A 72,089-nucleotide genomic window follows, 5' to 3' on the forward strand; every position below is an offset into this window, starting at 1 on the left:
CCTGCGGCGTGGAGGAGGGTCGCGGTGGCAGCCGGATCTTTGCGGGCCGGGCTGGGCATCGTTGCGGCAGCCTGGGCTCGGCGGGCCGCACCTGGCGTGGCTGCGGCCTGATTCAGCGTCGCCGCGCCGGGCATCTCTCCAGGGACCGCGGGCATGGCAGCAGGGGTCGGGGCACTCGCGCTGACAGGGGCAACACAGGACTCACCCATTGGTAACATCATCGGGGTCTGAGTCGTCGCCGCTCGGTCTGGCACTCGTCGTGCGGTTCCCCTCTCATAGGCCTGAACCGCTGCAGCCATCTCCAGAACCTCCGTACGTCCCTCGCTGATCTGCCATACGACCCTGGCCTCCAGTTGGTCGCAAAACTGGGCAAGTTCCCGATACCACCAGGCAGCGGAGCCTGGTTCTGGGTCTCTGCGTTCAGACGCCATTTCCTCTGCGTCTCCTTCTTCTAGTAGCAGGCTTCTGGCTCCCTTTCTTTCCCGACGTCTCTGAACGCCTCCGCTCTCATCACTTGCGAGGCCAGGACCCTTCAGGGGATCTCTGGGTAGCCACACCTCTTCGTGGGCGGTAACTTCTCCCAGCGCGGGCTGCTGTTGTTTTTCAGCGCGCTTTTCATGGTGGCAATATGGCGGCGCTTCCAATTTTCCAAGCGGACCGCCCAGGCACATGGTCACCTGTCTGAACAGGTCTAGTCCTTATCCTGTTCGTGACGCCAGATGTGTGGAGCCCCGAGGCTCGGTGTCGGTGCAGCGGTGCATTACCTTCAGGGACTCCACGCGGCTGGATCTCGTCACAGGTAGGAAATCCTCTATTTTGATTGTCGTGACGCCACTCTCAGAATTGCGGTCAGTGGGGACCGCCACTGCAGGTTAGGGGTGCCTGGGGCTGATAGTAGGTGCAGTCAGTTGTAATAGCCTCCTGAGAGTGAGACATGCCCCAGGGTCCCGTGTAGGTGTGTGGAACTACAAGTCGCAGAATGACTCACACGCACAAGCAGGATGTCTTTCAGGGATTTTACTCACTGATGGTGGCAGGGTGAGTAACCCGGGCGTAGCTGGGATGAACCAGGCTGGAACCAGGTGTCCTTCAGGCTGACTTATGAGGGTGGCTACCAACTCGCCTTCCTTAGCCCGTTGTGTTTTGGGGTAACCCCTGCTTGAAGCCCTGCTGGGGTCGCCCAGGGAAGTTGCTGGTGCCTCTCTCCCCTTCTTTTTTGGCCCGTTTGCTTGTAGCCTGGACCAGGTCACTCCGGCTGCTTGCCTCCTGTGAGCTATGGGCCCTCACTTTGGCTACGTGGCTGCGGACTCTGTGGTGTTGTCTTGGGGGTGTAAAGTGCCCCCTCATGCAGGTTTGGCAAAGGACAGGTGGATCTATCCCTGCACTGGGACCTGTTACCCGTTTGGGCCTGGTATCTCCCTGACAGTCTCCTTACTTTCCACTCCGTTGCTCTCTCTTTAGCCGTGTGTGGATTTCGGGCAGCACTACCAGGTGACCATTCTCCCCCGTCGGTAGTCACTGCGCGTACGTTGTCAGAATTGTGTAGAGCTACAGGGTCTGCTTCTGCCCTCCCTGAACTTCACCACTCAACTGTCTTCGGCTCACTCTTCCCTCCTCTCCTGTTCTTGCCTACGTCACCTAGCAACCAGGCTCTCTACCACACCCCTCGAGTGGAGATGGAGGCTTCGCCCCCTCCTGGGATCCCCAGGGGTCCTCTCAAAGGTAAATGTGTGAGACCTGATCACTATGCGCCTGTGTAGTCACACCTCGGTCAGCCTTCTGGATTACCTGTTTTGTACTGTCCCCAGTATGGGTGCAGTACTCAGTGGTGCCTGACCAGGTCAGGGGCGCCACATCAGGACTATTGTAGCAGTATACAGGCAGGCAGGCAGGGTATATAGCCATTCCTAGTGGTGACCGTATACCAGCCTTCATCATATCTGGGGCTGGTGTACACAGTCTAAAACAGTCCAGATAGTGTCAGACTCCTCAGTAATTGTCGCTCCTAAAAACCTGTTAGGTTCTTAGTGCGTCCGTGCTTGCATTTAAAAACCGCACGTGTGTGCCTGTCGGTGGCAGCGTACAGGTGCACTTGTGTGCGTTTTTCACAAACTATTATATAACGCACAAGTGTAGTGTATAATACACGTCAGTCAGCAGTGGCTGATAGTGTCAGACTTCTCAGTAATATTTGTCGCTCCTAAAAACCTGTTAGGTTCTTAGTGCGTCCGTGCTTGCATTTAAAAACCGCACGTGTGTGCCTGTCGGTGGCAGCGTACAGATGCACGATTTGCACAAACTTGGATATAACGCACAAGTCTAGTGAATACACGTCAGTACAGCATTGCAAAATGCGCAAGGGCGTTGGCAAGCAACAAGAAAGTGGACGTGATGGTGGTGCAGGCACAGGCCGAGGTCGTGGGCAAGCTCTAATTTCGCCACAACAAAGGGCCACATCAAGTCGCTCGCACGTCCTGTCCCAAATTCTTGGGGACTGCAGCAGTACACCGCTCTTGAACCAAGACCAGTGTCAACAGGTTGTTAGTTGGATAGCGGATAATGCTTCCAGTCAGATTGGCACCACCACAAACACTATGTCTTCCACACGGTCAAGTGTCAGTAGCCGTGATACTGCACCGCACATTTCAGAACCTGATCCTCCTTCCTACCACAAGGCTGAGTACACGTCCTCGGACATTACTGATCCCACACTTGGACACTCGGAAGAGCTGTTCACGTTTCCATTCGCACATTCTGGCCTCTCGCCAGCTCATGTTGAAGTGGGTCATGAGGAGATCGTATGTACAGATGCCCAAATATTTGAGCAGCCACGTTCTCTCGAAGTTGGCAACGTGTCTCAACAAGGGGTGGACGATGATGAGACACAATTGTCAGGAAGTCAGGAGGAGGAGCAGGGTGCGGAAGAGGAAGACGACGTGGTGGATGATCCAGTAACTGACCCAACCTGGCAGGAGGATATGCAGAGCGAGGACAGCAGTGCACAGGGGGAGGGAGGCGTAGCATCCCAACAGGCAGTAAGAAGCAGGGTGGTGGCTCCAGGCAGAAGTCAGGCAACCGTTCCCCAGAACAACAACACGACACAAGGTGCCTGTACAAATGTTAGGTCTTCCCGAGTCTGGCAGTTTTTTAAGTTGGCTCCAGATGATCCTAAAAAGGCCATTTGCAACACCTGCCGTGCCAGCATCAGCAGGGGTACCAAAACTAGCAGCCTGACCACCACCACCATGATCAGGCACATGTCAGCCAAGCACCCGACTTCTTGGGAAGTACAACAGAGTCGAGGAGCAGTGCTTGCTGATGTCACTGCTACGTCTTCGCTTGTTGTGCATGCGAGCCAATCCCCTGTCCATGCTGCCTGCGAACAAGCCTCCTCCGGTCCTGCACCTGCAGTTGCCTACGCAGAAATAACACCATCATCAAGCACGTCCTTGTCCCAGCGCAGCGTTCAGTTATCCATTCAGCAAACCTTTGAACGCAGGCGCAAATACACTGCCAACGCCCCACATGCCACAGTTCTAAATGCTAACATTTCGCGACTGCTTGCGCTGGAAATGTTGCCTTTTAGGCTGGTGGAGACAGAAGCATTCCGCGACCTGATGGCGGCAGCTGTCCCACGTTACTCGGTCCCCAGCCGCCACTATTTCTCCCGGTGTGCCGTCCCCGCGTTTCATAACCACGTGTCAGAAAACATCACACGTGCCCTGAACAACGCTGTTTCACCCAAAGTCCACCTAACCACAGACACGTGGACAAGTGCTTGTGGGCAAGGCCGCTACATCTCGTTGACGGCACACTGGGTTAATATTGTGGAAGCTGGGACCCAGTCTGAGCGAGGGACGTAACACGTCCTTCCCACACCAAGGTTTGCAGGCCCTACCTCAGTCAGGGTTTCACCCACACTCTACAGCTCCGGAATGTCATGCTCTTCAGCCTCCTCCTCCTCCTGCGCATCCTCATCCACTTTACCCTCCACACCAGTCCCAAGCTGGAAGCACTGCAGCACTGCCTCGGCGAAGCGGCAACAGGCTGTGCTGAAGCTAATCTGCATAGGTGACAAACCCCACAATGCAGAAGAGGTGTGGACAGCTCTGAAACAGCAGGCAGATCACTGGCTCACACCTCTGAACCTAAAGCCAGGAAAGGTCGTGTGTGACAATGGCCGGAACCTGGTGGCGGCTTTGAGGCGAGGCCAGCTGACATATGTTCCATGCGTGGCCCATGTGCTCAACCTCGTGGTTCAGCGGTTTCTAAAGTCATACCCAGAGCTGTCTGATCTGCTGGTAAAAGTTCGCCGCCTGTCTGCACATTTTCGAAAGTCACCTAGTGCTTCAGCCGGCCTTGCCGGCTTTCAGCGCCGTTTGCATCTTCCGGCTCACAGACTGGTGTGTGATGTCCCCACGCGTTGGAATTCAACTCTGCACATGTTGGTCAGGATATGTGAGCAGAAGAGGGCAGTTGTTGAGTACCTGCATCACCTAAGCCGTCGGGAAATGGGTCAAACTCCACACATAACACCTGACGAGTGGAGATGGATGTCCGACCTATGTACCATCCTCCAAAACTTTGAGGACTCCACCAAGATGGTGAGTGGTGATGACGCCATTATTAGCGTCACCATACCGCTTCTCTGCCTTCTAAAACGGTCTCTGCTCAAAAACAAACATGATGCATTGCAGGCAGAGCGCGATGAGTTGCAGCAAGAAACAGTAGTGGGTGTGGGTGATAACACACAGCCCAGCCTCGTCTCATCACAACGTTCAGTGGAGGACTATGACGAGGAGGAGGATGAAGACATGGAGCAACTCTCCGGCCAAATTGAGGATATGACATGCACACCAGTCATATCCTCGGTTCAGTGTGGCTGGCCAGAGGACAGGGTAGATGAGGAGGAGGAGGACAGCATGTTCAGTCATCATGTTGGTCAGGATACTGAAGTACTGGCTGTTAAGAGTCTGGCGCACATGGCTGACTTTATGGTAAGCTGCCTGTCTCGTGACCCTCGCGATAAGAACATCTTGGCCGACAATCATTACTGGTTGGTAACACTGTTAGACCCACGCTACAAGGAGAACTTTATGTCTCTTATTCCCGAGGCGGAGAGGTCAACCAAAATGCAGCAGTTCCGGAAGGCAATAGTCACGGAAGTAGGCAAAGCATTCCCCTCACAAAACGCTAGCGGCATAGGTCAGGAATCAGTGGACAACCAAGGCGTACAGCCAAGAGAGGCACAAGTCCAATCCGCCAGAGGTAGGGGAACAGTCTTTAAGATGTGGGACAGTTTTCTCAGCCCCTCACGTACCACAGCCCCTGAGGTGCGGGATAGTGCCACAAGAAATCCTAAGTTTGCCCAGATGCTCAAGGAGTACCTTGCAGGTCGAACAACTGTACTCCGACATTCCTCTGTGCCTTACAATTATTGGGTATCCAAGGTGGACACGTGGCATGAATTGGCTCTCTACGCCTTGGAAGTCCTGGCCTGCCCTGCCGCTAGCGTTTTGTCAGAGCGTGTTTTTAGTGCGGCAGGTGGAATCATTACAGATAAACGCACCCGCCTGTCAACTGAAAATGCTGAAGGCTGACTCTGATCAAGATGAACAAGGGTTGGATTGGGCCAGACTTCACCACACCACCAGCAAATGAGAGCGGAATTTAAAGTTTGTAACGGGAATTTGCCATGTACCTCCACTCACCCATGGGTACACACTTCTGGACTTTGGATAATCGCTGGACTGCTCCTCCTTCTCCTCATGCGCCACCATGATGACCGTTACAATAGTTAGGCCGTTGTTTCAGGTATACCCCCAGTGGTAAATTTTTTCGCCCATTCTTTCAGAATGGACATTACAATGACAGGAGACCCGCTCCTTTGCAATGGGAACAATGTTTTGAGGCCCTCATGCACATCTCTATCCAGGGACAATGTGGGAGCCTCCCAATTTTTGGCTGCCCTGCCTAAGGGCTATACTACAATAGACCCACTTCCTGACAATGGACACTTCAGGTTTACAGGCCCTCATGCACGTCTCTATCCAGGGACAACGTGGAGCCTCCCAATTTTTGGCTGCCCTGCCAAAGGGCTATACTACAATAGAGCCACTTCCTTACAATGGGCACGTCAGGTTTACAGGCCCTCATGCACGTCTCTATCCAGGGACAACGTGGAGCCTCCCAATTTTTTGGCTGCCCTGCCAAAGGGCTATACTACAATAGACCCACTTCCTTACAATGGGCACTTCAGGTTTACAGGCCCTCATGCACGTCTCTATCCAGGGACAACGTGGAGCCTCCCAATTTTTGGCTGCCCTGTCTAAGGGCTATACTACAATAGACCCACTTCCTGACAATGGACACTTCAGGTTTACAGGCCATCATGCACGTCTCTATCCAGGGACAATGTGGAGCCTCCCAATTTTTGGCTGCCCTGCCTAAGGGCTATACTAAAATAGACCCACTTCCTGACAATGGAAACTTCAGGTTTACAGGCCCTCATGCACGTCTCTATCCAGGGACAATGTGGAGCCTCCCAATTTTTGGCTGCCCTGCCTAAGGGCTATACTACAATAGACCCACTTCCTTACAATGGGCACTTCAGGTTTACAGGCCCTCATGCACGTCTCTATCCAGGGACAACGTGGAGCCTCCCAATTTTTTGGCTGCCCTGCCAAAGGGCTATACTACAATAGACCCACTTCCTTACAATGGGCACTTCAGGTTTACAGGCCCTCATGCACGTCTCTATCCAGGGACAACGTGGAGCCTCCCAATTTTTGGCTGCCCTGTCTAAGGGCTATACTACAATAGACCCACTTCCTGACAATGGACACTTCAGGTTTACAGGCCATCATGCACGTCTCTATCCAGGGACAATGTGGAGCCTCCCAATTTTTGGCTGCCCTGCCTAAGGGCTATACTAAAATAGACCCACTTCCTGACAATGGAAACTTCAGGTTTACAGGCCCTCATGCACGTCTCTATCCAGGGACAATGTGGAGCCTCCCAATTTTTGGCTGCCCTGCCTAAGGGCTATACTACAATAGACCCACTTCCTTACAATGGGCACTTCAGGTTTACAGGCCCTCATGCACGTCTCTATCCAGGGACAACGTGGAGCCTCCCAATTTTTGGCTGCCCTGCCAAAGGGCTATACTACAATAGACCCACTTCCTTACAATGGGCACTTCAGGTTTACAGGCCCTCATGCACGTCTCTATCCAGGGACAACGTGGAGCCTCCCAATTTTTGGCTGCCCTGTCTAAGGGCTATACTACAATAGACCCACTTCCTGACAATGGACACTTCAGGTTTACAGGCCATCATGCACGTCTCTATCCAGGGACAACATGGAGCCTCCCAATTTTTGGCTGCCCTGCCAAAGGGCTATACTACAATAGACCCACTTCCTTACAATGGGCACTTCAGGTTTACAGGCCATCATGCACGTCTCTATCCAGGGACAATGTGGAGCCTCCCAATTTTTGGCTGCCCTGCCTAAGGGCTATACTACAATAGACCCACTTCCTGACAATGGACACTTCAGGTTTACAGGCCGTCATGCACGTCTCTATCCAGGGACAACGTGGAGCCTCCCAATTTTTGGCTGCCCTGCCAAAGGGCTATACTACAATAGACCCACTTCCTTACAATGGGCACTTCAGGTTTACAGGCCCTCATGCACGTCTCTATCCAGGGACAACGTGGAGCCTCCCAATTTTTGGCTGCCCTGTCTAAGGGCTATACTACAATAGACCCACTTCCTGACAATGGACACTTCAGGTTTACAGGCCATCATGCACGTCTCTATCCAGGGACAACGTGGAGCCTCCCAATTTTTGGCTGCCCTGCCAAAGGGCTATACTACAATAGACCCACTTCCTTACAATGGGCACTTCAGGTTTACAGGCCATCATGCACGTCTCTATCCAGGGACAATGTGGAGCCTCCCAATTTTTGGCTGCCCTGCCTAAGGGCTATACTACAATAGACCCACTTCCTGACAATGGACACTTCAGGTTTGCAGGCCCTCATGCACGTCTGTATGCAGGGGCATTGGTGAACCTCCCAATTTTGGACTGCCCTGGCAAAGGAAAATACTACAAAGACTCACTTCCTCAAAATGGGCACATTAGACTCAAGAGGCCTTCATGTACGTCTCTTCTCAGGGACATCGGAGTGCCACACAATGTTTTACGTAAAATCTTTCATGTATTAATCTCAAAAAGCAACATACACCAGCTCTATCTCACTATTGGGTATGTGCCCTTAACATTTCTGCCATGAAAATTCATTTTGGTGTCATTTTTGAAGGTTTTCTGGTGAGTCCGTAAAAATGGCGTAAAACGCGGATAAAATTGTTCACAGCTGTGACTTTTGAGTGATAAATGCTTCAAGAGGTCTTCCCCATGCTGTTGCCATGTTATTTGAGCACTCTTCTGAGACTTTTGTGACATTTTTAGGGTTTCTACATGCTGCCGGGCGTCATTTCATAAAAATACCCGGGTCTCCCATAGGATAACATTGGGCTCGGTGCTCGGGCCGAGTACACGAGTATCTTGGGATGCTCGGCCCGAGCCTCGAGCACCCGAGCTTTTTAGTACTCGCTCATCACTAGTCTGCACCTCTTCTTATTTTAATATTATTATTATTGTTGTTATTTTTATTTATTTTTTCTTCAGAAATCTGACAACCCCATTTAACAAATCCCAATTTCTAATTTGCCCTATAGACTGCTTTACACGCAGCGACATCGCTAGCGATGTCGCTGGTGAAAGCACCCGCCCCCGTCGTTTGTGTGTCACGGGCAAATCGCTGCCTGTGCGCACAATATCGCTAGGCCCCATCACACGGATTACCTTCCCAGCGACGTCGCTGTGGCCGGCGAACAGCCTCTTTTCTAATGGGGCAGTTCGTGCGGCGTCACAGCGACGTCACACAGCAGGCGTCCAACAGAAGCGGAGGGGCGGAGAGCAGCTGCATGGAAGTTACGCCCACCTCGTGGCCGGAGAACGCAGGTACGGTATTGTTCGTCATTCCTGGGGCGTCACATGTAGTGATGTGTGCTGCCTCAGTAACGACGAACAACCTGTGTCCAGAACAAGCAACGACATTTGGGAAATGGACGTGTCAACAATCAGCGATTTGGTGAGTATTTTGCATCGTTAGCGGTCGCTCCTACGTGTCACACGCAACGACGTCGCTAACGAGGCAGGATGTGCGTCACGAATTCCGTAACCCCAACGACATCTCGTTAGCGATGTCGTTGCGTGTAAAGCCCCCTTAAGACATATAAATAAATGAAGATTGTCTCTTGCAACAAGTTAATTTGCTGCAAATAAGAATGTCTTCTGCAAAACCTTAAAGGGGTATTCTCAAGTTAGTAAATGAACTTACTTTAATTAGTTTAACAGGATAAAAATAAGCAAGTTTGCAATTGACTTCCTTTTTCTATCTGCTTTATTGCCCCTTAGGCTGGAGTATGACAGGTGCAAGGATCACAACACACTTACCAGACCGTCCGGCAGCTCTCATGACAGGAGCGCATCAGCTTCATGTATTTCTATGCAGCTGATATTCTCCTGTCAGGAGAGCTACTGGTCTGGATAATGCAATGGAAGTCACATGCAACTAAGACTGCAGCTGTCACACAGAGTTTTGCACAAACTTTGACGACTGTCATGGTGGCATTGGGCTCTGTTCAGATTTCAGATTTTGGCACTCTGCACGATGGTACTCTGGTGCTTGGGATCAACATAGGCAGACTCGGGCATCAACCTTGTATGTGCTGAATAATAGGCAGGCTATCAAGAGTTAATCTCTGTTGGTCTGCTTGCTCCTTTGTTGTGGGGAGGCCTAACATATCTGTTCCCCTTTTATTTATGCTGGTTTAATCCTTTCACCTGTGCCAGCTATAGTTTTTCTTTGTTGGTCTGAGAGCTGTTATGTCCTACACTTTCTGGTCAAAGTTGTGCTTATTGCTTAGTGCAGTTGGGGAGTTTACCCCTGTTGTGTTGCAGCTTCTTTACTGCTCTTATTTTTCCTCCTGAACCTCTTATTGTCTTTACCTTCATGTGTGCATGCTGTGTGACAGAGTTTTGGTTCCCCCAGTCTGTCTTTATCTGTGGGTTTCTTCACACGCCTGTCCTGTCCCTCCCTGGGCAAAGGGGGAATCAGATCAGGACTGGTCAGGAGCAGGGCAGGAAGAAGACGCAGGCATCTTTACCATCAGGAGTAACCTTGAAGTTAGGGATATAATAGGACCCCTAATGTGGCGCCCTGGACTAGCCAGGTCGTCACAGATAACATACAAGCACCCCCACCCCCACTAGACAGTACCATTAGCCAAACAAAAACCCTTGTTGCCTCCCTCCAGTGTCTGATGTCCACACCAGGTGGGGCGGAGCCAAGCGGTTGGCTCCACCCACCGAGGAGTTCACAGGCCTGGAGGTGGAAAAAATGTCAGTTAGAGTTTAGTCCAGGAGTTGGAAGTGAGAGGAGTAAACACTTGGGTGTCTGGGTTTGTGGACCAGGCACTGACAGCAAGGTTGGCAGACGGTGGTGGCCGTCTGCAGGAGTGGTGAAGCAACGCAGAACCGTAGGACCGGTGTCGGGCGTTGGCCCGCCGGTACCGACTACCGACCGGGGAGCGAACTGAAGCCAGCACACACAGGCAGGGCCATCGGACCCCGACCAGGCTTGGAGCTGCCGTCAATAGTCAAATCCGATTGTGACTGGAACCCCAGGGGTTTCCTAACAACCAAAGACCCGATAGAAGGCAACCGCCCACACTGTGAGGGTATACAGCTACCGCCTAAGGCTAGAGACCCAAGGGCCAGCGCCTGTGGGCAAATGGGCTCCTCCAGCATCCATACACCGGGGGGGAGGACTACCGTTGGGGATCCATAGTAGTCAACTAAGTACACCAAGGTGCAGGGAAAGACAGCCGCCATCACCTGTCCAGGGAGAGACACTGCAGCCGGCTGCGGAACCCATCCATCCAGCTGTTTGGTTTACCGAGGACTTTGTGCATCTCTTACTGAGTGAGTATGCCCGTGCCATCCGGCACCGCGCCGCGCTGTCCCTGCAACCCTGCACCTCACCAACCCAGCCTCCCCGTCACATCACCGGGCCCAGGGACCACCGACCCCTACCCACGGAGGGGGAAAACAACATCTCAGCTGCTCCCTACCATCGCTCCCGGGATCCCCATCACAAGCAGCGGTGGTGCCCATCTTCACCACGACCCGTGGGTGGCGTCACGGACTAAATCCCCCAAACCAACCACCCCTTTCACTCACGGGTGAGGAGCACTGCTAGAGTCCCCCCGGATCCGGCCCACCGCTCGAGCCACCGAGCAGCAGCCGCAGCAGCACCGGACCCAAGCGTTAGCGAGCGACCAGCAGCGGCGGCGTCCTCCCCGCCCGTGACACTAGCATGAGGTACAGCTTATTAGCCCTGGTTCCCCGCTATCCCTTTGTCTTCATGACACCATCCTTACAATGAGAGCTTTTATCTTTTGTAATGTAAAGGATGATTCCAAGGAGTTTAGCCACCAGTGTTTGCCCAGTCAAGATGGAATGGCTGCCTAATAGAAACTAGGCAGTGAAAGACTGGAAAGCTGTGTGCTGCTAAAGAGACAACTTGAGAATAACCCTATAAGGCCATGTTCACACATAGTAGATTATAAGCTCTTGCAAGTGTCGGGGGCGGGGGCCAGTTTCCCCGTCGCTGGGGCTGCTCGGGGAGATCGCGCTCGGATCCGGTGCCTTCTCTTCGGTGGCTCGAGTGGGCCGGACCCGGGGCTCGAGCAGCGCTCCTCGCCCATGAGTGAAAAGGGGAACTGGATTTTTGTATTGTTAGCGCTCCGTACCTGTACTTTCTGAATCTACGTCATTTCCTATGACGAATATAGTATAACCTCACTTCCGGCTTTCCGGAGCTGTGGGCGGCGTCTGGCGCCATTTTTAAATACAGGCGCTGTCAGTGCAGCACGAGACGCCGGTGACCAAGCTCTACATGTGGCAGATTGCAGCCAGTGTTTCCTACCCTAATAGGGAGCCCCTGATGAACCCCGATGTGACTTACGATCGGGGGGAAACGCGTTGGGCAATGCTTTGTGGTGTCAATTTGGACCCTGATGTATTTACATCCGTCATAGGACTTCTATAAATAAGCTAAGTACTATGCCTACATCTGATATTTTCTATTATGGTTATGTGGACCTTATTAACTGTTTCATAATCCACCGCATGTATCATCTTCTGTGAAGTTTATTTTGCCTTCTGTGAAAGTGTAAAAAATACCTGCTGTTACCTTCTGTGAAGTGTGCACCCTATGTTTAATAACATATACGGACTTATGGTTCCCAAAAATCCTGTGAGGGAGTTCTGACACGTGGCTATTGGGTCACTAGGAGATTTCATTTAGGACAATATAGGCCTATGTCTTTTTTGTCATGCAAAACCACGATCATCTCCTTATTGTCTGGATTTAGAGGGTGCTCATTGAGTATTTTCACGGATCCTAGGAGGTTTATCTAAGGGTTCTATATACTTTGTACGCTTTTTGGCTTAATACTTTTCCCTTGGGCATGTGCAGAGATACATGAATGGTATGAATAGGCACTCCAGTAACTACATGTGTGCCTTTTCTGAAGAAAAATAAATACTGTTGGTATGGTCCACTTTTAACACTATAAACTACTGAATTTATTCTGCTCTATTGTTATGATTGTATGAGATCCCCCTTGAGTATTTTCTATAAAGTGCAACCGTCCCTCACTTCCTCCTTCCCAGACTAGCTGCACAATAGACCAGAGAAGGGAAAGCAGGGTGAGTCTTCGTTGAGTGGGAGCGCCACAGCGCTTAGGTCTAGGGTGCCAACCTCCGTGGCAAGGCAGGGCCTTTACAGGGTTCGTTTGGCCATACCCTGGTTGCACTTTCTAATACTGGACTGGGTATCCATACACATTGTTTGATTGACTTTTTCAATAGGCAGTACTAACTGTTGTGTGAAATGGACGTATAATTTCCCTCCCCCCTGTGCTCGCCAGTGTGAGTCCTAGAGGGGTCTCCTATTTTCCTGGCGAACTTGGGATTGGGTGTCCCATTTGTGTGTGTTTTGTTTATTTGTTTGGGGTATGTTTTAAAATGCATTAATAAAATTTAAAAATTTTTAAGGGGTTTGTTTCTTCGGTCTACATACTTGAATTCCCCCCTACAATTAAGTTTCTATGGTCTTTTTTAGAACTGGATTTTTGGGCAATATAGAGTTTGTGATGCCACCCACGGGTTGTGGTGATGGTGGGCACCACCGCTGCTGGTGACGGGGTTCCTGGGAGCGATGGTGGGGAGCAGCTAGGTGTTCACCCCTCCGTGGGTAGGGGCTGTTGGTCCCGGGGCCCGGTAGGAGGGAGGGTTCCGTAGGATGAGTTTGCAGGGTGCAATGTTACGGTGCAGCGCAGCGCGATGCCGGATGGCACAGGTGTACTCACTCAGCCACAGATAGACAGAGTCTCTGGTAAACCAAACGGCTGGATGGACGGGGCCTGCAGTCGGCTGCAGTGTTCTCCCTGGATGGGTTGATGGTGGCTGTGTTTTGTATCTTGACTCCAATGCCTGGGCACCGGTAGTCCACTCCCCGGCGTATACATGTCGGAGGAGCCCGTTTGCCCGCAGACGCTGGCCCTATGGATCTCTGGCCCTTGGCGGTGGCGCTTATCCAGAACGGTTGGGCTGTTGCCTTCAATCGGGACTTGGGTGGGAATGAACCCCTGAGGTCCAGACCGCAATCAGTAAATTTGACTAAAGGTCGGCTTCAAGCCTAGTCGGGGTCTGAGTACCCTGCCTGGTGCTTGGCTCCAATCGGCTCCCCGGTCGGGTACCGGCGGGCCACCGCACGACCCCGGTCCTACGGTTCCGCTGACCATCACCAACTTCTGCAGATGGCCACCACCATCTGCCTACCTTGCTGGAAGTGCCTGGGCTCCAACCCAGACACCAACAGTTTCACTCCTCACTCTCTACTGACCACAACTGGACTGACTACTGTGTTTTCCCGCCTCCAGGCCTGTGAACTCCTCAGTGGGTGGGGTCAACCGCTTGGCTCCACCCCACCTGGTATGGACATCAACCCTGGAGGGTGGCAACAAGGATTTAATGTGTGACTGGTGTGACCTGTCCAGGGAAGGGGGGGTGTATGATGTTGTGTCTGTGACTACCTGGCTAGGCCAGGGCGTCACATTAGCAGGGTAATTTTAGCTTTAATTATTGTATTTTCTTTAACTGTTAGTTATGAATGATTGTTTGCATATGAACCTCTGAATTGTCAAGTGCTGTAGAATATGTTTGCACTATAGAAATAAAGATTATTATTATTAGTGTAAATGCTATCTTTTTTCTTCTGGTTTTTATCGGCATATTTTCTACGGGTGTCTGCACTAAACTGTGCCATAACAATCTTCAATTATTGCTTCTTGCTATTGTTTTTATGCATTTTTCCCTTATTTAATACATTTTTGGTGCAGATTGGAAACAGTGGTTTATAGGATATAGGATATGTGATTTTCTCCAGAATGGATATTAGTTATAAAGTTCCTGTAATAGTTTAGAGAAGATCACAATCCTATGTTAGTAATGAATATACATAATCACCGTTGCAATATAACTAATTACATATTTGGATATGGATAACGCAAGTAGAAGAATCAGTTATAAAGTCATAATATCACTACATAAGGATTAATCAATAATAAATCCAATAATGAATCCAATATGTCTTTTGTCAATAGTATCAATGGAGGCTACCGCAAAGAGCAGATAGACAGTTCAAGACAAAGTAGTCCTGCAAAATACAGCAGCAGCCAAGCTACAACATGTGATTAGAATGATAATAAGGCATACAATATAGATGTTGGATATTCTAACAGAACTAACCTATTATCATTGCATGCATAGGTACAGTAAATTCAATCGTAATATATAACAGATAATATCAATATATCATTTACAAGAAGCACTAATCAAGGTTGCCATGAAGAGCAGTATAAATTTAAAGATTGAATAATCCTGTAGACATGGCAGCAGATTAGCATGCAGTTGGTGATAGCAATAAATAATATAAAGTATACGAGGTTAATTAACATATCCTGTGCCAGGTATATCCACAACAATCAGCATAAGATAACAGATAATCCTGATATAACATTTACTGATATGCTGATCAAAGCTGCCCTGAAAAGCAGTACAGGTGTGAAGATTAAATAATCCTGTAAAACAGAGCAGCAATTTAGTTTACAGTTGGTAATTGACAGATGAACAATAAAATAGTATGAGGTGTGGGCGGTGTGTCCTGGTGGGGGCAATATCTTGGTGAGCATTATCTCCCCTCCATTGAGCATTCTCCATCCCGGCTGGATATATTTAATCCTCCTACCGGGATTCTATTTAATCACCGGCTCTGAATGACTATTCAATCCCGTGTTATCCTAAGCCGTTTTGTTATGGATATACCTGGCACAGGATGCACTAATTAACCTTGCATACTATTTTATTGTTCATCTGTCAATTACCAACTGTAAGCTAAATTGCTGCTCTGTTTTACAGGATTATTTAATCTTCACACCTGTACTGCTTTTCACGGCAGTTTTGATCAGCATATCAGTAAATGTTATATCAGGATTATCTGTTATCTTATGCTGATTGTTGTGGGTATACCTGGCACAGGATATGTTAATTAACCTCGTATACTTTATATAGTTTATTGCTATCACCAACTGCATGCTAATCTGCTGCCATGTCTACAGGATTATTCAATCTTTAAATTTATACTGCTCTTCATGGCAACCTTGATTAGTGCTTCTTGTAAATGATATATTGATATTATCTGTTATATATTACGATTGAATTTACTGTACCTATGCATGCAATGATAATAGGTTAGTTCTGTTAGAATATCCAACATCTATATTGTATGCCTTATTATCATTCTAATCCCATGTTGTAGCTTGGCTGCTGCTGTATTTTGCAGGACTACTTTGTCTTGAACTGTCTATCTGCTCTTTGCGGTAGCCTCCATTGATACTATTGACAAAAGACATATTGGATTCATTATTGGATTTATTATTGATTAATCCTTATGTAGTGATATTATGACTTTATAACTGATTCTTCTACTTGCGTTATCCATATCCAAATATGTAATTAGTTATATTGCAACGGTGATTATGTATATTCATTACTAACATAGGATTGTGATCTTCTCTAAACTATTACAGGAACTTTATAACTAATATCCATTCTGGAGAAAATCACATATCCTATATTATTGGAGGCTCGTATATTATGAATTATATTAGGAGAAACCCCCTACCTATCACACTGTCCATCCTGTTTGTTGTGTTGATTTTAAATTCACTTTCTGTTTGTGTATGTCTTCTCTAATCACGCATGCAATTAAAAATAAAAATAAAAATATTTTTGTATTTTTGCAAAATATTCTTGTGCAATTAGCCTTTATTTATGGTCGTAATGAATATAAGACTAGGTCAAATCTCTTTATTAATACATGTTATGGTGACTTCAGTCATTTCTAATAATTAATAAATCATGTATTCCTGTATTCTATTATTAACAAAGTCATGTGGATGTTGTTCGTCGTTTGCAGGGTGTCAAACGTACCAATATGTCTCCTACGATCCAAACGACGAACAATATTTTGAAAATGAACGACGTGTCAACGATCAAGGATTTTCAACCTATTTGCAATCGTTTGGAGTCACACGTAGGTGTCACACGCAACGACATCGCTAACGTTGCTGGATGTGCATCACGGGAACCGTGACCCCGCCGACATATTGTCAGATAAATCGTAGCGTGTAACGCCAGTTTTAGTCCAACTAGACTTTCTAGGGCATTAGATAAACTTCCCTACAATCCTTAAAGAAGTGGTTCACCCTTTTTGATTAAAAGCCACATCGATATTATGTTGAGAAACAAGGTTTCTCTCAAATACCTTGTGTTGCCAATAGTGCCTGTTAGCAGTGCTATTGTGGTCCACTCACCCACTTCGTGTGACCCCTGGTCTCTGTGACCTCTGATGTCCGGTGATGTTACGTCAACTGAGGCGGGCCTCAGTTGTTACGAGGGGGACCCGGGGAAGCGTGCCAAGATGGGAAATGGACAGCTTCCGCCGGTCAAGGTCCACTGTGCGGTGTAAGGGACCGCTGCTATGGTCAGGAAAGAGTGAGCGGGTTGCTACTAGTGATCGTCTGGAATGTCACAGACGATCTATGTACACCGGTCCGCCCTAACCCGTGAGGGTTGTATGGCTCGGGGCTTCTTGATCGGTGTACCTGTTGCACGGGGACGCACAGAGGTGCCTACGCACGTGTGCCAGCGGGAGTCACAGGATATGGCACGAGGGTAGCACAGAGGTGCCCACGCACGTGTGCTTTCAATAACCAGGTGAGTCCGGTGGAGACTCGAGGAGCTCACCTGGGACAGGAACACGGCCTGTTGAAGGAGATACTGCCGGAGCAGCAAGGCAGGAACACGGCCTGCAAACCAGGTGCTGCCTAAGCAGCAAGGGCCAAGCCCACAAAAGTCAATAATGCCTAAGCAGTGGCATGGCAGCACACTGCCAGACATCCAAACATAGGACAGTCGCACGCCGCCATGATGGCAGGGGGAGCTTTTAAGGAGGTGTAGCTCCACCCAAGGGCGGGCGCGAGATGGGCGTGACCCAATCAGGATTCGTGCCGTCTTGGCCCGGGCAGTCAGGATTCAGCACACCACCAGCCTCGTTATCGGGCCGTGTGATATCAGTGAGCGAATCAGAAAACGTCACGTGGGGCACATACTCATCTTCCTGCCTCTGGGTCATAAAGGCGGGATCCTCGATTTCACAATGTGCAGAGATAAGGGAAGTCATGCTGCTTCCCTGAGCGTCCATCCTTTGCACACTGCGCAACCTCCCAGACCCTCTGTGATGCTGAGCAGGAGGGCTTGTGGCAGACAAGGGATGGGAGACCACTCCATTCCTTGCAAGGAGAGAACCACTAGGTGTCACCCTTCTGCTGCGTCTCCGAGGAGGCAACTCCTGCAACTGCGCAGTCTCCCAGACCTTTGGTGCTGCTGAGCAGGAGGGCTCACGGCAGACAAGGAATGGGGTACCACCTCATTCCTTGCAACAGGAGAGCCACTAGGTGTAACAGCAGTCTTCCTGAGTGACTGGGCTGTGTTTCACGGCTCGTCACAGCCAGGGCCGTAACTGCAGAGATCGCAACTGTGACCAGGCCCGGCAGCTTAGGGGGCCAGCAGCCACCCGGCAGATCAGCAGCCAGCTCCTTTCTGTGAGAGGAGCTGCGCTGATCTGGCGCATGCCACGCAGCCGCTGTATGAGCCGGTGCCACCGCCGCCGCTGACACCGGGCCCACCTGCATGGTGTCAGTGGCACCAGGCCCCCCTCCCCTGTCACTGCGCACAGCAACAATGAAGTGTGGAGCGGCCAGTGCAGCTCCACGCTCCATCATTCCCCTCCCCCCCTGCGTGGTGATGTTACTCCAGTGCGACGGCTGTGCTCAGAGCGCAGGACTGGAGGATGCCGAAGGCAGCAGCAGGGCAACGGAGGAGAGCTGAGGACAGAGCAGTTCTGGAATGAGGAGAGAGGTTATAGAACTTGTTTGTTTGTTTTGTTTTTTCTTTTTTTTTCTTCAATCCGTGTGTACACGGTGGCCAGATTATATTATATTATGCATTATACATGGAGCATGGGGGGGCTGCCTGCATTATACATAGTACATTCGGGCAGCCTGCATTTTACATGGAGCATGGGCGGCTGCTTGCATTGTACATGGAGCATAGGGGGGCTGCCTGCATTATACATGGAACATGGGGGGCTGGGTGCATTATACATGGAGCATGGGGGGTCTGGCTACATTATACATGGAGCATGGCAGGCTGGCATTATACATGGAGCATGGGGGGGGCTGGCTGCATTATACATGGAGCATGGGGCAGCCTGCATTATACATGGAGCATGGGGGGGCTGGCTGCATTATACATGGAGCATGGCTGGCTACCTGCATTACACATGGAGCATGGGGGGTTGGCTGCATTATACATGAAGGATGGGGGGGCTGCATTATACATGGAGCATGGGCTGGCTGCATTATACATGGAACATGGGGGGCTGCCTGCATTATACATGGAGCATGGGGGGCTGCCTGCATTATACATGGAGGTCTATGGGGCTTCTTGATACAACATGACGGACACCTTATACATGGACTATATGGGTGCATTATACATGGAGGAGTATGGCACTGTATAACACAATATGAAGGTTTTATGGGGTTGCGTTATAATACATATAGGACTATGGGGGCTACATTATAATATATGGAGGACTATGAAGGCTACCTTATACATGGACTATGGGGGTACATTATAAAACATGGAGGACTATGTGGTGCAGTATAATATATGAAGTACTATGGGGTGCATTCTAATATATGGAGAACTATGGAGTGAATTATAATATATGGAGAACTATGGGGTGAATTATAATACATGGAGATGGAGAACTATGGTAAATCCATTATATAATAATTGGAGGGCTATGAGGGCTACTTTATACATGGAGGACTATGGGGTGAATTATAATATATGGAGACCTATGTGGTGCAGTATAATATATGGAGGACTGTGGGGTTAATTAAAATACATTGAGAACTATCGGAAATGCATTATAATACATGGAGGACTATGTAGCTGTATTCTAATATTTGAAGGGTTATGTGGGACCCTTTGTACTATATGGAAGGCTATGTGGGGGCCATTATAGTATTTGGAGAACTATATGCAAGGGGGGACAAAGATACAAGCTAGGGATGGGAACATTTTATGCAGAGGGAAAAAGGCTCTTTCCCTCAGCACCCAGCTTTCCCATGCTCTGCTATACATATCTCAGCACCCAGCTTTCCCCTGCTCTGATATGGGAAAGCTGGGTGCTGAGGGAAAGATGTATAACAGAGCATGGGGAAGCTGGGTGCCGAGGACAAGATGGATATCAGAACATAGGAAAGCTGGGTGCCGATAGAGGGATTTCAGATCATGGTAAATCTGGGTGCTGAGGGTAAGAGCCAAGTGTCAGCGTCATTATCCCGTACGTGGAAGGGGGGCCCAGGTCTGAACTTTGCACCGCGGCCCATCAAACTCTATTTACGCCATTGGTCACAGCACAACATCTCCCTGCTCCCACCTCCGTCACTGCGGAGCGCGCAAGTGTAAGGGGGGCAGGTCTATGGCCTCCCTTGCGGAAGTGGCCGGCACACTGTTTAATGTGTAATATGATGTTTTGGCATTTTGTGCAAGTGGCCACCAGGTGACAGTGGAGCTCAAGGGCAGCAGTCCTGGCACCTGGGTAGGCAGTGCAGGAGTTAAAGGAAAGGAGGAGACAGAGAGAGATTATAAAAAGCACATTATCAGAAAAGGCGGTTAGGAGAGTCCCCAGGAGTAGTTACAGTGAGAAAGCCCAAACCTCTCTTTTGCCCAGATTGGTGACTTAATCTGCCGACCCAAGCCTGTGTATACAGACCCACGGGAACTTGCACATTTGTGATCGTGTAATCGTGGCCGCAGAAGCAGGGTATAGTCTGGACTGCAGGCCTACTAATTCCTTTATCTTTGCTTCACTCAACCTTGGAAATTTATCAATGAGATATTTGAATTCTTTTGCATTTTCACCCATTACCTTTACAAACTTCCTCATTATACCCAATTTGATATGCAATAGTGGCAACAGAATCTTATGGGGGTCAACAAGTGCTGGATGTCGGACATTTTTACTCCTTGGCTGAAGTAAATGTCAAAGAGGCCAGTCTCATTTATTGTAGTAATATTCTCTTGTATAACTATCTCGATCACATAGAAAGCAGCAGTACTTTGTGTATCCACCCTGGAGACCAAGTAAGAGGGCAACCACGTTTAAGTCACCACAGAGGGGCCACAAATATTGGTCATAGTTCAGGAACCTCAACAGCTGTTTCATGTGGATTGAATAACCAACGGGAATTGAAGGTAGTGCATTGCTCTTATGGAGTTTGATGGCTTTTAGGCTTGCTTTGGACAAATCGATGAAAAGCCTCCATTCATCTGGATTATTGTCTCGGGTGAGTCCCACCCCAGAAGCGGTTGAACCACTCGCATCCGGGTGTCACTACTCGTGGCTCGAGGGTCTCCGGACCCGGGGGCTTGGGGTCACGCCAAAACGTGATGGGGGTTATTTACAGGGGAGTTAGGTAGTTTGTGACGCCACCCATGGTATGAGGTAATAGGGAGTACCGCCGCTGCCGTTGGGAGTACCCAGGGTGATGGAGTGGGACAGCCAGATGACGTTACCCTCCACGGGTAGGGAAAGGCCCTGGGACCCTGGATGATGGGATGGAGTGCAGGGGGAGCGCAGGCTCGCTGGTTAAAGGGGTTAATCAGGTACTCAATCTGGAAGAAGGCAGACACTGAGAACATGGTAAACCAAGTCTCTGGGTGCCGCTGCCTTCTTGGGGGAGATTGTCCGGGTCCCGTCCCCTGCAGCACTGCCTGGTGGTCTGTGGCCTGCCTCCGGGCACAGTATTTTAGAGTGTCCAGGTGGCCCGTAAGCTTGGAGCTTACCGGGCCCCGCTCCATACTATGAATAGCAGAGGCGCTTGCTCTCAGGAGCTCATGCGTGAGATTTCAGTGGGCTGCTTTGCTTGGAAAGCCCTATCCCCCTCATTGCGCTAGTGACCCCGATCTCCGAGCTTCATGGGAACAGTACATATAGGACCTGTCCTCCGCAGGTTAATTGCCGGGTTGCTTGAAGCTTCTCACCGACCTAAGGTCCATGTACTGCAGCTGCAGGCTATCCTCCAAGACTAGCCAGGCACCCAGTCCCAATTTCCCATGACCGGGTCTCCGACTCCTCCGGGTCCAGACCACCGTCTGCGATCTAATCTGCTTCTAGATCTGGGAGCTCCAACTTCCAGCTTCCTCCGAGCTCCTCCCTGCTCGAGGGCTACTACTCAACTCCACTTGTCACCTCCCACCTCCCTGCCTGACCCCTAGGTGGGCGGCCCTATTCCAGCTTAGCAGCCCACTGGTGTGCCTGACAGGTGTGGTGCAAAGTGTATCTAGGATTTGTAGATGCTGGTGGAGCCAGTACTGCAAGATGGGAACCCAGAACCATGGGGGGGTTGAGTCCTGCACTGGGAGATAAAAAGCGTGCAGTACCCTGTGACGACCTGAGTAGTCCAGGGGCGTCAAATTCTGACTTATCTTCAGAGCTTGCATTAAACTTCCATTAAACTGTTGATGTTGTTGCATGCCTCAAGGGTGCCCTCCATGAAGAAATATTGGACAAGAATACCGTTTCCGAACATTGCCCGCTATGAGATTCCACTTCTATAGCCTTCATCTAAGAACTCAGCTTTACTCTGAAGCAGATCAAAATCTCTAGCAAGATCGTTCAGGTACCTTTGTGTTTCAAAGTGTGGTTCAGTTAACATGCTAAAGTCTGGGTTGTGAGAGGAAGAAGATGGGCAGTGAACCCCATAGGGGTGAATAGGCCCCATGACGATCGGGAGGGTTCAGGGTAGGAAAGGGTTAAGGTATATGGCTAGAAGGTTGTATATGGGGCTTTTGGATTGGTGGGAGAAATGGCAAAGGGGATTGGGGGATAGACTGGAAGGGATGGGGTGTTGCAGGGGGTATAAAGGGGGATGTGCATAGGTCACTGCCTCTTTGTCCTACAACCAATGTGTCCCACCCGCCCGCCCTGCAATAATGTAAAAAAAAAACAAAAAAAAAAAAACCTTAAGTTATACGGGGGTGGAAGTATCATAAAAAAAAAATAAAGAGTTTTGTTTTTGTCACAGCGGGGTGATAGGTCCGTTCAGAGAGGTTGGAAGTACCAACAGTCGGTTTGTTGGTATGAAGCCACTCAGGGGGAGTGGCTTCGGTTTGGATGGGAACTTGTGGGCGGAGGTCCTGCAGGTTCTGGGGAGGGGTAATTAACAATGGAACGTTATTACCCCACACCTCGGGTCGGTTGGTCACGGCCGAGGTGGTCCTCTGGGCCGGTTGGAGGTTACGGCCGGGGGTTAGGAATGATGGTTTGGCCTCTCGGACGGATCTATCAGGTGTGTTTTGTGGAGAATAAGTATATATGTACAGGTTATGTGTTATCAATGGGTGGCATGTGGAGCCACGAGTTTGGGTACATATATACTGTTAAATAAAGCTGTGGCCATTCGTGCAATAAAGTCGTAGTCTGTGTCATTATTTTAGGTACAGTTGGTAAGGGGAAGTTTTACATTGGAGACCCGCTTATCCCTATAGATACGTCATGCTTCATGACACTAAGTGCCCTCTTCTTCTGCACTTGACTGAAAATGTGTCTGATACAGAAGAAATGTCTGTTCCACTAGTGTGTGGTACTGGGCATATTCTAGATAGAATGTTTGGACACTGTAAAGTTCACTTCCTACTTGAAACACCTTTCCTAATAGGGAGCATAATGCACACATGGCAATTGGTAGTGTGCTTGGCTTGCTTTTTCCAGGTCATTGGGACTGCAAAAGGTATATATTTCCTCTTCCCATGCAACCAATGGGTAAGATGTGATGCACATCTATTGCAGCATACAGTGCTGGCCAAAAGTATTGGCACCCCTGCAATTCTGTCAGAGAAAACTCAGTTTCTTCCTGAAAATGATTGCAATCACAAATTCTTTGGTATTATTATCTTCATTTAATTTGTCTTCAATGAAAAAAAATAAAAAAAATTGTCATAGAGCCAAATTGGATATAATATAAACATAAAAAAGAGGGTGGACAAAAGTATTGTCACTGTTTGAAAAATCATGTGATACTTCTCTAATTTGTGTAATTAACAGAACCTGTAACTTACCTGTGGCACCTAACAGGTGTTGGCAATAACTAAATCACACTTGCAGCCAATTGACATGGATTAAAGTTGACTCAACCTCTGTCCTGTGTCCTTGTGTGTACCACATTGAGCATGGAGAAAAGAAAGAAGACAAATTAAATGAAGATAATAATACCAAAGAATTTGTGATTGCAATCATTTTCAGGAAGAAACTGAGTATTCTCTGACAGAATTGCAGGGGTGCCAATCCTTTTGGCTAGCACTGTATGCTGTATGTGGAGCCCAACTCTTGTCCTGATCTCCTATTCTGCAGCCAAAATACAAGTTGTAGGCTTTGCTTATCATGGTAGTCAAGTTTCACCTTTGTGACACAAAAGTGACTTCTCCCCATATGCAGCAAAAACTATCCGCTTCGTTAATGAATGAAAAAGGCATATCTGATAAAATATATAGAAACATGTCAATATAGTAAGAAAGTAAACTAAGAAATCTTAAAGCTGTACCTTAAGGCCCCGTCACACTAAGCAACATCGCTAGCAACATCGTTGCTAACGAACAACTTTTGTGACGTTGCTAGCGATGTTGCTGTGTGTGACATCCAGCAACAACCTGGCCCCTGCTGTGAGGTCGTTGGTTGTTGCTGAATGTCCTGGGCCATTTTTTAGTTGTTGCTGTCCCGCTGTGAAGCACAGATCGCTGTGTGTGACAGCGAGACAGCAACAACTAAATGTGCAGGCAGCAGGAGCCGGCTTCTGCGGAGGCTGGTAACCAATGTAAACATCGGGTAACCAAGAAGCCCTGTCCTTGGTTATTTACCTTTGATACCAGCCTCAGCCGCTCTCACTGTCAGTGCCGGCTCCTGCTCTGTGCACATGTAGCTGCAGGACACATCGGGTTAATTAACCCGATGTGTGCTGTAGCCAGGAGAGCAAGGAGCCAGCGCTAAGCAGTGTGCGCTGCTCCCTGCTCTGTGCACATGTAGCTGCAGCACACATCGGGTAATTAACCCGATGTGTGCTGTACTAGGAGAGCAAGGAGCCAGCGCTCAGTGTGCGCTGCTCCCTGCTCTCTGCACGTATGGCTGGTCACTGGTTGCTGGTGAGCTCACCAGCAACTCGTGTAGTGACGCTCCAGCGATCCCTGCCAGGTCAGGTTGCTGGTGGGATCGCTGGAGCGTCGCAGTGTGACATCTCACCAGCAACCTCCTAGCAACTTACCAGCGATCCCTATCGTTGTTGGGATCGCTGGTAAGTTGCTTAGTGTGACTGGACCTTTACACAGAGCTCATTTATAAAAGTAGGTGATACAACTGCAATTACGATTATGTAATCAGAGCTGAGGTGATGTGTTTTGATTGGTCGCCCTAAGATGATAGAATGCTGAAGGTTCAATAGACTAAATAGATGGTGTAATAGACTAGCTACTAACAATGCAATAATGATAGAATATTTGTGTTTGTATTATTTCATCAGTCTGCATGAAATGTCCCATAACTAATTACATCCTCCTCTGGATCTTGAAAATTAGACCCAATCAGCAAATTTAATCGTCATATTAATTTTCAGCACCACAAAATTAGTTGGGTTCATAGGGTTTTTTCATGCAGATTCTGCCTTCAACTGACATGAAAAGGCTAAAAAAAAACAACTAAAAAGCATGAACCTATGCACAGCAATGTCAAAATGACTTGTTGTGTGTACTGTATAGCGGGCTTTACACGCTACGATATCGTTAATGAATTATCGTCGGGGTCACGTTGTTAGTGACGCACATCCAGGGTCATTAATTATATCGCAGTGTGTGACACTTATGAGCGACCTTAACCGATCGCAAAAGCGTCCAAAATCGTTTGCCGCGGAGAGGTCGTCCTAAAACAAAAAATCGTTTTCCTCTCATTAGCGATGTTGTTCGTCGTTCCTGCGGCAGCACACATCGCTATGTGTGACACCGCAGGTGCGAGGAACATCTCCTTACCTGCGTCCATCAGCAATGCAGAAGGAAGGTGTTGGGCGGGATGTTACGTCCCGCTCATCTCCGCCCCTCCGCTTCTATTGGACGCCTGCCGTGTGACGTCGCTGTGACGCCGCACGAACCGCCCCCCTTAGGAAGGAGGCGGGGCGCCGGCCAGAGTGACGTCGCAGGACAGGTAAGTCCATGTGACGGGAGTAAGCGAGGTTGTGTGACATGGGCAGCGATATGCCCGTGTCCCACAACCGACAGGGTCGGGTACGATCGCTTGCGATCTTGCTAGCGAGATCGCAGCGTGTAAAGCCCGCTTATGTTCCATCTTTGTGAGCTTCTTCTAAATGCTTGAGGGTTCAAAAGCCACAAAGCTGTTAAAAAAAAGCAACCTCAGCCTTCTTCAGGCGGCGTCTGTTTGAAAGTTGCCACTATTTTATTTAGTAAGTAAAAAAAAACCTAAAATATGCTGGCAGCAAGGCAAGAATGAAAAACTAACATGCTTTAGGAAAAACAGTATATTAAAATATCAAAAATTTATTAGGTATTTAAATTCCAACGGATCCAAAACTTGAGAACACGCATAGGGGCACCTTACGCATTATAGACAATAAATAAAAACAAGTCCTTAGTCATAGTCACCTATGACTAAGGACTTGTTTTTATTTATTGTCCGAAACGCGTAAGGTGCCCCTATGCGTGTTCTCTTAAGTTTTGGATCTGTTGGATTTTAAGTAACTGAGTCTCCCACCACAGCGCTGCAGCGGTTGCCTGTGGGGCACTGCGAGGACTTCTATGTAGGGACCCTTCTGGCCACAGGTATGTCATGTTCACTTCTATAGGAGTCATGACGCCACTCTCGGTTTTGCGGTCAGGGTGATAGGGGACCGCCACTGCTGTTTAACGAGCGTCTGGGGCTGATGGTACTTGCAGTTAGATGGTGTGGCCTCCCGAGAGTGAGGCAGGCACCAGGGGCTTGGGTGTATGTATGTGGAACCACAGGTCGCAGAATAACTCAGTCGCAGTCGAGAAATGTCTTTCAACTGTTTACTCACGTTCTGATTGTAGAGTGAGGCAACCCGGGCGATACTGAAATGAACCAGAGAGAACCAGGTATCCTTCAGGCTGATATAGAGGTGACTGCTTGACTGCAAGCTCGCCTTCCTAGCACTTCTTGTTTCAGTTAACCCCCGACTTGAAGTATATGGAATTCATCCAGGGAAGTCGCATCTGCCTTTTCTCCCCTTTCTGGCCTGTTTGCTGGCAGTGTGGACCAAGTAAAGATGGCTTCTTGCCCTATCTCACTTATGGGCCCCCTCGTTGCTGCTGATGCTATGGCTTCTGTATTGGTTGGTGAGACACCTGTAGTGCCCTCACCAGCAGGTTTTAGCAGACCACTAAATGGATGTCTGGCTCTAGGGACCTGTCCCTGTGCGTGCCTGGTCTACCAGGAGTCCCCGTACTCAGTCACGTCGCTTCTTCCTGAGGTGCCTTTCAGGCTGACTGTGTGGCAACCAAACTCCCCCGCAAACAGCCACTACACCTGCAGGGTCTGACCAGCGTGTCTGTGTGCCCGCTCTCCGCTTCAGACTGGCATGTGTCCTCCTCCACTGCTCCTCTCTCTTGGACTGTCACTGCATAACTCCTTCCAGCTTCTCCACCGCACCACTAGCTGAGATGTGGAGGCCACGCCCCCTCCTGGGTCTGCCCAGGGGTCCCCTCTAAGGTGTGTGTGTGAGCCCTGGTTAAAGTATGTCTGTGTGTTCACACCCTATTCAGCCTTTGGGATTACCTGTTTGTACTCACTCAGCATGGGTGCAGTACTCAGTGGTGCCTGACCAGGTCAGGGGTGCCACATTCCCCCTTAGCTATCAACAGCACGTCCTCGGGCTGCAAAGACAATGAAAAATTTTACTTTTTAATACAATAGTTCCCACACAGGGAAGGCATTCACATAAAACATTTAAAACATCTAAAACATACCAAGTACCACTTTTCACCACCCTCCACCCACAAGTCCGTTAACCCACCCAAAACCTCTCAGAAGGCAGGTCACCGGTCCTTTTGGTAACCAGGTCTGGGCCAGCTCTATCCCAGCCTTCCCTCCAATCTTCCTCTTCTGGGGATGGTGGTTAAGGTAGGCCCCATAAACAGACATACCCACTTCTGCGTGGTGGAGAGCCAGGCCCCATAAACAGGCGTGCTCTCTTGTCGTTGGTGAGCCAGGCCCCATAAACAGGTGTACTCTTGGCTTTTGGACAGCAGGCGCCATCACAGGTGTGTTTCCTGGTGGTGCAGAGCCAGGCCCCATAAACAGGCGTGCTCTGGGTTGGTACCTCTGGGGTTAACTTTATACACTGCGAGAGTTTGTGGTCATAGCCAATTCATAACCTTATGGTCCATTGGTTGAAAGTGCACAAAAACCAGGTGCATGAAAAAGAAAACAGTTCTCACACTAGTCTTTGTGGGCGCATTCTTGAACTTTAATGTTGCTTCAACTGGTAACTATCATTGCAGACTTAACATTGTAGACTTAAATGGACTTCCTTCTCTCACTGGTGCTTGACACTGCAGTGCTCTGCTCCTGGAAAGTGGTGTCTTGTACTCTACTTGCGCTGTCATCTGGAACTGTACTTGCGTTGTCATCTGGAACTGTACTTACGTTGTCATCTGATGTTTCTGCTTGAGGTTCATCTTGTGTATCTTTGTCTTGAACTTTAGCTTGAGAGGTCACTAGTGCGTTCTCTTAAGCGGTCTCTAGTGCGTTCTCTTGCGGTGGTGACTTTGGGGACCTGGTGGAGACTTCAGGGCTGTAGCTTGAGCTATTCAGGCGTGGTACCACGTCTAGGGCAAACAAACCCCTTTCACCCTTGTGTCTGGGGTACTCCACGATGTCTCCCATATGTAGGTCTCGACCAGGGTGTCCTCTTGGCAGGTGCAACAGCACATCTCTCCTTGAGACGAATATGCCTTCCTTGACGCTAGCCTCCACGATAAAGCCGTAGCCTGTACGCAGATTGAACTCTTCTACCACCCCACAGTGGAGAGGACCTCTGGCCTGGAACCCGGTATGCCGCAGGGACTTCTCCTGCAAATCCCTGGCCTCCACTCTTCCTTTTCTAGGGTATGCGGCACAAGGGGGTGGACCCCTCTCTGACATGGAGGTTGCTGGGACCGCTCCGGGTCCAGATGGCAGCCTGGGGACCAGGTACATGTCCACCAAGTGCGCCGGGAACCGCGTTTTCAAATCCTTCTTTAGTTGAGCCGACTCTTCGGCCGCTTCTGGTAGGAACCTATGGGCGGCATCCCCAGTCAGCGACTGGAGTGCTATGACCGCTTCTGGTCTGCAGGTAGAGGTAGAAGGCGTTGCGGCCTGGTCTGGTCTGATCGGGCGCGGCGCTGCTGCGGCCTGGTCCGATCAGGCCGGGCGTGGTGCTGCTGCGGCCTGGTCTGGTCTGGCCGGGACTCGAGGCGTCGCACTGGGTGTCGTGCTGGGCGTCGCACCAGGTCGGGCAGGGGCTGCGTGGGACTCACCCAGGGGCAGCAGCAAGGGGGTCTGGGTGGTCACTTCTCGTTACGGCACTGGTCGCGCGGCCCACCTCTCGTGGGCCCGAATCGCCACAGCCATCTCCCACAGCTCCGAGCGCCGCTCCATCACTTGCTGGAGGGACCGTGCCTGCACCCGGTCACAGAACTGGGCGAGCTCCCAGTCCCACCAGGCAGCAGTGCCTGGCTCGGGCTCACCACCTACAGACGCCATCCTCTCTCCACACCCTCTCAGTTTCATTTCCTGCACCCGACTGCAACATTCCTGGCATTCAGGGTCAGATCCGCTTCCATCTCTCTTGCTCGTGGGCTCAGAGCCCTCCAGGAGTTCTGGGTTAGCCACACCTCTTCGTGGGTGGTTACTTCTTTTTGGGCGGGCTGCTGTTGTTTTTATGGCACACTTTCTGCGGTGGCAATATGGCGGCGTTTCAAACTTTTCAATCGGACCTCCAAAGGCGCATGATCACCTGTCATGGTCCCCACGTGTTAACACGGTATTTGACGGTAACCAGAGTTGGGTAAGTGGTTCTGCCTTTTGTCTTAAGCCTGCTTTACACGGTACGACCGATTGTGCGATTTCACAATCGATCGTACCCGCCCCCGTCCTTTTTGCGTCATGGGCAAATCGCTGCCCGTGTCGCACAAAGTTAGTAACCCCCGTCACACATACTTACCTCTCGTGCGACCTCGCTGTGGGCGGCGAACGTCCACTTCCTGGAGTGGGAGGGACGTTCGGCGTCACAGCGACGTCACACGGCCGCCGGCCAATAGAAGCGGAGGGGCGGAGATGAGCGGGACGTAAACATCCCGCCCACCTCCTTCCTTCCACATAGAGACGGCGGCGGCCGCGGGAGGCAGGTGAGCTGCTCATCGTTCCCGTGGTGTCACACGGAGCGGCGTGTGCTACCACGGAAACGATGGTCAACTAAATTAAACGATATTATGGAACCTAACGAGCAGTACCCGACTCACGATTTGTGAGCGATACTGCGTCGCTAGGAGGTGTCACATAGGCCGGCATCGCCAGCGATGCCGGATGTGCGTCACAAAAACCGTGACCCCGACGATCTATCGCACGATAGATTGCCTGGTGTAAAGCAGCCTTTAGACTTAGAAATACAACATGACTCGTGACGAGCCTATTAGGCTGTGTGCACACGTTGCGTTTTTTACTGCGGAAACGCTGCGTTTAGAACCGCAGCGTTTCAGTGGCAAATTGCATGCGTTCAGCTTTCCCAGCAAAGTGTATGGGAAAGCCGAAAAATCAGTGCACACGCTGCGTTTCTAAACGCAGCGATTTGGATGCCAAAAATCGGTGCGGAAAGAAAAGCAGCATGTCACTTCTTTTGTGCGGTGTAGCTGAGTTCTCTCCCCCATTGAATCAATGATGTGGGTCAGAACGCAGCTACACCGCAGTGAGCTGCTTTTTTGTTGCGGTCCGCGGGCTTTGTCGGCATGCCAGAACGCAGGCATTTACCTGGAAGTGAGGTCAAGAGGTTTCCTGTTGACCTCACTTCCTGGCAAAGTCCTGGAAAGCCCCCGGTGTCGCCAAAGTGCCCACCCCGACCCCCTCCCGAAAATCCAACATGGCCGCGTGCACAGTAGCGCACCGGCCGCAAGCTACTCCTATGACTTCTGTCGCATGTGCCTTGAGACATGCGACAGAAAAATGCCCCCCAGGCCCTGCCAGGTCACCCCCTATTCCCCCCGGTATTCCCCCTTACCTGTCCGGTCGCAGCGCTGATCCCCCGCGGCCCCCTCCTCCTTCACAGCAGACGCCGGTCAGTGCGGTCACATGAGCAGAGCAGCTGACAGCCAGCACTGTGTTCAGAGAGCTGTGCTGGCTGCTCGCACTCTGCAGCTGTGACCAGGGGAGAGTGGGTGCAGATTTTTGGCACCCACTCTCCTCAAATGGAGGGTCTGCCCTCCTAGAAAATGGGGGATACGTTCCCTGAACATGCCCCCATATTCTAGAAGGTCCAGAGCCGATGTGGGACGTCCAAATGGATTTCTGCGGACCCATTTTTTTCACATTTTTTGATTAAATTGGTGAACGAGGGAATGATTTGGGGAGTGTTTTTTCTAATAAAATTTTTTTTGTCATTTTTTTGCTTTTGTTTACTGTCAATTAGTTATGTCTGGTATCTGATAGACACCGTGACATCACTAATTGCTGGGCTTGATGCCAGGTGACATTACACATCTGGTATCAACCCCATTTATTACCCCGTTTGCCAACGCACCAGGGCGCGGGATGAGTTGGGGCGAAGCGCCAGGATTGGTGCATCTAATGGCTGCGCCACTTCTGGGGCGGCTGCGGCCTGCTATTTTTAGGTTTGGAAGAGTCCAATAACCATGGCTCTTCCCACCCTGAGAATACCAGACCCCAGCTGTCAGCTTCACCTTGGCTGGTGATCTAATTTGGGGGAACCCCACGTTATTTTTTTTTTTAATTCTTTATTTATAAATAAAAAAAAAAGCCTGGGGAGCCCTCCAAATTGATCAGCAGACAAGATGAAGCTGCCAGCTATGGTTTGCAGGCTACAGCTGTCTGCTTTACCCTGACTGGCTATTAAAAATAGGGGGGACCCCACGCCATTTTTTTCATTGTTTTTTTTTTATAAATACTAAGCTAGGCACCCTGTAGTGCCACATGAAAGGTACTAAAGGTGCCAGCTTAGAATATGCAGGCGGGGGTGGGACGTTATATATATTTGACATCCATTCATCCATTGACGCTTTTTTGGCTGTGTGCCCACAATCAGGTTTTGCAGTGGTTTAGGCGCTGAGTGTTTTCCCTGCGTCCATAACGCTGCGTTGTGCAGTAGAAGCACAGTGGAAGGATTTTTGGAGATCCCGTGCTCACTGTGCTTCTTTTCTCTGCAGCATAAACTGACCGGTGGCGTGGCTTCCCGAGCCTCAGCATGTCAATTTATGCTGTGGAGACGAGAATGTTCTCTGCACGTAGAATAGAGCTAAAGTCCACAGCAGCCTGAACCCAAATCGTGGGCATGGGCAGCTGCAGGAAGGCTGACACTGTGTACTAGACGCCGTGTCGCCGGATCATGGCCACATAGCCTAACAGTGAGAATATTGTTGCTACAGCAACATTTTGGGTGAAGTAGCTGTGGATTCAAAGTGCTTAATATACTCCTGAATAAAATCCTTGAGGGGTGCAGATTCCAAAATGGGGTCACTTGTGGGGGTTTTCTGACGTATAGGTGCCCAAGATGCCCTGCAAAATGTGACATGGTGCGCAAAGTTTAATTCAACTTTTCCAAAATTCAAATGGTGCTCCTTCCATTCCAAGCCCTCCCATTTATCCAAACAGGATGTGGAGAAGGAAATGACATCACAGGGTTTTTTTTTCAAAGTTCTGTATTCAACCAACTTTATTAACACTGACAAGTCTTAAAAAACGCACCTAAAAAAACGCATGAAAAACGCATGCGTTTTCGATGCGTTTTTCTCAAAAAGCATTGTTTACAATTCTCCCCTCTGCCAGAGGGTGCGTTTTTTTCCACTCTGAAAAAAAAGCAACGTGTGCACAAAGCCTAACTGTCATTGATAAAGCAATGCCTTTGCCTTGGACACTATGCCAAAATCTAATTGAAGTTACCTTGTATTGGAGATAAAGAAAATGTTTTCTCTCCATCTATTCCGGGACACGTGGGGTTCTTTCCCCTTCAGCACAAACCCCCCTTTCCTTCTTCCCTTAATTTATTATGTATTGATATATCCCTGAGCACTTTACTTCAATAAATATTTACTAACACTTTGCTCGTTTGGGTATGTTCTTGTTATTTAGCAAAACTAAAGACTCCAATTCTTGCCTTATGTATAGTCTATACGGAGTTGTTGCTTTTATTGATCATGCGATCTATGAGTGGTCCTTGCTTTTTTCAGTATAGAACATTGAGAAAAATGGATAAGAATACAGTTGTCACGTTACTGCAACTATACAATTCATACTTGTGGTCACATAACCCTCCGCTTGTTCTGACAAGGGAATCGTGACAATGTACAATTTGTCTAGAGTATGGAAGCCTGCATAACATTTATTCCAAAGCGATAGTGGAATGTGGACAGACAGGCTTATGGTTGTATTGTATTACTACGTGCCTGGTCAGTCCATGGTGTGTAGCACCGGAAAGATCTGTCTGTTCACATTTCATCGCATGGAAAAAATGCTCCAAAATGAGAATGTTTTCAAAATTAGAAATGTTAATAGTTTAATTTTATCAATTAAAAAAATACAAAGTGAATGAACAAAAGAGGATACATGGAGAGACAGCAGGATTAGCACAAGCTACGTCCACAGAAGACCTATGGTTAGTTTGGAACAACTTCCCTGTCGAGTTCCTTGAAATACTTTGTGCAAGTATACATAGAGGAATTGAGGCTGTTTTGAAGGCAATGAACGGTCACACCAAATATAAATATTTTTTTAGATTTCTCTTTTGTTCATTCATTTTGTTAATTGATAAAAATAAACCATTAACACTTCTATTTTTTATTTTTTTTTAAAGCATTCTTTTTTTGCAGCATTATTTCCACAATGCTTAAACCTTTTGCACAGTACTGTGCCTTTGGTGATTTTTTTTTGCTATATCAGAGAGATTTAATTAAACTTGGTTTATACTATTACCACTGATTAGCCGTTAAGGCTATGTGCACATGCTGCAGATTTATAGCAGATTTTACTGCGGATTTGCTGCAGAAAATGTTTCTAACATTTCTGCAGTCATTCCCCAGCAAAATCTATGGGTATAAAAAAAATGCTGTGCATGTCACTTCTTTTCCGCAGGTACCTGCGGTATTTAACCCCATTGACTGTAATGTAATCATGAAATCACGCAGGGAATAGTGCAGGTAGCAAAATATGTGCATTTCATTGCGTTTTCCTGCGTTATTCCGGCGGTATTTCACGTTTTTTGGGACATAATGTTCATAACTATCCTGCGCTTTGCAAGGAAGTGATGTCAGTAGGAGAGGAAGAGGACATAGAGCCAATGAGAAAATACACACATATCACACTCATACACAGACACATACATATAGAATGCACAGACGCATAGAAAACAGCAACGTACGTTCGGAGGGCTGGTATTTGGCCAGATACTGGTCACCATATAAAGTCTATGGGGACCAGAATTGGGCGCAAAGGGGTAGGAGCAAGCGCTTCATACTCACCGATCACCGGGCGGCTGTCACACTGCTCTGGCGGCTTCTCCTGCTTTCGAAAATGCCGACCGCTCATTATTCCATCTCATATTCACTGCCTTTCCCCGCCCACTGGTGGCTGTGATTGGTTGCAGGCAGACACACCCCCACGCTGAGTGACAGCTGACACTGCAACCAATCACAGCCGCCTGTGTGCGGGTCTTTATCGTGCAGTAAAATAAATAGATAAATAAGTTAAAAAAAACGGCGTGCGATCCCCCTCAATTTTGATACCAGACAAAATAAAGCCACATGGCTGAGGGCTGGTATTTTCAGGATGGGGAGCCCCACGTACAGTCCCGAGACTCTACCCGACTCATCCTGATTGCCGTGATGCGGTGGCAATCGGGGTAATAAGGAGTTAATGGCAGCAGCCCATAACTGCCACTAAATCCTAGTTTAGTGATGGCAGACGTCTGAGACACCCCCTCATCACTAAACTGTAAGTAAAAGTAAATAAAAACAAACACCCCAAAAATCCTTTATTTGAAATAAAAGACAAAAAAGCCCCCTTTTTTACCACTTCATTAACCCCACCAATAGCAGCCCTCTAGGTCCGACGAAATCCACATGAGGTCCTATGACGCATCCAGCTCTGCTACACCTGACACTCACAGCGAGTGCCATAGACCACGACTTCTCACTGTGAGGGTCAGGCGGCAAGTGAAGTGAGCCACGCGGGATCAGCGGTGACTTCACTCATGTTCTTTGCGGTGACAGGTGGAGGACTCCAGCTGTTACTGCACATCAGCTGACTGAAGTCACCACTGAGCTTAAACTCACCTTCTCCAGCGAGGCTACCTCCGCACGCTGGTCTCCTGCTTACAGGCCGGCTCATGGATATACAGTTATGCACTGCACAGACAACCCATAAGTAGCAGAGTGCCGGAGACAGCCGCACAGAACACTGCATCGCGGGAGACTTCAGCACCATGGACAGCAGGAGCAGGGACAGGTGAGTATCTCCATGTGCTATCAAAATAACACAGGGACATACCGCAGAAATACCACGTTAAAACCTCATGCGGATTTCGGGTGTGGTTTGCTGCTTTTTATCATGGCAGGTCCGGGAATCTTTCAGAGGGTCTTAAGAAAATTCCATTTTCTAGTGCGCACATAGCCTCGGACAGGATTTGTGGTAAGATGGGAGGTAGCATTGGTGGGCTTCATTTTTATTGTCTTTGAGTTCTAAAGCCAGCTTTACACCTTACAATTAGGTGTGCAATCTCGTATGCGATGTGACACGCCCAGGTTGCATATGGGATCTTATGAGATTGCATGTAGGTCGTTCATTTGCTGTCACACGTGCGTTAGTAGTCTATGTTAAATTGATCAATTTTGTGTGCGATCCTTTAGATCATGTGTTCTGTGACGTATGCATTGGGCACCATTTTTTTTTTTTATTTATTGACTTGCCAAGCGTGTGTAATGTGTAGGGATGCGTTTTTACTATGTCATCTGCCATTAAGCTCTGCTACATGGCCACTAACAGCAGACACAGACAGCCATGTAGCAGAGCTGAATGGCAGATGACAGCAGACACAGAAAGAGCCGCACGATCAGAATGAACTCGGGTTAACTTCACCCGACTTTATTGCCATGCTGAGGCTCTGTCTGTGTCGCGTCCTGATTAGCGGTCACCAGTGAAGAACTCACCGGTGACCGCTAAACTCCTGAGTAACTGAATTGAGCAGCCCTCTCTCATATACTCACCGATCCCCGATCACCGGCGCGGCGCTGCACGGCTTTCTCACTGCTCCGGCGGCTTTTACTATTTTGAAAAAGCCGGCCGCTCATTAAACAATCTCGTATTCCCTGCTTTCCCCGCCCACCAGCGCCTATGATTGGTTGCAGGGAGACACGCCCCCACGCTGAGTGACAGGTGTCTCACTGCACCCAATCCCAGCAGCCGGTGGGCGTGTCTATACTGTGCAGTGAAATAAATAATTAAATAATTAAAAAAAACGGCGTGCGGTCCCCCCCAATTTTAAAACCAGCCAGATAAAGCCATAAGGCTGAAGGCTGGTATCCTCAGGATGGGGAGCTCCACGTTATGGGGAGCCCCCCAGCCTAACAATATCAGTCAGCAGCCGCCCAGAATTGCCGCATACATTATATGCGACAGTTCTGGGACTGTACCCGGCTCTTCCCGATTTGCCCTGGTGCGTTGGCAAATCGGGGTAATAAGGAGTTATTGGCAGCCCATAGCTGCCAATAAGTCCTAGATTAATCATGTCAGGCGTCTCCCCGAGATGCCTTCCATGATTAATCTGTAAGTGACAGTAAATAAACACACACACCCGAAAAAATCCTTTATTAGAAAAAAAAAACACAAACATATACCCTGGTTCACCACTTTAATAAGCCCGAAAAAGCCCTCCATGTCTGGCGTAATCCAGGATGCTCCAGCGTCACTTCCAGCTCTGCTGCATGGAGGTGACCGGAGCTGCAGCACACACCGCCACTCCTGTCAGCTCCACGCAGCAAATGAAGACAGCCGCGCGATCAGCTGATCTGTCACTGAGGTTACCCGCTGTCACTGGATCCAGTGACCTCAGTGACAGCTCAGCTGATCGCGTGGCTGTCTTCATTTGTTGCGTGGAGCTGACAGGAGCGGCGGTGTGTGCTGCAGCTCCAGTCACCTCCATGCAGCAGAGCTGGAAGCGACGCTGGAGTATCCTAGATTACGCCGGACATGGAGGGCTTTTTCGGGCTTATTAAAGTGGTGAACCAGGGTATATGTTTGTGTTTTTTATTTCTAATAAAGGATTTTTTTGGGTGTGTGTGTTTATTTACTGTCACTTACAGATTAATCATGGAAGGCATCTCGGGGAGACGCCTGACATGATTAATCTAGGACTTATTGGCAGCTATGGGCTGCCAATAACTCCTTATTACCCCGATTTGCCAACGCACCAGGGCAAATCGGGAAGAGCCGGGTACAGTCCCAGAACTGTCGCATATAATGTATGCGGCAATTCTGGGCGGCTGCTGACTGATATTATTAGGCTTGGGGGCTCCCCATAACGTGGAGCTCCCCATCCTGAGAATACCAGCCTTCAGCCGTATGGCTTTATCTGGCTGGTTTTAAAATTGGGGGGACCGCACACCGTTTTTTTTAATTATTTATTTATTTCACTGCACAGTATAGACACGCCCACCGGCTGCTGTGATTGGGTGCAGTGAGACACCTGTCACTCAGCATGGGGGCGTGTCGCACTGCAACCAATCATAGGCGCCGGTGGGCGGGTAAAGCAGGGAATACGAGATTGTTTAATGAGCGGCTTGCTTTTTCAAAATAGTAAAAGCCGCCGGAGCAGTGAGAAAGCCGTGCAGCGCCGCGTCGGTGATCGGGGATCGGTGAGTATGAGAGAGGGGGTAAGAGGGATAGCCTGACATGGACAGAGAGAGAGAGGGACAGAGATAGTGACCGACTGACAGAGATTAGTGAATGACAGACATTGTGAGGCGCTTCAGAATGCAGCTTTTCAGCTGCGCTCTGAAGCGGACCTTTTTTAAGCTGCGGTGCAGGCGCACACCTGCGCACATAGTCTCAGACATCAAAATCGTATGAGGGATGTCACACGTTTCAATTGACTAGGTTCATACAACAAAACGTCCAATGTATGAGGAATAAACGACGTGTATGCGATCACCGTATTTTCGTTCAATCTTGATCGCACGTAGGTATCACACGCAAATACGTCACGAACAATGCCGGATGTGCGTCACTCACAACTTGACCCCGACAACGGATTGAAAGATTTATTGAAGCGTGTAAAGCAGGCATTATACTCTTTGAATTCATTCCCATGCGTATTGCTAAATATTAAAAGAAAAAGAACTCCGGTACTCATAGAACCCCAATAAGAAAAACAAGGAATGGATATTCTTATAGATTCTTTATTCAGTGCAATAGGTGTAAAACAGTCCGTAAACAGTTTTGACGTTTTGGCCCCAGGCCTTTATCAAAATCGGACCATCTGGATATAAATCATAAATAAATAACAATCAGTTTTACAGATATAAAGAAACAGAAAAAACACAATTCATATCATCACATGATAATTTATAATGTCATCAGGGCTGTATTTTGCCTTCGTGCTGCCCTAGGCACTTTAAGTGGTCGCGCCCCTTAGTGACAACGTAAAACTGAGTTTTCGCACACGACATCTGTTTAAGGCAGATCTACTCTGTAAAACACTTTAAAAAGTATCAATGAGAAATGAAGGGCAGTAACCCCCCCCCCAATGGGAATCACCACAGGCACATCAAAACATAGCATGAGTATAAAATATTCCCACCACACCTTCCCCACTTATATACTGTGACTGTCACACTGCCCCTAATAAACTGTTGGCTGTACTGGGAATTCTTTGAAGAAAAGAATTAGGCGCCACCTGTCAGATGCCCTGAATGTGAATGCACTCAACATCTCTGCGGTTTCACGGCATTTTGCCACCATACATGGTAGAAACACTGATTGCTTCACATTCATGGGCATTGAAAGAGTTAACAAGCCTCACAGGGGTGGCGACCACAGAAGAAAACTCTTAAACAGAGAATCCCTCTGGATATTCAGGCTCGGCACCAGGGTACCGCACGGTCTGAATACCAGACAAGATTTAATCCTTCAATATACATAAATAGTTTTCTTTTTGCTCCTCTTTTGTGGCTTAAACAAGCACAAGATAGTAAGACTAATGTTTTCCATTCTATTCAGAATTGTATTGTGAAAAAACTTCTGCATTTTCTATAGTTCAATCTGAATAATAATTTAAAATATTGACAAATAATAAAAAATAAAACAACAAAAGAGAAAAAGAAAAAGAAAGAAGGGAGAAAGGAGGAAAAAAAAAAAAAAAAAAAAAAAAAAAGAAATTTTTTTTTTTTTTTTTTTTTTTTTTCTCCGCTTCCCTTCTGGGATTCAAACAAGTATAGGGAAGCTAAATTAAATGGTTCTTACTCTATTTAAAATAGAATATCCCATTACAAGCCTAAAAAATTTCTCACATCTTTTCTGTTTATTTTGAATAATAATTTATAATACCTACAAAAAATAAAGAATAAGCTTGTTTTGTAAAAAGAGAACTTTTAAACAGAAAATCCCTCTGAATATTCAGGCTCGGCACTAGGTGCCGCACAGTCTGAATACCCGACAGGATTTAATTATTCAGTACTCACAAACAGTCCCTTTTGTGCTTCTCCTCTGAGGTTCTGACAAGCATGGGAAAGCATGACAGAGTTTTTTTTTTTTTGTTTTTTTTTTTTTTCTATTCAGAATCACTCTGAATATTCAGACTCGGCACCAGTGTGCCGCACGGCCTGAATATCAGACAATGTCCAATTTTTGAACATACAAAAATTGTCCCTTTTTTGTTTCTCTTTTGTGATTTGAACAAGTATAGGGAAGCTAGATTAACTAGTTCCTATCTCATTCAGAATTGTGTATCCTATTAAAAACTCAGAAAATTCTCTGTATCTTTTACGATTCATTCTGAACAATAACTTAAAATATTCACAAAAAATAAAAAATAAGCCTGTTTTGTGGGAAGAAAACTTTCAAACAGAAAAGAGATCTTCTGAATATTATAACTCAGCACTAGATGCCGCACAGTCTGAATATCCGACAGCACTTGATTATTCAGTACATACAAACAGTCCCCTGTTTGCTTCTCCTCTGTGGTTAAAACAAGCATAGGGAAACAAGACAAATAGTTTTCCAATTTTTTTTTTTTTTTTTTTTTTTTTTTCTTCCCTTCTGGGATTCAAACAAGTATAGGGAAGCTAAATTGAATGGTTCTTACTCTATTTAAAATAGAATATCCCATTAAAAACCTAAAAAATCCCTCACATCTTTTTCTGTTTATTTTGAATAATAATTCATAATACCTACAAAAAATAAAGCATAAGCTTGTTTCGTAAGAAGAGAACTTTTAAACAGAAAATCCCTCTGAATATTCAGGCTCGGCACCAGGTGCCGCACAGTCTGAATACCCGACAGGATTTAATTATTCAGTACTCACAAACAGTCCCTTTTGCGCTTCTCTTCTGAGGTTCTGACAAGCATGGGAAAGCAAGACAAATAGTTTTTTTTTTTTTTTTTTTTTTTTTTTCCCAGAACTACATATTCTATTAAAACTTAAGGGAATCTTGTGTACTCTTTTTGGTTTAACTTAAATAATAATTCAAAGTAATCACACAAGAAATAAAGAATAAAATTGTTTTGTAAGCTATATGTAATTCTCATAGCTATTCATGTATTTCCTTATGCTTTTTGAATGAATGTTCAGTTGGAGAAAGTTACACATATAAAAATTTCATAAAATCTCTCCTATACTTAGTCTCATTGACTTAATATACTAATTTTTGATGAAAATTATTTCCAGTGTTTTTTTTTTTTTTTTTTTTTTTTTTTTTTTATTCATTTTTGATAAGACAATTATTTTCTAAAACTTCATATTGTGGATACCCACATGTATGTTTTAACTTTTTACGTGACTGATGATAGTGTGGTTTGGGAATCTCACACCTGCACGTTTTTAGTCTAATTTGATCACTAATCCCACCCCTCTACGTGTTATGTGTAACTTTTAAATACTGAACCAGTTTGGTTACAACACATGCCATGAATAAGACTCTCTGGTCGAAACGCGTCGGATAGATCCACTTTTTGCACTTGTGCCTCTGTGTCCACTGCACAGTCTGTATGTTTTTATACTTATACAAATAAATACAAGTTTTATTTTTATCCTCCTTGATGCTGGATATTTGATTCTTGCTGCCTTCGTCTCCGCCCGGGCCAGGGCGTTCCTTGCATCGGTGCAGAGTCCAGGAGTGAAGAGGGGTGAGCTGACAAATCTCTCTTTCTACATAATAAACTACACACTGCCCTCCCTTATAAATTATACCCACCACACCTTCCTCAATTATGAAATATGATCTGCACATTGACCTCACATCATGTTGCCCCCTCCTCACAATGTCCCATGCATGCTGCCCCCTCCTCACAATGTCCCATGCATGCTGCCCCCTCCTCACAATGTCCCATGCATGCTGCCCCCTCCTCACAATGTCCCATGCATGCTGCTCCCTCCTCACAATGTCCCATGCATGCTGCCCCCTCCTCACAATGTCCCATGCATGCTGCCCCCTCCTCAGTGTCCCATGCATGCTTCCCCCTCCTCAGTGTCCCATTCATGCTGCCCCCTCCTCACAGTGTCCCATGCATGCTGCCCCCTCCTCAGTGTCCCATGCATGCTGCTCCCTCCTCACAATGTCCCATGCATGCTGCTCCCTCCTCACAGTGTCCCATGCATGCTTCCCCCTCCTCACAATGTCCCATGCATGCTGCTCCCTCCTCACAGTGTCCCATGCATGCTTCCCCCTCCTCACAATGTCCCATGCATGCTGCTCCCTCCTCACAGTGTCCCATGCATGCTGCCCCCTCCTCACAGTGTCCCATGCATGCTGCCCCCTCCTCACAGTGTACCATGCATGCTGCCCCCTCCTCACAGTGTCCCATGCATGCTGCTCCCTCCTCACAGTGTCCCATGCATGCTTCCCCCTCCTCACAATGTCCCATGCATGCTGCCCCTTCCTCACAGTGTCCCATGCATGCTTCCCCCTCCTCACAATGTCCCATGCATGCTGCCCCTTCCTCACAGTGTCCCATGCATGCAGCCCCCTCCTCAGTGTCCCATGCATGCTGCTCCCTCCTCACAGTGTCCCATGCATGCTTCCCCCTCCTCACAATGTCCCATGCATGCTGCTCCCTCCTCACAGTGTCCCATGCATGCTTCCCCCTCCTCACAATGTCCCATGCATGCTGCGCCCTCCTCACACTGTCCCATGCATGCTGCCCCCTCCTCACAGTGTCCCATGCATGCTGCCCCCTCCTCACACTGTCCCATGCATGCTTCCCCCTCCTCACAATGTCCCATGCATGCTGCTCCCTCCTCACAATGTCCCATGCATGCTGCTCCCTCCTCACAGTGCCCCATGCATGCTGCCCCCTCCTCACAATGTCCCATGCATGCTGCTCCCTCTTCACAATGTCCCATGCATGCTGCCCCCTCCTCACAATGTCCCATGCATGCTGCCCCCTCCTCACAGTGTCCCATGCATGCTGCCCCCTCCTCACAATGTCCCATGCATGCTGCCCCCTCCTCACAATGTCCCATGCATGCTGCCCCCTCCTCACAGTGTCCCATGCATGCTGCCCCCTCCTCACAATGTCCCATGCATGCTGCCCCCTCCTCACAGTGTCCCATGCATGCTGCCCCCTCCTCACAATGTCCCATGCATGCTGCCCCCTCCTCACAATGTCCCATGCATGCTGCCCCCTCCTCACAGTGTCCCATGCATGCTGCCCCCTCCTCAGTGTCCCATGCATGCTGCCCCCTCCTCACAGTGTCCCATGCATGCTTCCCCCTCCTCACAATGTCCCATGCATGCTTCCCCCTCCTCACAATGTCCCATGCATGCTGCCTCTCTCCATGAGCTCCTAATGCTGCCTTCCTTTTTTCCATAATGACACCTCCATGCTGCCCCACTCATCATACTAAGACCACCACACTAGCGCTTATGCTGAGACACACACACACACACACACACACACACACACACACTACCCCACTCTTGATATTGACTCCCCTACATTGTTCCACTCCATACTGAGCCCACACATGCTGCCCCTTCTCCATAATGAGCTCCCAATGCTGCCCCCCTCTTATTCTGAGTCCTTACACTCCCCCCCATCGATATTGTCATTGCACTATCCCTCAACCCTTGTCCTCTGTCTCTAGCATTGGCCCCTCTCTCTCATTCCCCCAGCAGCAGCCTCTCTCCCCCCGCCTCCAGCAGCAGCCTCTCCCCCAGCATCAGCCTCTCTCCCCCCAGCCTCCCCCAGCATCAGCCTCTCTCCCCCCAGCCTCCCTCAGCATCAGCCTCCCTGCTCCCAGCTTACCCCAGCATCAGCCTCTCTCCTCCCAGCCTCCCCCAGCATGAGCCTCCTCCAGCATCAGCCTCTCTCCTCCCAGCCTCCCCCAGCATCAGCCTCCCTGCTCCCAGCATCAGCCTCCCTCCCCCAGCATCAGCCTCCCTCCTCCCAGCCTCCCCCAGCATCAGCCTCCCTCCTCCCAGCCTCCCTCCTCCAAGCCTCCCCCAACATCAGCCTCCCAGCCTCCCTGAGCATCAGCCTCCCTCCTCCAAGCCTCCCCCTCCCAGCCTCCCCCAGCATCAGCCTCTCTCCTCCCAGCCTCCCCCAGCATCAGCCTCCCTGCTCCAAGCTTCCCCCAGTATCAGCCTCCCTCCTCCCAGCCTTAGCCTCTCAGCCTCTCTCTCTCCCCCCAGCCTCCCTCTCCCCCCATCCTCCCCCAGTATCAGCCTCTCTCCTCTCAGCCTCTCTCTCCCCCCAGCCTCCCCCCCAACCTCAGCCTCTCTCTCCCCCCAGCCTCCCCCCCAGCTTTAGCCTCTCTCTCTCCCCCCAGCCTCAGCCTCTCTCTCCCCCCAGCCTCTCTCTCCCCCCAGCCTCCCCCCCAGCCTTAGCCTCTCTCTCCCCCCAGCCTCTCCCCCCAGCCTCAGCCTCTCTCCCCCCAGCCTCAGCCTCTCTCTCCCCCCAGCCTCTCCCCCCAGCCTCAGCCTCTCTCCCCCCAGCCTCAGCCTCTCTCTCCCCCCAGCCTCAGCCTCTCTCTCCCCCCAGCCTCCCTCTCCCCCAGCCTCAGCCTCTCTCCCCCCAGCCTCAGCTAATCACAGTTAGCACAGGCATTTCTGAGTATGCAGTGCGCCCCTCCCCCCATCACATAGAAATGCCTGTGCTTACTGCTAATTGTGAGTATGCATGCAGTGCCCCCCTCCCCCCATCACATACAGTTAGCACAGGCATTTCTGAGTATGTAGTGCGCCCCTCCCCCCATCACATAGAAATGCCTGTGCTTACTGCTAATTGTGAGTATGCATGCAGTGCACCCCTCCCCCCCATCACATACAGTTAGCACAGGCATTTCTGAGTATGCAGTGCGCCCCTCCCCCCATCACATACAATTAGCAGTAAGCACAGGCATTTCTGAGTATGCAGTGCGCCCCTCCCCCCATCACATATAATTAGCAGTAAGCACAGGCATTTCTGAGTATGCAGTGCGCCCCTCCCCCCATCACATACAATTAGCAGTAAGCACAGGCATTTCTGAGTATGCATGCAGACTGCATGCATACTCAGAAATGCCTGTGCTTACTGCTAATTGTATGTGATGGGGGAGGGGCGCACTGCATACTCAGAAATGCCTGTGCTAACTGTATGTGATGGGGGGAGGGGTGCACTGCATGATGCAGTGAACCCCTCCCTCCATCATATACAGTTAGTACAGGCATTTCTGAGTATGCAGTGCTCCCCTCCCCCCCATCACATACAGTTAGCAGTAAAGCCCCCCCTTCACATATAGACAGCTTATTACCTGCTCCGGACTCGGTGATTATCCTCCAGACGTCACACTGGTGCCTGCTGTGAGCTCTGCACAGGTTTGGATGTCCCAGCTCTTGGCAAGAAGCTGATTGGAGCGCGCGTGTTGTGACCCCGGAAATGCAGCTGTCGGCAGTTCCGGGTTCAATCAGCTCCCTGTGCCCGTTGCCTGCAGTGCTTTAAAGACGCGGATACATACAAATCAATAGAGGGGCGCCCGTGCGCCCAACACAACACCCCCCTTTACCCCGACCCCCCCCCCCCCCTCGCGAAAAGACTGCGGATTTAGTGGGATAGGTAAAAAAAAAAAATAATAATAAAAAAAAAAAATTATATATTTTTTTTTTTTTTGCTGCTAGAAGGTGCCGCCCCCCCGCATCGCGCCACCCTAGGCACCGGACCACAGGTGCCTAGTGGTAAATACGGCCCTGAATGTCATGACACATAATGTGAAAAAATAGAACATACAACTGTGTTGAAATCACATTCTGCTATATCAACAAAACTTGTTATATAGGGAATGAGAATAAATGAAGAAAAGCATGTTACCAGTTCTTTCAAAGAGATTATTGCTATATTAAGAACAAAAAATGGCAAGGTGCTCACCACATGAATTAACACAGAAAATATGTGGGTTAATTCACAGAGGATTATCATCGGTGAAAGACCTGAATTAAATAAATAAGAAGGTGTAATTCTAGAAATGTTCAATAGATTAGTAATAATGAAAGGTATGGATAGACAATAATGGGAAGACATTTTTGTATTACCTGCAAAGAGGCTACATGGTGTATATGATAGGTAGGTGTATTAGTAGGTACACAGGTAATGGGTGACCATTGGATAACCAACAGCCTAAAAATTAAAAATCAACGAGAAAATACTGAGGTAAAGCGAAAGGGGTATATATAATCATATGTTGTTAATATTACGCATATAAGTATTCTAAGGTGAGAAAAAAAAGTCTCTCTAAAAGTTTATTGCTAAATATTAGACTGAATTTACTTCAAGCGGGCACCCTGGTGGCTCAATAGGTTTGTTAAAAACAAGTGCATAAGAGGAGGTTTTCTGGATTGATTCTTAGCTTATGTACCAGCAAAGTGTAGATGCATTTACACTGGCCAGTCAATAGGAAAGCACTCATAAAAAGGCTGACGGACAAGCTAAACGCTCACTCACTCAGGTGAAATGATTTTTAAGCTTGCTCGATGAACACAGAACAATCTTGTTAATGATCATTGTGTGTGATGGAAGTGCAGTAAAGGGTGCTTTACACGCTGCGACATCGACATGTGGTGATCGCTGCCGTAGAGAACAATATCGCTACGGCAGCGTCACAGGCACATACCTGTTCAGCGACGTCGCTGTTGCTGCCGAACAATCCCTCCTTCAAGGGGGAGGTGCGTTCGGCATCACAGCGATCACAGCTGAGTCACAAAACGGCCGCCCAATAGAAGAGGAGGGGAGGAGATGAGCGGCCGGAACATGCCGCCACCTCCTTCCTTCCTCCTTTCCGATGGACGCAGGTAAGATGATGTTAGTCGTTCCTGCGGTGTCACACACAACGATGTGTGGTGCCGCAGGAACGACGAACAACCAGCGGAATGAAACACCAACGACATTATGGTTTGGAGCGACGTGTCAACGATCAACAATTTTTGCCGTTTTTGCGATCATTGATCGCCGCTCCTAGCTGTCACATGCTGCGATGTTGCTATCAACGCCGGATGTGCTTTACAAATACCATGACCCCAACGATATATCGTTAGCGATGTCGCAGTGTATAAAGCACCCTTAAGTCTGTCTAAAAAGGCTATTAAACAACCGCTAGTCGGCTTAGGCCCCATTCACATGTCAATGAAAAACACAGACATTTTTCACTGATGTGATAAAGGTGCGTATGTCCCTATGTGTGCCGTGATTTTGGCACACGTATGATCTCCATGTGCTATCCGTTATAATACACAGAGATCAGACACTTATACTCACTTGTCCATGCTCCTGCTGTCTGTGGTGCTGAAGTCTCTCGTGATGCTGTGTCCGGCCGCTGCTGTCCTTCCTCTGCAGCTACGCAGCTGTGATGCCCTGGGCTATCAGGTCGTCACAGGGTAGTATGCAATCTGTCCTTCTGCATGATATCTCCCTCCTCCTTGGTTACGGGATGTTTAAGAAAAGTGCCTCCCCTCCATGGGATGACCATGCTAATAAAAGTGTTAACCCCTTTTTCTTACTTTTCCACAGTTTTGAAAAAAAAAAAAATAAAGCTCTGGTGTCCTGTAGCTCGGGGACGAGCTACGTTTAACCAAGTGGGAATGTGACGCCCCGGCCTATCAAGTTGTCACAGGGTAGTATGCAATCTGCCCTTCTGCATGATATCTGTCTCCTCCTTGGTTACGGGTCCCTGACCTTTGGTGTTGCTAAGAACAAGTTAATCAAAACCCTAGAAACACTTTGCACCACACCCACCAGTGGACAGCCTAAAGTGAATAGGGTTGGCTACTTGGGGGGTTGGTTTACAGGAGGTCAGGAGTGTCAGGAGACAGGAGAGTGGTGTTGGAGGTGAAAGAGAGAGGAGGTCAGGAGCTGGGCTCCTTGGTATACTAGGTGGCACACGGTCTGGGCCTGGTAGGATCTGGACCCCGGTCGCAGGAGATCATGACAAGGGGCACGGACTGTCGAGGAGGACAGCCGGCGGCCTTGTGCCATCACTGGGCAGGGGCCAGAGCACGATGGGGTACGTGGACCCTAGGCCAGGAAGTAGCTTCAGGCGTCCTGATAATTTACCCGACGAGGACAGAGCCTTCAAGATCCGTTCTCCACTCGCTCCAAAATCAGCGTACTAGCGCAACGAGGGGGATAGGACTTTCCCACTGCATAGTCCAGAAAATCCCTAACGTGGACCCTGAGAGGAATCTACCTCCGTTAGCCATACGGGTGAGCGTGACCCGTTTAGTTTCATGCTAAAAGGGACCAACTACAGAGGAGAGGTGCCAAGGTTAAGGTCACAGGCTAACAAGCAACACCAACGGGCACGGGATCCAGGCGTGCTCTCTCCCTACTGCAGCGGCATCATGAACTTTGGTTTACCACGGTTGTCAGCATCAGCGTTATTGGACTCAGTGAGTATGCAATTCAATTAACCCTTGCCAGCCCGACAGCACCTCTCCAGCGTCATCACTGAGTCCCGGGGCATTCCTCCTACCCGTGAAGGGGTTAAACACCTGGTTGCCCACACCACTGCTACCGGGTACTCCCAGCCACAGCGGTGGTACTTCACCCTTACCACACACCACAGGTGGCGTGACGAACTTTCCACACCATCCCCTGTATATAGCCCCCCCTTTATTTAAGCCCCCGGGTCCGGAAACCCCTCGAGCCACCGCAGATCCGGATCCGAGCAGCCCGGCTGCTGCCGCGGGGGCAGCACACCTCAAAACTTCTGGCATCGCAAACAGGATCCGAGCAGGACCCACTTACCTGGGTGACATGCGCCTTGAATCCGAAAGCCACGAGTAAAAAATTCTTTTTCCCGCCAATTCTGCCATTTTGCACCATCTTTTCGCACCAAAACGCTATCTTCCCCGTGAAACCGCGCAAAGCAGAAGCCCCGCCCTTCATCCTGTGTGTGAGGCTGGAAACGGAAGTTCCCAGAGGGCCACAGTGCGCGAAAGAGTGCTGAGTGAAAACCAAGGGGGAGCGCAAAGATGTCGGCGCCAGATGATGGAAGTGTGGCGGCGCTGCCTCCTCCCAACCAGGGTAATGCTGGTGTGGCGGATGCCGCTCCGGCCGCAGGAGCGGCGGTATCAGGATCCGAGGCGGTTGTCCCAATAATGCCCATAACCTTGCCCTATGTGCCGGGTGCTGCCTGGCTCCAACAGTATGATGGCCGGGCAGACGCGCTGCAGGGATTCAAAAGGAAAATATGCAACGTGCTTGATATGTATGCCCTAAACAGACGGCAGCGGGCGTCTGTAGTGCTCGGGCAGCTAACCAGCGCTGCTGATTTGGAAGTGGAGACCTGGACTGAGGCGGATTGGGCCTCAGTACCCGCCATCTTCCGAAGGCTGGGAGCTGCCTTTGAGACCCGCACTGAAGCAGAGCTGAGGATGAGGTTCTAAAGCTGCAAACAACGGCTCCAAGACAGCATTATTTGTCGCGGGCGGGGAGGGAGCCGTTGCTGCTGCGTTCTCGCTGGCGCTCGGGTCCGGCACTGCTGCTGTTGCTGCTCGGTGGCTCGAGCGGTGGGCCGGATCCGGGGACTCGAGCGGCGCTCCTCGCCCGTGAGTGAAAGGGGGTGGTTTGGTTTGGGGATTTGGTTCGTGACGCCACCCACGGTTTGTGGTGAAGGTGGGCACCACCGCTGCTGGTGACGGGGATCCCGGGAGCATTGTTAGGGAGCAGCTGAGATGTTTTCCCCCTCCGTGGGTAGGGTGGTTGGTGGTCCCGGGGCCCGGTTGTGGTGACGGGGAAGCAGGGCTGGCAAGGTGCAGGGTCGCTTGGACTGTGCAGCGCGGTGCCAGTCGGCACGGTAGTACTCACTCAGCCTCAAATGGATGCACAGTCTCTGGTAAAACAAACGGCTGGATGGACGGGTCCCGCAGCCGGCTGCTGTGGCTTCTCCCAGACGGTTGGTGGTGGCTGCCTTTCCCTGCACCTTTTGTGTGTGTTCGGTCCCGATGGCTTCCCACCGGTAACCCGCTCCCCAGTGTGGATATGTGCCGGAGGAGCCCTTTTGCCCGCAGGCTCTGGCCCTGGGAACTCTAGCTGTGGTGGTAGCTGTATTTCCCTTGTGCTGGTTGGACGGTTGCCTTCAATCGGCTCTTGGCTGTTTGGAAACCACTGGGGTTCCGGTCACTAACGGATTTGACCTGTTTAACAGCGACTCCAAGCCTGGTCGGGGTCCGCAGGCCCTGCCGGTTTGTGCTGGCTTCACTTCGCTCCCCGGTTCGGTACCGGCGGGCCACCGCCCGTCCCTGGTCCTACGGTTCTGCGTTGATCTGCCTCTCCTGCAGACGGCCACCACCGTCTGCCAACCTTGTTCTTGGTGCCCAGGCCACGTACCCGGACACAGTTAGTTTGCTCCTCTACTACCACTTCCCTAACTGCATCGAGCTCTGCCCGAGCTGAACTAAACTTCCTTTCCCGCCTCCAGGACTGTGAACTCCTCAGTGGGTGGGGCCAACCGCCTAGCTCCACCCCACCTGGTGTGGACATCAGCCCCTGGAGGGAGGCATCAAGGATTTGTGTCTGACTGATGTGCCTATCTGGGGTGCGGGTGTTGTGTTGTAGTACCTGTGACGACCTGGCTAGTCCAGGGCGCCACATAGGGATTACGCCTTAAAGCTACAAGCGGCACTGCGGACCCTGAGACTGAACAAAATATTGGTGAGCCGGAGGGGAATAAGCTGCTGGTGGAGCAATTCCTGCAAGGCTTAAGGCCCTGTCACACACAGAGATAAGATATAAATCTGCGGCCGATTTGTGGTAGATCTGTGGTTGCAGTGAAATTGTGGACACTCAGTGCCAGGTTTGTGGCTGTGTACAAATGGAACAATATGTCCATGATTTCACTGCAACCACAGATCTGCCAAAGATTTATCTGTGTGTGTGACAGGGCCTTTAGAGTCAGTGGAGGACCACAAACAACTTCGGCTGTGGGCCCTGGAATATCCTGCCTTAGATTTTGCTACTTTGAAAGAGCGGGCAATCAAAGCCCTGCAACCTCCTGAGGCCCCTGACTTCCCACTCCCATCCTGGCAAGCTGGGACATCTCCGATGCAAGTGAAGCCCCCTGCCCTGGCACTGCCGAAACCGACTACTTTAACAACGTCTGGGAGCGGAACAAGTGATCTGTCTGCTCAAGTCCAGCAACTGGGTAATGATGTCGCAAGAATTCTGAAGGCAATGCAGCTCAAGTCGAGGACCCCCCCGTCGAGGGAAATCCAACTGGCTGACTGCCCATAGGACGTCCCCTGGATGAGAAAGCGGACCTCGGCATATAAAGGACAGAGCAGTGACCGGTATGAACCACCCGTTTGTTATATATGTAACAAGACCGGCCACTACGCTAGGAGCTGTCATTTAAACGGGCAACCGCTGGGGCCAAGGGCCAATCCCCAGGAATAAATTGCCAATGCCCAGCAGACTGGAGAGAGTGGTATGTCGTTTCTAATACACTGGATGGGATCCCAACCTCTGCACTCCTTGATACCGGCTCCCAGGTAATGACTATTCCCTATGTACTATATAAGAAATTTTGGCTTGATGATGAACTTACCCCACCAGATGACAGCCTTACCATCTATGCCGTCAACGGGTTACCTGTGTTTCAAATCGGGTTCAAGGAGGTGACCATTAAGGTGGGCCGGGTAGAATTGCCGAGGCAAGGCCTCATAGTAGTACAAAATGACCTTAGTGATCGGAACCTGAAGATCATGTTAGGCACAAATGTTATTGAGAATTGTATGGAAGTGTTGTTCTTGCTTCAACAGCTGTCCAAGACTGCAGGAGCAGGGCGGCAGAGAGTCCTGCAACATGAGATCCGAGCCCTCCTGTAGCGGCAATAGGTAAATCTCTCTGGAGGTGAGATAGGTGGTGTACAGGTGATGGATGTGGCCCCCCTTGTAGTGCCCCCACGGAGTTAGATGATGATGTACCGTCCTGTGCTCGGCAGCCGAGCCGCTCGGATCAGGACCTTCAGTGGGTGGCTTGAGGGTCTCCGGACCCGGGGGTCCTGCGGTCACGTCAATCAAAAAGCGGTTTGCGGTTTGGGGAAGTAGGTGTACGGCCGGAGCCGTGTTAAGTTCGTGACGCAACCCACGGGATGTGGTGAAGGTAGACACCACCGCTGCAGTTACGGGGCACCCGGGGGAGATGTTGCGCAGCAAGTTGTTAACCCTTCCGTGGGTAGGGGTGTTTGGCGGTGCAGGGAGATGGGAGGCCAGAGGGCACTGATGTACTCACTATTAGTAAACACACGAGTCTCTGGTAAACCAAGGTGATGGTGGTCGGTGCCCGCAGCCGGCTGCAGTCTGGTCCCCCACCCGGTTGGTGGTCTCTGTCTTTCTCCTGCACCTGTTTGTGATGGTGGACTACCTGCGCTTGCAACTTCAGGAGTCCGCTCCCGGCTTGTGGTTGCCTGAGGAGCCCTTTTGCCCGCAGACGCTAGCCCGTGGGATCTCTATGCCGTGGCAGTGGCTTTCTATCCCCCTCGTTGGGCTGTTGCCTTCAGTCGGGACTTTGGGTGGGACAGGACCTCCAGTCCTGGCTGCAATCAGTTAATTAGCTAGCCCCCAGTAGCTACTGGACCTAGCTTCAGGGTCTGAGTACCCCCCTTTGTGCTCCGGTTTCCGAGTCGGTTCCCCGGGTCAGTACCGGCGGGCTACAACCCTGTCCCGGTCCACCTCGGTTCCACCGAGCCATCTTCCCGGCTCCTGCAGATGGAGACCGCCGTCTGGCTCCTAGCCAGCAGTACCAGTGCTCCTACCCTGGCACCGGTTCAGTTTTGGGTCCTTCCTCTGCTGCACACAGCTCCAGCCCACACACCACTCCACTTGATCTCTAGACTTGAACTCTAGCACAGAACTAAACTTTCCCGCCTCAGGCTGTCTGAGACTCCTTGGTGGGCATCTTCCAACCGCCTGGTTCCGCCCCCCCTGGGGTGCCCATCAAGCACTGAGAGAGGTGACTAGGGTTTTATGTGTTTGGCTGCTGTCACCTGTTAGGGAACGGTGTAGTGCGGGGCCCTATCTGTGACTACCTGGCCCGGCCAGGGCGTCACAATGATATGGTGCAGGGTAACTGTAGGCTCCCGGGGACAGGATTATCAGGCAGTGGTAGAGCCCCTACCCTCAGAGCATTGGCCCACTGTGTTCACGGCCAGAGGAGTAGTTGACGTCCAGAAGGGGAGAGTGCCCATGCGAGTGCTGAATTGTGGGGAGGAGGAAGTCACACTACCCAGATATGCCACCCTAGCCAAGCTGTTTGTAGTTAATACAGATGAAATCCATGCAACAGGTTCCTCAAATCAACCTAGTCAGTCTCTCAGTGATAGTCTCCAGGATCCCATAGAGAAGTGGTGTCAGGAATTACATGTGGGCACCGACTATACACCTGCACATCATAAACAAGGCTACAGGGTTGTCCAGGAGTATGAGCATGTCTTTGGCAAACACCCATTGGATTTTGGGCGGATTAAAGGGGTACAACATCACATACCCACAGGCACTCACCCACCTATCGAGGAGAGGTATAAGCCCATACCACCAGCCCATTACCAATGTGCCAAAGACATGCTCACAAGCATGAAGGCAGCAGGAGTGATCCGTGACAGCTGCAGTCCCAGGGCCGCCCCACTGGTACTTGTGAGAAAAAAGGATGGTACCATGAGGATGTGCGTAGACTACCGACAGATTAAGAATTAATTGAGGAATCGTTAGCTGCTTTGAAGTCTGCTACTTACTTCTCCACTCTTGATCTCACCAGCAGGTACTTGCAGGTGGCAGTTGCTGAGGAAGACCAGGAAAAGACCGCGTTTGCTGCCCCGATTGCCCTATGTGAGTTTAACTGCATGCCATTCGGGCTGTGCAACGCACCGGGGACGTTCCAGAGGCTGATGGAGTGCTGTTTGGGTCACTGCAACTTCAAAACAGTCCTGCTGTATTTGGACGACGTAATTGTCTACTCCAAGACATACGAAGCACACCTGGAGCACCTGGCCGAGCAATTTGACGCCTTGTCCAAATATAGGATGAAGCTCAAGCCATCTAAGTATCATCTGCTGAAGCCGAAGGTACAGTACTTGGTGCATGTGGTGAGTGCCGAAAGTGTGGCACCAGACCCTGAGAAAATCACGGCTATACAGAACTGGCCAAGGCCCACCACCATCAGAGAGGTGCAACAGTTTCTGGGCCTGATGGGATACTATCAGAGGTTCGTCAAGGGGTACACCTAGATGGCAGCCCCCTTGCAGGAACTTTTGGTAGGTCAGTCTGTACACGGCAAATCCTCATGGCCTCCGTTTCAATGGGGTAAGGAGCAAGAAGAGTCCTTTGAACGGATGAAATCTGTCCTGACCGGGGACGAAATCCTGGCCTATCCCGATTACAGTCTCCCGTTCGTGTATACGGATGCCAGTAATGTGGGGCTTGGAGCCGTCCTGTCACAGGTGCAGAAGGGCAAGCAGAAGGTGATCGCCTACGCCAGTCGGAAGTTGAGACCCACGGAGAGGAATCCAGAGAATTATAGCTCCTTCAAGGTGGAGTTCCTGGCACTCATGTGGGCTGTGACAGAAAGGTTCAAGCATTACCTTGCTGCTGCCAAGTTCACGGTGTATACAGATAATAATCCGTTGACTAATCTGGATACCGCCAAGCTAGGAGCTTTGGAACAACGCTGGGTCGCAAGGTTGGCAAACTATGATTTTGTTATAAAGTACAGGGCTGGTCGCAAGAATACCAACGCAGATGCGCTGTCCAGGATGCCCCATCCGTTCGATGATGGGAGGGATGAAGATGACTTGGAAGAAGTTGAACTGCCCGCGTTCCATCAGCCCCCCCTTCCGAGGAGCGGCCTCGATCATATGCCCGTCAGCAAGAAATGACCTGTGACCCATTGCTTCACCATGGCTGGCAGGAAGCCCAGGACAGGGACCCTGCCATCAAGCTAGTCAAAGCATTGCTGACCAGAGCTGATGCCCATCTTGAGCCAGGTGCCTCAGAAGAGGCCAGAAAATTATGGCAAGACCGGAGTCGGCTTTATCTTCACCAAGGCAAGCTATGCCGGAGCCTAACCAACCCCAAGACCCACGAGAGGATCTGCCAGATCGTGGTGCCCAGAGAGTACATCCCAGTAGTGCTGGAAGCATACCATGATGGTGCCAGGCATTTTGGGTGGAAAAAGCTGGAGATGTTGCTGAGAAGTCACTTCTACTGGATAGGAATGAGAGACTCCATAGAAGCCTGGTGTAGAAATTGCGTACCCTGCGCCTTGAGACGACAGGATGGCACCAGTCAGCGAGCGCCACTTCAGCTGATTGTCACCAAGCATCCCCTAGAGATTGGGGCTCTGGACCATGTCAAGTTGACCCCCAGCAGAAGTGGTTATACATATGCGCTCACCATGGTTGACCATTACTCACGGTTACTGGTAGTGGTGCCCGTTAAAGATTTGACTGCCAGCGGCAAAGGCGTTCCAGGCACACTTCTGTAGGCGGCATGGGTACCCTGACCAAGTCCTTACGGATCAAGAACCTGCATTCGAAGCTGAAATCTTCCAAGAGTTCTGCAGTCTGTACGGGTGCAAGAAGATACGTACCACAGCCTATCATGCGCAGACGAATTGGATGTGTGAGAAGATGAACCACCTGATGATCAATCTGCTGAAAACCATTCCTCTTGAAGAGCAGAACCAGTGGCCTGAAAAGCTACCAGACTTGGTAGACATCTATAACAACATTCCGGTGGGATTCACCAAGTGTTCCCCAGCTTACCTGATGAGACCTCGGACTGGAAGGCTTCCAGTAGATCTGGAGATTGAGGTTGAATTGCCTGAGGTTACCCACCCGGAGAGGAATGGGACTCATGTCTCCAAGCCCAGTACAAGCAGATTCAGAAGTGCGTTGAAGAGAGTCTGAACCAAACCCGGGAACAGCAAGCAAGGAACTTTAACAAGCAAGCAAAAGCAACCCCCTTCGCCCCTGGCAAGATTGTGTTAAAAAGAAAGAGAAAGCTGCACAAGTTAGATGATCAGTGGGAAAAGGAGCCGTATGTAGTACAACCATCCAACTTTGATAACCAAAAGACCTGCCTAATCAGCAAGGATCAAGGAAGGACCACGGCTAAGGTATCCCGAAACCATCTGAAACAGTGCCCAGAACCCTTAAGAGTGGCAGATGAGCCTCAGCCCCACACTCCGGTGGCGGAAGGAAGGAAAAAGGTGATTCATACTTTCCTAGGTGTATAACTTATATATAGCCTCAAATATAGAAAACCGTGTCCCTGGGAAATAGAACCCTACATAACAATTCAGGTACACTAAACAAGTATTAAATTGATCATAGAAAATTTATTGAATGTCACAAAACAACATACATACAGTAAAAATACTTGTTATTAAGGCTACTACTGTAAGAAATAGGGGAAAGAGTCGCACTACTCAAGGTAGCTGTCCAAGAACCAGTGCGATCAACAACCACATATATTCAGGCTGATATATATATAACTATGTGTAAAATACACAGGCTCCTGAATGTAAAGCACATGGGTAAACAATGTTACAAGGGTCATATGCTGCTGGAGCGCAGCCGCCAATCAAACCTGGACAGTGCCAACCATGAAGCATGTGTCTATGCCTAAAGGTCTACAGTGGCAGCCCACACCCAAGCAATAATGAACCTGTATAGATCCGAACTATAACATGCCAGCAAAATGTCCCAGAAACCATTTAAGGCAAACTTTTACCTGCAGCCATGTGTATATAGATCGCAATTGCTTGGACAGCCACTCCCACCTCGACGCACGTTTCACCGCTTCCGGTTTCATCAGGAGGCATAGTGGGAACGTAGTGTGTGCCTTGATATAGTGTGTGGAATTCAGAACAGCTGTTTACAAGATGCCGGGGGTTCGAGCACACTGAGCGTCATGTTGTGCGTCCAGTGGGCGAGTCGCACTGCGAGCACGTCATCATGTCACATGACCACGTGTCACGCGATCTGTATTCCTGTGACGTAGAGTATCCATGGAGATCGGACCTAAGTTCCGCCTCCATGTGACTCACTCTGTCAGCGCGTCGCCCATGGGAACTACACAGCGCATGGTCTCTGTGCGACCCCCGGATATATGAATGAAGCTGTGTCCACAGATGTAATTAGGTCAACCATGAAGGTACACATATAAATATAGTTATATAGTTGCAGGACGATACATGAATACCTTAGACATAATCAATACGTGATGAACAGGTACATAGAATATGAAGCATTGTTTGCAACCATACATAAAGATTGATTAAGGGGTATCAGTTTAATATATATATATATATATATATATATATATATAAAAATAAGTATAAATATAAATAGATAGATACAAGCAGTATAGTGGTAGACTGTAAATAGCTAATATAGGGCAATTCATCTAAACAGTCAAGTACAATCCGAGCATACATCTCCAGGCATGGCAATAGAACCTTCCTATACAACACATGGACATAAAGTCCATAGTGTGTAGATCCCCTGTGACAGATAGACATTAACCTAGTAAATTCGTAAGTGTACATGGACATATTCTCAAGCTTGTACCCATAAATGTGGCACATATTAGGTATATCCATATATAGAACTGCTATTGGTGAAATATACCATATCAACCCCTTTTGGATACTTATTTTATTTTATTTTAGATTACCACCAGGAGACATGTGCACGTATCCATGAACCACCATACTAGTATTAACATAATCTGCTCCTCAACAATTGAGGTATGATATAAGAAGATTATGTATAGTGAACCCAAAACAGTTCATAATTAAACATATAGATATAGATAGAGAATATATATGAACTAGACTTTGGTAAATACCAGGCATTAGAGGTATGCAGGAAAAAACATCACGCTACCACCCCACCCAACCATACTGCATACCAACATACCCACCCCCGCAATGATGATCGCATAAAGAGAATACATAAAGTGCGACAGTAGAAAAAGTCACTGGACATCGGTTCCATCGTTGTTTTGATTAATGTCTCTTTAGGAATCCAGATGTAATATCGATTAGGTCCGTTTTGTATTCATATACATTCCATATAGCATCAAGGTATGTTCCAAACTTAACATTACAGATCAATTAAGGCACAAGGAGAGAATGAAGAAGAAAAAGAAGTTAAAATATAATAAAGTATTGATGAGCTAAAATTCGCGCTAAGTTGGTAAGAAAGGTTTGAAACTCAAGGCCTCATTGAGGCCTCTAGGCATCACTGTGTCAAGGACCACCATCCATTTTGTCTCTTTTTTTAGAAGTTCAGTTTTGTAGTCCCCCCTCTAGCACCCAAGCTCACATGATCTATCCCTCTTACTCTAAGGCCCTTGGGATTACATTTATGGTGTATAGAAAAGTGGCATAGTTTTTAACGCATTGGTATCTTTACATCCTTGGGCAGCTACCCTGAGTAGTGTGACTCTTTCCCCTATTTCTTACAGTAGTAGCCTTTATATAAAGTATTTTTACTGTATGTATGTTGTTTTGTGACATTCAATACATTTTCTATCCTAGGTGATTTTCCGGCAGATTGGCCTATGCAGAATGGAGCAGTAATAGTTCCTGTGTTAACATTCCCACAACCCGTGGAAGACCCAGAACAGGAAAGGCTTACTGACACTGCACTCACTCCAGCACCTACAGTAGCGCCTATACCCTTGCCACGCACACGTAGGGTCTAGAGATGAGCCACCCCCCTAGTGTTCGAGCTCGGTTCGGTTCGTCGAACGGCGGCTCAGTTCGGCGAACGTTCATCGAACACCTTCGAACCCCATTGAAAACAATGGGAGGCAAACACAAACACATATAAACTCATAGAAAATACCTTCTAAGGTGTCCAAAAGGTGACAAACAACTCACAAGACACCACAAACACATGGAAAGTGGCAAGTACATATACTCATGCGGAAACAAAAGAGCTTGACGAATAAAAGGAGGAAGAGACACAGATGTAGTAGTATCTCCAAATGAAAATCGATGCCATGACAGTGCAACTGGAGCCTTGCTCATTTTGGGCTTCCAATCTGTAAAAATGGCCTAAGCTCGCCACCTACGCTTGGAGATCTTATCGTGCCCCGCAGCCAGCGTTCTCTCTGAACGTGTCTTCAGTGCTGCTGGTTGTGTGCTGACAGATAAGCGCACGCATCTGTCCAGTGCAATGTCATCAAGATGAACAAATGTCATCAAGATGAACAAATCATGGATCTGCAAGGACTTTTCTACCCCTGTGTCATCCTGGGGAGACGAAAGGCTTGTGGATTTTTGATAGTGCTTCATGCAAATCAACATTTTAAGTTTGCATCTGTGGGACAATTGATGCCACTTAAGTGTTTTCCGGGAACCAATTTTTGGAAAAAAGGGAGACTCTGGTTGGAGTCCCCTTGCTATCTTTTCAACGATCCAAGATGAACCAATCCTTGGTCTGCAAGGACTTTTTACCCCTCTGTCATCCTGGGGAGACGAAAGGCTTGTGGATTTTTGATAGTGGGAAAAAAAGGGAGTCCCCTTGCTGTGTTTTACATGATTTTAGAAGGGCATGACATGCCTAAGAGGTTGACTTTCAGCATCTGCAAGCTGTTGGCTACAGAAATGCTGCCTTTCCATCTGGTGGACACAGACTCTTTTCGAGACCTTATGTCCATCGCAGTGCCCAAAGAGCAGATGCCCAGTCGCCACTACTTCTCCAAGAATGGCATGCCTGCGCTACACCAGCATGTTGCACACAACATCACCGCTTCCTTGAGAAACTCTGTGTGTGACAGTGTGCATTTCACCACAGATACTTGGCCCAGTCACCATGGACAGGGTCGTTACATGTCACTGACTGGGCACTGGGTAATTATGGTGAGAGATGGAGAAGGGTCTGCTGTACAAGTCTTGCCGTCTCTACGAGTTGTGTGTCAATCCTTCCTCTGTATGCAGAAGTTCCTCCACTGCTTCTGCCTCCTCAACCTCGTCTTGGTTCTCCACCTACGCTCAAATCCTGTCTGGTAAGGCCACCCGCGTTGTAACTGTGCACAAGGAATCACGCACAGCTCCTTACTATGCTGGCAGTAGAGCTCAACGCCATCAGGCGGTCGACTCTTTACTTTGAAATGTATGGGAAATGTGAGTCACACCGCTGAGGAGTTGTGGATGGTTAGCTATGTAGACCAAGTTTCATCAATGCTTGTCTCCACTCAACCAGCAGCCAGGGAAGGCCGTGTGCGACAGTGATGCAAACGTGGGTGCGGCCCTTCGCCGTGACAATGTGACACACGTGCCTTGTATGGCTCAACTGTTCAACCTGGTTATTCAGCAATTTTTAAACCACTATACCGGCCTACATGGCCTTCTGCAGAGGGCACGGTGTAACGCCTGCCTGGATCCAAACACTCAGATGGGCTGTAAAGGATAGGCTAGAGGGAAGCCACTCATCAAGCAGGACCCCTAGAACCCTGAAACTCTTTAACCCCTATACAGGGATTTGGAATTACATAGGGCCCAAGGTGATCAATACCTGTGGAAGGCTGCAGTCCGAGAAAGTAGTAGTCAGGCAGGGTCAAACCATGAATTGAGGAACATGAACAGAATCGGACGGCAAGGACTTAATCAGAAAATAAGCAGAGGTCAAATGCGGATCGGGCAATGAGGTACATAAACAGCAGGCAGGAGACGTAGTCAGGAGACAAGCGATAGTCAGCACACAAAACCACAAAACAGAACTGGGCGTAACAGGAAACAGAAGTTCAGAACTATGTCTGGAAGTGGTCAGCAGACAGGAGGGGCCTAAAAAAGGGTGTGGTGTCTTCCCATTGGTTGTAGCTGAATGATGGTACTTCAGCTGTGAGACAACCACCACCTTCAGGCAGCCAGTGGTACTGCAGATCTCAAGGTAACCCAGCGCAGTGGATGAGCGGAACCTGTGGCCACCGGCGCCGCTGGCATCGACTCCTCTCCCATCACGAGCACTATCTATGAAAGGAACACGGTGTCACCTGGCGATCGGAGTACAAGTTGCTGGAGCGGACTCTGGTGGTGACGTAACAGCCATGTGCGACAATGATGCAAACCTGAGTGCGGCCCTTCGTCGGGGCAATGTGACACACGTGTCTTGTATGGCTCACATGTTGGACCTGGTTGTCCAGCAATTTTTAAACCACTATCCCATCCTACATGGCCTTCTGCAGAGGGCACGCTCGCTATGTGCTCACTTCCACCGTTCACACCCCGCAGGTGAACAACTTGCATCGCTCCAGAAGTCTTTCGGTCTGCCGGTTCACCGCCTGAAATGCGATGTGCCGACATGCAGGAATTTGAATCTGCACATGTTGCAGCGTCTATGGCAGCACCACTGAGCCCTGCTGCAATACGTTATGACATATAGCCTGGGCTAACGAGATCCAGAGGTGCTGCAGATCACACTGTTGGAGTGGTCTCAGATCAAGGACCTATGCACCCTTCTTCACAGTTTACAAATGTCGATGAAGATGTTTAGCGCTGACGATGCCATTATCAGCATGACAATTCCGGTCATCTACATGCTGAAGCACACTCTAAACATTATTCGGAGTCAGGTGGTGGGACAAGAAAAAGGGGAGGAAGTATAGGAGGAGTCATATGCAGAAGGGATAACAAGATCTACAAGGTCCAGACGGTCAGCAGCACCAAGGCGGCAGGCATGGGACGGTGGGGGAGGGGGATTAACAAGGGCGCATAGTAGCAGCAAAACTGTTGAGGAAGGTGCAGGAGCCCAGGAAGAAATGGAGGATGAACTGGCGATGGGCATTGAAGACTCAGAAGATGAGGGAGACCTTGATCACATGTCTGTTGTGCGAGGTTGGGGGGAGAGGGGAGAGGAAGGAAGCATAATTCTAACCTTGCCGCCAACAGCATAACAAGGACTTGGTCCTCCTGGATGCGCAAGACACATGAGCGCCTTCTTGCTGCAGTCCCTACAACATGACCCTCAGATTTTCAGAATTCGAAGTAATGCTGACTACTGGGTTGCCACACTGCTAGATCCCCGGTACAAGACAAAATTTGGTGAAATAAGTCCTGCCATAGAAAGGGACTCACGTATGCAGGAGTATCTGCAGAAGCTGGTACGCAATCTTAGATTGGCTTTTCCACTAAACACCAGTGCTGCACAGAGTGAATCTCAATGCTTTGTCATGGCTAGGAGGAAATGGTGTTTTACTTGTCCACATCTGAGGGACCGAGGGCTGGCTGCTGTGCTGAGAGCGTTGAGTAGGGTGTCCCTGCAGAGTTGCAAATTTGGTCATATACAAAATGAGTGGAAAAAGGCCATATGCTGGTGGAAAGGGGAACAGGTGTATTGGAAAGGGGAAAAAAGTTTGTGTCCGTGGGTTTGGTGGTAAAGCAACAGTAACATCTGCTGAAGAAACACCATCCGTTACGTGGGGACAGGCAGATTTGGATAAGGTGGTATATATCCCAATCGCCAGTCGGGGTCCACCATGCTCCCAGATGAAAAAGGAGATGCTGGCAACCCGAAGGTTAGGCGGAGGATACAGAGCTGGGTGGCTCTGAAACTATTAGTAGCCTAAACCGAGTTAGACGACACTCGGATCTGGATACTGTGAACCCTGTTAGTGTCACAGAGTCCACACACCCAGCCCAGGAACTCCCTGTTAACAACACAGGGGCCCTGGGGTACGCTGTCCGTGTGCGTAGGGGACACACCTGTGGACAGCAGGCGCAGCAACAGCCCTGTTAATGCCACTGTGCTGCACTAGCAGGACTGGTAGGACAGGAGCTGGCCGTAACCGTTCTGCGTTACCTCCATATTGTTTCCAGCCCCTTTTATAACCTGGGTCCACCCCAACCCAGGGTGGACCACAATGCACCTCCAGGAGGCAATAGCAGAGTGCCACGTCATCAGTGACATAACCAGCGGACTATCCGGAACCGCAACTTCACTGATAACCTCATGGCAGCCACGCCCCAAACACCTCACCAGTCATTTTCTGACGAACAATGATGAGGTGCCAAGTCATAGGGGCGGGCCTCTGTGAGTCAGTCCGGAGTTGCCACATCATCAGGACACCTGATGCCCTCTGGCCTATCAGGGCCTGCCACCTCACAGACATGGCCATTGAGGTCCTTACCGGACCTAGCCTCTGATGCACTAAATGCTTAATAGGCACAACACAGGACTTAGACACAGCACGGAGTCCAAGTGCCTGTACAAAGAGGCTTTTCGCACTAATTGTGGGAGCATGCTCAGTAGCCCGAACTGAGGACTTAAGGCCACTTTACACACAGAGATAAATCTTTGGCAGATCTGTGGTTGCAGTGAAATCATGGACATATTGTTCCATTTGAACACTGCCACAAACCTGGCACTGATTGTCCACAATTTCACTGCAACCACAGATCTGCTGCAGATTTATCTCTGTGCGTGAAGTGGCCTTTAGCCTCAGGAATGGCACAGTCAGGCTGAGCATGCTCACTAGGCGAAACACTGGACTTAGGCTGTGGCTGGGGTAAATTGGCACATTCATGCACACTAGCTGCCTCTCCACACTTAGACGTGGAGGATGAATCAGCCAGCTGTACGACCCGAGGCACAGCCAAAAATGGCAGCTGAGGTCTAGGCGTAACTGGAACCGCAGCAGGCAGCTTGCGGCTACGGCGGCACCGATTTGTAACACCAACTTCCAGCCAAAATAAGATGTCTACTTCTTCCCGTGGATAATCTAATATGATCCCTTTGTTTACCGACACGACCATCGCTAACAACTGTAGATGAGGCACCAAAAGAGCAGGTGCTTGAATGGATCTCAAGTGCTCCATCAAGTGGCCTCTCCTCCACCTCAACTTCAATATCCCAAATACTCCATTCCTCTGTGGTGTCACCCCATTTGCACTTGCTTCCTACCAGCTCTCAAGTTTCTACCCGCCCTGCTGAGTATGGGGTAACAGAGTGTCATGATTGACTCCTGGCTCAGCTGGAGCTGAGCCTTTTTTTTAGTTTCACTTCTGATGCAAGTCACGTTAGGGGTTAATCCTTTCTGCCTCGTTCTGGAGGTCAGGCTGCTTTATTAGGGCACTGTTTCTCTTGGACTTCGCCAGTGATACTTCTGGCTCTGCTGTGTTCTGCTCTTGAGTGACCTGTTGTCTGCCCTGCCCCCTCCTGACCTCCGTGTTCACCTGACCTGTTAACCTCCTCTGTTGTCTGTTTCCATCAGTGTCTCTCCTGCTGTCTCCCTGTTCGTTCCTTATCTGTTTACCTTTATTCTGTCTTGTCTTCCCACTCCCCCTCGCTTCTAGGCTCTGATTTCCCGGCTACTGACTATTTGCTTCCCTCTGACTACGTTTAGACTTTGCCCTTGTGTACTTACAAGACCTCATGTTGTGACACGGCTCTCTGACGATTCTACTGCCATCTGGTGGGCTTGACTAGTATTACCTCTGCTAGGGAATTCCCTGCTCATACGTTTCCTCCACTTTTACGCCCCCTAGTGGTTTACCAGCTAACTACCTTCTCAGATAGTTTTAGGAATCCTCTCAGTCCCACATTACTGCGCTGTACTGCTATTGTACATCTTAGAGTACAGCGTGACACAGAGATGGTTGAGTCTGCAGAGCTGTACAGTCACATTATAGCCTAGGAATCAGAGGTCTGCTCAAAAGCTGCCTTGAGTCCAGACAAGGAAATGATCTGCACTGATGCCCGGAAGCTTTGTGAGTCGGATCCAGGCCCCCATGAAGAAAGTTCTGAGCATAATGTAGACCCTCATTCCCAAACTGTAAATCCTCTTAGTGGAGACAATGGGGAACATGCTGATGAGACTCAGATACCTGATTGGAACGACAACTTTACTAATCGGTCAGGGCAGGAAGAGGTTGGCTCTGAGGAGTCAGGACGAGGGGAGTGAAAACACACTGGGTGATGATGAGGTTGGAGACCCCACTTACTGTCAACCCACAGTCAGCCAGTCGATGAGGTCAGCAGAGGAGGTGGAGGAGGATGCTACTGACGAGGAGGTTAGGTTGCGTCTTCATGGACAGAGACAAAGTACTGGAAGCACGTCAACAACTGAATCCTCATCCCCAACTCTGCCTCTGAGCAGAAGTCGTGGTGTCTCTGCAGGTCGCAAGGGCTGTAAGCCTTGCCTAGCCTGGGGCTTTTTTGACATCACAAAGGATCACACAGCTCATGTCATCTGTAAAGCCTGCTTTACACGTTGCAATTTCGCATATGATATCGTATGCGATTTGCAACGCCCCCATCGTATGTGTGGCACGTTCAATTTGTTGAACGTGCCGCACAAACGATTAACCGCCGTCACACATACTTACCTTCCATACGACCTCGATGTGGGCGGCGAACGTCCGCTTCCTGGAGTGGGAGGGACGTTCGGCTTCACATCGACGTCACGCGGCAGCCGGCCAATAGAAGTGGAGGGGCGGAGCTGATCAGGACATAAACATCCCGCCCACCTCCTTCCTTCCGCATTGTGGGCCGGGAGCTGCAGGACGTAGGTAAGATCTGTTCATCGTTTCCGGGGTGTCACACACTGCAATGTGTGCTACCCCGGGTACGATGAACAATCTAAGGTGCAATTCTAGAGAAATGTACGATGTGTATGCGATGAACGTTTTAACGTTCAATCTCAATCGCACGTACCTGTCACACACTGAATTGTACCTTACAATGCCGGATGTGCGTCACTTACGACGTGACCCTGCCGACACATCGTAAGATACATTGCAGTGTGTAAAGCGGGCTTAAGATTTTTCACCAATCTCTAAGTAGAGGCCAAAAAATCACTACTTTGAGTACTTCGTCCTTGAACCATCACATGGATATGAAATGATAGGGTGAGGGTGTATTGATGACCTTTATCCACTGTGAATGCAAGATGCTTATTTGCCGTTCATTGTATGCATTGTTGCTGACTACCCACAATGGGCTGCTGGTTTGCATCTGCCTTTGACAGTTTGGTCACTATAGCAATATCAAAATGGTCTTCGGCTGTGGACTTGGAGACCGGAGTAGGTGCTGTATGTGAGCTGAAGGAAAAGCGAAAGGTGTGCGGAACAGATAGGAGCCGCCGCGGAAACACTTTGGTGGATTGTGAGGAGACTCATGTTGGAGTTTGGTGCGGAGGACAATAACGCCTGTGAGCAGCATCCTGTGCCGGAGACCGCCATTCTTCAGTTGCTGGCTACACTGATTACCGTGAGAGGATCGTCAAGTCTGTATTTATGGCAACTGGACACCACATTACCCGGGTACGGTAGGCTGGGCCCAGCCAGGACTGCGTGCACCCAACACTTTGATTTGGTAATAAAACACATAGCTGTTCTGCTTAGGCCGACGATATAGACAATAAGACTTTCTGCCTCTGCTCTGTAAGTTTTTCAGTTACAGTTAGGCTATGTGCGCACAGTGCGTTTTTCGCGGCGTTTTTGCGCGTTTTTCGGGTGCGTTTTTGGCCTCAAAACTGCAGGACTTTGCTTCCCCAGCAAAGTCTATGAGTTTTCATTTTTGCTGTCCGCACACATCTGTTTTTTTTACCTGCGTTTTTGAGTTTAAAAAAAAAAATGGACATGTCAGTTCTTTCCTGCGTTTTTCTGCGTTTTCCGCCCATGCAATGCATTTGAAAAACGCAACAAAACGCAGAGATCAAAAACGCAGCAAAACGCAGCCAAAAACGCACCAAATCGCGGCAAAAACGCATGCGTTTTTTGATGCGTTTTTTCGACGCAGGTGCGTTTTTGTACGTTTTTAGCGGCCAAAAACGCACAAAAACGCAGCGTCAAAAAGACGCAGTGTGCGAACCTAGCCTTAAAATCCTAGAGGGACAGCGACAAATGTTTGCATTGACTGTTGATTTACAAGATTTCCAGGACTGTGTTGCTGAGCTGTGTGGTTTGCCTTACCACTTTTATCATCTTCCTTATCTGTGAGGCTTCAGCAAACAAGGCTATTCAGGGGGGTTAATGGGTTTTGTCTATGTTTAGGTAGATAAGTTATAAGCTCTTGTGATGCGCCACTTGTAGGTTGTGTTCGCACACACACACAGACACACACACAATTACTCCGGCTACACAGAGGGATTACCAGGTAGTAAGCAACTGTTTAGACAGTCCCTTGGTTAGGCAAAGGTTGGTGAGAAGGGGGTATAAATCGCCATTACGAGTGTCACAGCATAGGGGTGTATGCTTTTGGACTTGTGAATAGATTGTTCTATTCTTTCAGTTTTATGCATGGTTGTTATTGTTTGTTTTGGTAAAGTTAAACAATCATTTATCAACCCAACTGCCTAGAGTCCTTTTCCTAGTGCGTGGTTTTTCTGTATACTGGGGAGCCCACCCTGTACACAATTTTAAATGAAGCATAAGTCGCAGTGGGAAGGTCACTGTGCTACAATGCGGACTAGTGGGGCTGTGCAACCACCGTCTACCCCATCAAGTGCATCAAGTGGTCTTCATCCTCTGTGACTGTGGGGATAGCAGTCACACATACTTTTGGACGCAGACCTTCCACTCCTTTAACTGCAACAAGCAGTGTGACTAGCAGGTCGTCAGTTGTTTTGGAAGTGGAAACAGCTGCTGGTGTTGAGCTCTATCAGACATCGAGAGCACCACCTTTGGTTGAAGGCAACATTATATCTACGCCTGCACCTTTCTCACAAATTGGCTGGACTACCTGCAGTTTAAAATTGCGCACCAGAAATGGAGAGGTGGTGTCACTTTCTTCTCAGCAGAGGAACCCTCACTTACTATCCCAGACAATGAAACTATGCCCCTAAAACTGGCAGCACTTTTTGCAATTAAAATTGCATAGCAAAAATGGACAGGTGGTGTACAATGCAGAGGTGGTATAGCAAAATTGTCAGCAGAGGAACCCTCACGTAGTATCCCAGACAATGAAAGTATGACCCTAAAAATGGCAGCACTTTTTGCAATTAAAATTGCGTAGCAAAAATGGACAGGTGGTGTACAATGCAAAGGTGGTGTAGCTAACTTGACAGCAAAGGAACCCTCACGTAGTATCCTAGATAATGAAAGTATGGCCCTAAAAATGGCCGCACTTTTTGCAATTAAAATTGTGTAGCAAAAATGGACAGATGGTGTACAATGCACAGGTGGTGTAGCTTGCTTGACAGCAGAGGAACCCTAATGTAGTATCCCAGACAATGAAAGTATAGCCCTAAAAATGGCAGCACATTTTGCAATTACAATTGCGTAGCAAAAATGGACAGGTGGTGTACAATGCACAGGTGGTGTAGCTAGCTTGTGTAACGCTTGCCTGGATCCACAGACTGAGACAGCTGTAATGGACAGGCTAGAGGGAAGCCACTCGCCAAGCAGGACCCTCAGAACCCTGAAACCCTTTAACCCCTATACAGGGATTTGGAATTACACAGGGCCCTGGAGATCACTACCTGTGGAAGGCTGCAGTCTGAGAGAGTAGTAGTCAGGCAGGGTCAAAACAGGAATTGCAGAACAGGGACAGAATTGGCAGGCAAAGACGTAATCAGAAACAAGCAAAGGTCTAAACCGGATCGGGCAGCGAGGTACAAAAACAGCAGGCAGGACGGTAGTCAGGAAACAAGCGGTAATCAGCACACAAAATCACAGGACGAAACAGAAGCCACAATTCTCAGAACTATCTCTGGCAGAGGTCAGCAGACAGGAGGGGAATTAAAAAGGGTGTGGTGTCTTCCCATAGGCTGTAGCTGAATGATGGTACCTCAGCTGGGAGACACCTGCCACCTACAGTCAGCCAGTGGCACTGCAAATCCCCAGGAAACCCAGACCAGTGGATGAACGGAGCCTGCGCCCACCGGCGCCGCTGGCATCGACTCCTCTCCCATCACCAGCACCCTCCACGCCAGGAACACGGCGTCGCCTGGCGATCGGAGCAGAAGTCGATGGAGCGGACTCCGGTGGTGACGTAACAGCTTTACAGCAAAGGAACCCTCACGTAATATCCCAGACAATGAAAGTATGGCCCTAAAAATGGCAGCACTTTTTGCAATTAAAATTGTATAGCAAAAATGGACAGGTGGTGTACAATGCACAGGTGCTGTAGCTTGCTTGACAGCAGAGGAACCCTAACGTAGTATCCCAGACAATGAAAATGTGGCGCCCCTGACCTGGTCAGGCGCCACTGAGTACTACACCTATGCTGGGTGAGTTCAAACAAGTAATCCTAAAGGCTGAATAGGGTGTGTACGCACAGACACATAGTGACCAGGTCTCACACACACACATCTTAGAGGGGGCCCCTGGGCAGACCCAGGAGGGGGCGTGGCCTCCACATCTCAGCTAGTGGTGCTGTAAAGAAGCTGAAAGCGAGTTGTTGCAGTGGCAGTCAAGGAAACAGGAGCTGGAGGTAGCCAAGTCTGAAGTGCAGACACAGCAGAGCGGACACACTAGTCAGACCCTGCAAGTGTAGTGGCTGTTGGCGGGGGAGTTCGGTCACCAGAAGTTGGACAGAAAGACGCTGAGGAAGAGCAGTCAGCTGGTCGTGTACGGCCATTTCGCCTGTAATTAGGCTTCCACGGGTCCGTGGTGGACCCGTGGAAGCCTAATTACAGGCGAAACGGCTGTCGTCCTCAGTGAGGGGCCGGTATCCAGGTCTCCTCCTGCCGATGTTTTTATCCTGCACTGAAGTCTGAATAAAGATCATACGGCACAGCAGCTGTTTTGCGGTCATTTTCTCCTTACCTTTGATGAATGGAATGCTTTTTCTCATCTGCCAACACGCTGAGTCCGGAGTAATTCTTATCCTGGTGCTGCACCTTCCTGAATGTGAGTTGACTATTCTGGTAACAGAGGCGCATGAGTGGTGCAGGACCCACCTTTCCATTTACGTATACCTTTTTCTTACTTTTCCACAGTTTTGAAAAAATAAATAAAAAATAAAGCTCTGGTGTCCTGTAGCTTGGGGACGAGCTACGTTTAACCAAGGGGGAATGTGACGCCCTGGCCTATCAAGTTGTCACAGGGTATTATGCAATCTGCCTTTCTGCATGATATCCGCCTCCTTGGTTACGGATCCCTGACCTTTGATGTTGCTAAGAACAAACTAATCAAAACCCTAGGAACACTCAGCACCACACCCACCAGACACACCAGTGAACAGCCTAAAGGGAATAGGGTTGGCCACTTGGGGAGTTGGTTTAGGGGAGGTCAGGAATGTCAGAAGACAGGAGAGTATTGTTGATGGTGAAAGAGAGAGGAGGTCAGGAGCTGGGCTCCTTGGTATACTAGGTGGTAGACGTTGGTCTGGGCCTGGTAGGAGCTGGATCCCGGTCGCAGGGGATCGTGACAAGGGGTATGGACTGTCTAGGAGGACAGCCGGCGGCCTTGTGCCATCACTGGGCAGGGGCCAGGGCACGACGGGGTATGTGGATCCTAGGCCGGGAAGTAGCTTCAGGCATCCTGGTAATTTACCCGACGAGGACGGAGCCTTCAAAATCCATTCTCCACCCACTCCAACATCGGGGTACTAGCACAACAAGGGGGATAGGACTTTCCCACTGCATAGTTCAAAAAATCCCAAGCGTGAACCCTGAGAGCAAGCTCACTCCGTTAGCCATACGGGTGAGTGGGACCAATTTAGTTTCATGCTAAAAGGGACCAACTACAGAAGAGAGGTGCCAAGGTTAAGGTCACAGGCTAACAATCAACACCAACAGGCACAGGATCCAGGCGTGCTCCCCCCTGCTGCAGCAGCATCAAGAACTTTGGTTTACCATGGTTGTCAGCATCAGCATTATTGGACTGAGTGAGTAGGCAATTCAATTAACCCTTACCGGCCCGACGGCACCTCCCCAGCGCCATCACCGAGTTCCGGGGCATTCCCCTTACCCGTGGAGGGGTTAAACACCTGGCTGCCCACACCATCGCCACCGGGTACTCCCAGCCTCAGCGGTGGTACTTCACCCTTACCACACATCACGGGTGGCGTCACGAACTTTCCACATCATCCTCTGTATATAGCCCCCCCTTTATTTGAGTGGCCGTACAACCCCCGGGTCCGGAGACTGGAGATGAATGATGTTCGAATCGAACCGTTCACCAATTTCAAATTCGAGTTGTTCGAGCGATGTTTGAGTCGTTCGACGAACTCGAACGATTTGCTTCACGTTCGACAGTTCGGGTTAACGTTCGATAACGGTTCAATCACCAAAAGCGTGGCTTTTCACAGTAAGGCTATGTGAGCAAGTTGCATATTTGCATGCGTCCTGCGTCGCCAGCACAATCCCTCTCTCTTTCCTACTCACCGATCAGCTGCACAGCTGTCACAAAGCTCCGGCGGCTTTTCCTCTTTCAAAAATTTCTGCCGCTCATTATTCAATCTCGTATTCCCTGCTTTCCCCGCCAACCGGCGCCTATGATTGGTTGCAGTTAGACACACTCCCACGCTGAGTGACAGATGTCTCACTGCAAGCAATCACAGCTGCCGGTGGGCGGGTCTATATCGTGCAGTAAAATAAATAAATACTGTAATTAAAAAAAAAAAACGCAGTCCCCCCAATTTTGATACCAGACAAGATAAAGCCACACGGCTGGAGGCTGGTATTGTCAGGATGGGGAGCGCCACGTTATGGGGAGCCCACCACCGCAACAATATCAGCCAGCAGCTGCCTGCAATTGCCGCATCCTTTAAATGCGACAGTCCCGGGACTCTACCCGGCTCATCCCGAATTGCCTTGGTGCAGTGGCAATCAGGGTAATAAGGAGTTCAATGGCAGCTTATAGCTGCCACTAAGTCCTAGGTTAATCATGGCAGGCATCTCCCCGAGATACCTTCCATGATTAACCTGTAAGTGAAAGTAAATAAACACATACACCCGAAAAATCCTTTATTTGGAATAAAAGACAAAAAAAACCCCCTCATTTACCACTTTATTAATCCCCAAACACCCATCCAGTTCCGAAGTAATCCACACGACGCTTTCAGCTCTGCTACATGAAGCTGACAGGGAGCGCCGTAGAACACGACCGCTCTGTGTAGCAACTGATGTGAGCCGCGCTGTCACCGGAGACTTCACTCAGGTAGTGCCGGAGTGTGTGCGGGGATGATGATGAGTGCGGTAGTGCCGGGGGGTGTGTGCGGGGATGGTGATGGGTGCGGTAGTGCCGGGGTGTGTGCAGGGATGATGACGGGTGCGGTAATGCTGGGGTGTATGCGGGGATGATGAATGCGGTGATGAATGCGGTAGTGCCGGAGTGTGTGT

The sequence above is a fragment of the Anomaloglossus baeobatrachus genome, chromosome 5 (assembly GCF_048569485.1).
Source record: "Anomaloglossus baeobatrachus isolate aAnoBae1 chromosome 5, aAnoBae1.hap1, whole genome shotgun sequence".
Classification (NCBI taxonomy): Eukaryota; Metazoa; Chordata; class Amphibia; order Anura; family Aromobatidae; genus Anomaloglossus; species Anomaloglossus baeobatrachus.